The sequence below is a fragment of the Corvus kubaryi genome, unplaced genomic scaffold, assembly GCF_017639235.1.
Source record: "Corvus kubaryi isolate FWS band 111438036 unplaced genomic scaffold, C.kubaryi_AGA036_p1.0 137, whole genome shotgun sequence".
Taxonomy (NCBI): Eukaryota; Metazoa; Chordata; class Aves; order Passeriformes; family Corvidae; genus Corvus; species Corvus kubaryi.
Window position 1 is genome coordinate 10,933,387 of NW_024580671.1, and position 72,089 is coordinate 11,005,475.

The following is a 72,089-nucleotide window of genomic DNA, read 5'->3' on the forward strand; positions in this document are numbered from 1 at the left end:
CATTGGTCTGATCATACTTCTGCATTTTCTGGGTTCTCCCACTGAATTAAAGACCCATAGAGCAACTTTGGACAGCCTAGCCCTAGAAAGATAACAATACTTTCTTTATAAGGTCCTGCACTACCTGCCAACTTTCTTGATAAAAGGTTTGTGACACATTAAATCTGGGATTCTCCTTTGAAACAGGAAGTACAGGCTACTGGATTTTTTCAACTGTTATCTGCTTCAGCTTTGTTCTCCATGCTCTGTTTCCAGCATGGACTTTGGTGAATCACAGCACTGCACAGTGCTCACCCAAGCTTGCTCACCCAAGCTCCTGCAGTACTGTATTTAGGTCACACTTCTTGGTTGTCTCACTCCTGGGACCACCAGGGTGCTGCTCCCACAGCCAAGCACTAAATCTGGACAGAGCTCTGGCATCTCAGTGGGGTGATCCTATTGTACCAGATCATGTTTCTCTGTTCTAACTCAATAGACATGCCTTACCCTTCAGCTAGAGGGGGATTTTTGTGCACTGCATGCACAGCAGAGAGTCTCCAGGCTCATGCAGAGAGATGTTTGAGTAAGAGATGTGCAGTAGCAGAGCTCTGCTCTCAAAGAACCTGACATGCAGAACTGTTTAAAGGAGAGCAACACATTTTGCTAACCTCAAGTGTCATTTTAGCAGAATTTAGTAAGTTGTTTGTGGCTACGCTGAATTTGTCAAAAATACTTGCTAGCTCCAGCTAAAATGACTGGAATATTCACAGCAAAAGGTCAGATAATTAAATCAACTCTTGTGCTCGTAACTCTCAGTTGTCAGAAGATTACAGAAATGAACATCTTTGTCACAGAATAAATTATTAAAAAAATAAAATAAACCCTTAATTTTTGCTAACAATTCAGTAAGTTAATAGATTGTACTTCTGTTGTTTTGCTGGTAGGGGCATAGGGTTATTAGTCAGAAACAATAAAGCAAATGAATAGTTTTTGTGCTTCTTTCTCATGCATGGGAAAGTTAAGAAAGAACATCCTTATTTATTGTTGGAATAACTTTTTTCCAAAACATCATATTATTCATTCTCAAAATATCAGCCACATTAATTATCCGGAGACGTAGAAGGGTTTCACATTCTTTGGATTACTACCTAACATGACTTTAAAAAGAACAGTTTACTGGTGTTCTGTGGTATAAATATTTTGATTGGTAAGTCATTTGGATTTCAAAATTGAACCGGTAACAATTCTTGTTTCCCTTCTGAAAAATCCTGTCGTGCTAACTGGCTAACAGCTAGGAATTCAGTGGGACAGAGGACTTCCTGGGGTGTTGCTGGAGGGCAGTCTCAGGTGGCAGGAGTGAAACATGATGTGATTTACTCTTGAATACCAGGTTTTGGGTTTGGGTACTGCTGGGTTTACAGGCAGATTTGGGTGACCTATCACTGTGGCAGCATGAGTGACTAGGAGACCTGCAGTAAATGGGAATTGAATCAGAACTAAGATCTAACACAGATGTTACTGCTTTCAAGAACAGAGATATTGTACAAAAACTAGCAACTGTTTGCCTAAAACTATGTTCTTGGTCTGATCCAACATTTGTTCCTCGTGTGGTAAGATCTAGGATTTTACTTCAGTAAGAGTTGTCATGGTTCAGATACATGCCCTGAATGGGAACAGAGAGCATTCTGCCAGGTACTTATTATTAACTTAAATCTATTTAAGATCATTTCACTCTTTAAAAGATAAATTCTGCAAGACTTAAGCAAGGCAGAAATGAAAATCCTCAGTGATACTATTTTCTGCAGTCCACATACTACCCTTCCCATTCAGCTTAGTCAAGAGATTTTTTTTCTGTTTTGGCAAGAGTGCATTTGTGTTTACTACACATATATGTATACCAATACGCTTTTGAATAAAAACCAGCTTATCATCATCTTCTCAGTGCAGGAGTTGTAGACAGAGCCTAAAATAACCCAAAAGCCTTTTTTTTCCCCTGAAAATTGTGTGTTGCAAAAAGGTCTTCTTACTGTACTCCACAGGAAGTCAGCAAACTTCAAATCCTTATCTGGCTGCACATAACACTGATATACTCACTTGTCTTTATTTGTCAAACATATTGGCAAGAATCTCTGTGTCAATATTTATTAATAAAATCAGCTCCTGTGGAGAACAGCTGGTCCAGTTTCCCTCCTCTTTAGGCATCTGAATCATCCAAGCTGCTATTAAAGAAGACTTGAGCTACTCCTCATTGTTTGATTTCATTAAATAAATAAATGAATGTGCACATTAAAAACCTCGTAAAAGCCTCACTTTTCTCTTCTGCAGTACCAGTAATGCAAATTTATCTCTATTCTGTTCCTAAATAAAGGTGGGTCTTTGAGGTAGTTATTTTCTTCACTATTCTATTATTAACTTGAATATTACTCTACAATAGACAGGTTTTTATAAATATTTTCAACTATTTATTTCAACTGCTTTCTCTACCTTGTCAGTGCTAGTTACCAGCTCTCCCTCATCCTTATGAGCTCATCATCCTATGAGATTTTCTCTAGTCTGCGTTTTGTTTTCTCTAACCTCTTATCTGCCTTCTTTACCTTGTCATGATTTCATGGGTGATTCCATTTTCCTCATCTTCCATTATTTTCTCATGAAGTTTGGGAATGTGTATTTTGATGCTGAATTGCAAAACTGAAGGTACCTTATTTCTGTTTCATTCACCAAGATGAAAGCCTTAGTAATAACGCTTTGCATTATTGCCTTACTTTTTCTTATCTCTTGTGTCTTTACTATTTCCTCCTGGACTTTTAGATGTCTATAAATACCCTAAGTAACTGAAGAAGTTGCCATGTGTAGGTTAATTCCCAGATGAATAATGCTGGATATAGGGATGATTATTTAGACGCTCTCTTGAGTCTTTGAGGTTGCATTTGATTGATTTTCCAAGGTGCTGGAGAAGTGGGGTGTATTAATCCTGGTATGTGAGTCATCTAGGCTAGCAAACACAGTCCTTATGTTCAAAATCTGGTGGCTATTGAAGTCTGCCTTTATGCTTCATTCAAATTCTCTTCAATTTCTTTTTCCAGCGTTTGCTATGGCTGCCCAAAAACGTTAAAGGGTTTGTCCTTGTACATGGGTGCATATGGAGGTTATTGTTAATGTTCTCTTCAGGGTACTTTTGGTACAAATCATCTGCTCATCTTTTACAAGAAAGGGCAAATGACAAAGAATGAAAATTTTTCCCCTTTCTTACTGACAGGCCTCAGAATAAATGTAAGGGTTGTGCATGTGTCATCTTTGGCTGTTTTTCATCACTGGTCTAAAAATTGGTTTATTGTAATAGAATACTGCTCTATTTATCTTTGTTCTTATTTATTACTGTTTTCATTTTTAAATCCTCTTTCTCTCTGTCAGGGTCCCTTAGTCCTTTAATGTTTATAGAAATAAATGTGTGTTGACTGACTCACTGCACTGGTTTTTACTAGGTTTTCTGCTCTCTGGGTAGAATTCAACACTGTTAGTCAGCAAGGAGGGTTATATGTCGGTGAATACTGGCACATGTGAATGTGCTGGTACTTAAATTCTTAGATGAGATGGCCTTTATCCCTTCAAAAGAAAAGAGATATTCAATATACAAGGCAGTTTTTGGTCTGTTGCAAATACTGATATGGCTATTTGGTCCCCAGTTGTTGAGTGTAAAGGAATGTTTCGCTCTTCCTTACCGTGTTTCACCCTTCCTTACCGTGTTTCACCCTTCCTTACTGTTTTCCTTGCAGTGCCTGCCTGAGTTAACTTGAGGGAATCTGTCTGAATATTCATAACAGATTCACTCTTCAAAACCCTTGCTTTGAGACATAACTCAAGTCACCTGAATTATTAGCCCAGAAGCACAAGTTAAAGATAGAGCTTTCAAAAAGGACGTGCTTATATATCCTCAATTAGTATAATGGGGAAACAAAGGAATGAATTATAAGGAGCAATAAAAAATAGAAAAGTGTAACAATTTTGTTTCTATCCTGAGTTATGTGCACCTTCACCAGGTCCAGATTTTGTGTGAGGAGAGAAATGAACATCATTCTGTGCTCTTTCTTTCAGATATCTCGGTTCACACAAATCTGATTCCTTGGGGGCTGTCTTTGGAGTTTCTGAAGAGCTTGTGAAACTCAGCAAAATCCCAGACTTGACTATTATTACTAAGACAACGTAACATTGAAACTTTTCTTCTTTTCCCCCTCAGAGTCCTTTGGGACTGCAAACCTGGCTGCCAACTCTGCAGGGAATCTTGAGAGTTCCATGCTTCTAGGCTGGCTACACATGCAGCAACGTCTGTTCACCAGATCACACAGGGGACCTCCTTGGCACACGATCCATTGATCCAGATTGGGAGGGATGTCCATGCTGGTTTGGGAGCTGGTGTGGAACAGGGCATCCTCTCCCGGATCCTGCAAAAATAATTGAGATCCTGTATGTGGAGATAGATAGAATTTCAAAACAATCCAGGACTTCCTGTTTATGCTCACCCTTGGTATCCCAGACAAAGAAACAGAATTTTCCAGGATTCAGAGGCCTCTAGATCTTCACAAAATGCATAGTGGATGCTTTTTAGTTTTAGCTGTAATTAATTGCATAGTGTTTATGCACATACACATTATTTATATGCATTATTTATAGGCAATAATACGCATATTGCATGTATTTCTTTGTTTATCTAATGTATACACTGTTATGAGATACTCAAACTGTAGTTTTATGAAAAAAACAGAATAAGAATGTCTGTATCATTTTTAATTGAGTATCTGAAAGAAGAGTCTTCAGTTTCTAATTAAGAAGATGAAAACTCACTGGGGTTAATTAATGGTTCCAGCTTCACTTACCTGACATTCCTTGCCTGTGTCTCACCTTTAGCTTTATCAATGTTATTTTTATAGACTACATACAGTCTTTTTTTTCTTCCACTTCAGCCAAGGGAGAGCAAGATAAGGCTTTAACTCCCTTTTCAAGAATTAAAGAAATCACAGCTGTTTGCACTATATACCTTACTGTCAATGTAAGAGTTTTGGAGCAGCAGTAAGGGCCTTGTTACTGTATAAAAGGTGATTTTATACCATAAAGATTTCTGATTTGATTTGTGTCAAAATGTGTCTGCAGAACCAGAGAAGAGGGTGATACACAGCAAAGTCTTTACAAGCTTTTGATTGCATTGAAACCAACCTGATCACTTAATTTAAGGAAACTGTGAAAGATTAGGAACAGCTGCAGACCCTTACAGCTAGGACAGATTTAGGGTGGACATTCCAGAATTGTAAAGTAGTATGAAAGGACCTGCATATCTTCTGTGTGGGAGGTGAAGAGAGTAATATAAAAAAAAAGTTTGTGAAGGAGGGTAAATTCCCTGCCACAGACACATGCTGCAAGCTTTCAAAGCAGGGGTTCTGAATTTGATGTACAGAGCACTGGGGAGCTGGGTAAGGTCTAAAGACAAAGATGGGAGGGTGTTTGATGCTGTGTGGAAAAAAAAGGAAGAATGCTTAGCATGAACCTCTGGAAAATGTATCACTTCACAGGACCAGAATAGCTAGATAAACTAACCTTCATCCTAATCACAAGGCCTGGACTCATTTCAGAGGTGACTTTAGGGTAATATAAACAGGTTTCTGGTAGTGTACAAGCTAGCTTGGATGGTGTAGTCCGTTACTGCAAGTCACATACGTTAATATTTGAATTATTCCTTTTAACCTGACACAGGGTGCTGTGGTGAGGTGTTTTGGATTTACCTTAAAAATCCCAAGAGAACTTTTCATATTCTTACCTGTCTGTAGAGCTTATGAATGGCCATGCATTACATCTGTTTTATGTTGTAGGGTGACAAGGTATGGCCTTGGGAGTAGCTGTAGGTACTCTCTGACTTGGAACACCCCAATTTCTAAAGCAGTCTCCCTTCAGGTCTGCACGACTCCGACACCAGGGTACAAGTGCTGTGGATACTGGAGGCTGCAATTAGATGCAGTACAATTGCAGAAAGGCCTTGACCTGGCATGCCCTATATTTTCCCATTTTGAAAGCTGCTGTCTGTGTTGGGAATTGCAGCCTTGTATTTACACAGTGAAATGGCTTTTCCATAGGAGCAAAAAGCAAAGAAGGATCTCTCAGGGATAGCAGTGTACCTTCACAGCGGGGCTATGAGTAGGTGACACATGGAAAAAAGCAGTGAATGAAAATACTCTGGTGCCTAGCAGAGCCTCTCGTTGATTAAATAGTAGGGTGAGAACAAAGATGTTTGTCCAAGGACTGCTGTAGAAATGTTTTCCAGAGTTCAGAAGAGCTCTTGCTCCTCTGAAAGAGCTAATGGAAATATCTCTTGGGATTATTTAATTTGTGAAGACTTTGCCATAAGAATTTCTTGTCTTTTTCCAAACACCATCTCTCTGTCCTTCCTTTGCCTCCCTTGGCAAAGCACCAGAGACATGGGGTATGGTGACCATCACATACCAGACCAGAGGCATAGTGACCAGAGGCATTGGAGCAAGACAGAAGAGAGGAAACTTAAAAATGCAATTGCACGAGCCTGACATTTAAAAATACTCAGTGAATTTTTTGCTGTAAAATGCTGCAGAATGATGGCTCATTAATTCAGTAACTATAGTCAGAACTGACCAAATCTGCTGCCACAGCTGCAAAATAAGCAGTGCAACAGAAGTCCATCATTCTAACACATCCAGCTCAATGCACAACCCTCTATCTGAGAGATTTTCCTTGTCAGACCCTAAATCCTTCCCTCTTGGACAGGTATAATGACTTTAGTGTACAATTAGAAGTAAAAGGCTCCTGACCAGTGATGTTTCATTTATGTTGGAAGATTTCCTTGTGGAGGAGAATTGTCCTGGAGTTAGGTCTGAGAAGCCATATAAAGAGCTTCAGTTAGGAGGTAGAGAAAGCAGGAGCTTTCAGGAGAGACTTCCCATTTCAATTTTGGTGGACACAGAGAGAGAGAAAGCAAATTGGAATGTGTTTGCAGAGAAACTAACAGCTGAGATCAGCTGGGAATGCCTAGTGCTTGTGTAGAAACTGGGAGATACAGTATATAGTTTTTGCTAACCTATGACAATAGTATATATACTATATATAGTATAGTATATATATATATATATATCTGGTAAAGAACTGTCCTGCTGCTTAGAAGTTAGGATTTTTTTTTCTTTTCTTCTTTGGGGGAAGCAAAAAACTGCAAGAACAAGTACACAGGAGCAAGATCCCTGGATTCTTAAAAATGTCAGTTCATATGTTTTAGCTGCAAGCTTTTTGTTTAAATCAATTGGTAGGTTTGGGGTATGAGCAGAGATTTTCCCCAAGATTAGGTAAGTAGGTGTCATGGTATGTTTCTTTCTTATAAAACTCATACTGTAGGTGGTGGCCTGGCTTGTTTTCAAGTATCAAGTAGGAAAATTTTGCTTGTCAAAACACCCATAAATACACTTCAATATGTCAAGAACCTCTCTCTCCCTATAACCTTACTCTCCTCTCATGTGCTCCCACTTGAGATTTTGTGAAATGGTCTTGCAAGAAAAGAATATTTTATTTCAGTTTAACAGTTTCAAGACTATCTTTAATGTGGAGGAGACTGCTGTCGTCCAGGTGGTGGAATGCTTGGTACGCTCCCTCCCCCGAGGAGCAAGGCCCTGGCTGAGCTCCGAAGCTCGCCAGCTCCCTGTGCCAGTCAGACTGCATTTCACTTCATTCTGCAGAGACCTGGCTGCAGCCCTGGACTCCTTAGCAAGGTGAGTTGTCTGCTTTTAGGTGTTATTCCTTGAGGAGACATCTTCCCAAGTGGAAAGGAGTAGAGCTGGCAAATCAAGGAGACACATTGAGGTAGACTTTCCAGGGACCCATCCTGCTCTCCGAAGCAAGTTGCTGCAGTAAATGCCATTGTTTGTCTCAGAGCTGAGCAGGAGAACTACTCCTATTTGAAAATCAATTCCTGGACCTTGATGGCACCCCATTAAGCAGTATGGGAGACCAGGGAACAGAGACATCATGACTGTGTTTTGGGACCAACTAAGGAAAAATGTCACTACCATCACTGTGCTCCTGCTGTTTCCCCTAATGGCCTACTGATTTAATAATGTTAATGGTCTTCTACCTGAAATAGGATTTACTGGAATTTAAGTCAGTTTCTGCTCAGGATGTATAGGCTATCTTTTGGCCACTATACAGGCATTAATAGTGGTTGCCTTCAAATATATTCTTAAAAGGGTTGTTCCATTTTTGCTTTTACAGATGACTTGCACCCTCTCAGAATAATACAGGAAAGGGTATATCTGAAGCAACGTGTTTCAAAAGTTAATGGCTTAAAAATGGAGGATCACAATTCCTTCAAAGCATTTTATATTTTTGGCTATCATTATGAAATATCCAGGCAAGGTAAAAGAAGCAAGAGATATTCCTACGCCTTGATTGTACACCAATTTATTTCTCTACTGATTGAACTTTCTGTTTGCAACAGTTAGTCCGACAAGGTAAGGTTTCTCCATCAACTTGCAAAGGACATTAATGATGTATTTCAATCACAATATATGCATTCAAAATAGGTTTATAAATTAGCTCTGTATCGAAGTGTCAAGACTCCTGCAACTATGTACAGAAAGCTACTAAATCCAAAATCCCAGCAGCACTGGTTTTCATCTCTACAGAAATTACTTTGTTGAGGTACTCTACTGAAGCAAAGCATAAAATTTAATATGCAAAATTAAAAACAATTTTAAATTAAATTATGTGTGAACTGAAACATCATATATTAAATTACTTTACTCTTGTTTCCTCCATATGTATATTTAGTACCGTCACAATTTTCTGCTGGCTGAATTGATTTTTGGTGATGGAAAAAATTGCATTTGTTTAATTATGTTGAGAACCATCTCTGGTTTTTGGAGTAAGGCAAATGATTCAACATGACCCTTTGTGCTGTTTGCTTTCTGTTTCTCCCTAGAGAGACTGTCTTCACTTGACAGTACTGCGAACCAGATGTCTAGTAGCATTTTGGTTGTCACTGTCAGCTGGCAGACTCCTGCTCTGGTACTTTTCTGGCCTAACATTTCTCCCTGCAAAGCTGGTTGCGGACCATGAGATGTGCTGCACTTTCATTTTGCTGTACTAGGCTGGCTGTCCTGCCGGCAGAGGCACTCTGTAGGAAGCTCTAGCCAATCCCCCCAAAAAAACACCCTCTGCCAGGGTCAGGACACTCTGGTGATAGAGATCATAGGGCTAAGGGGCTGTCAGGAATGAGGTGACCAGTAGGGTGAATGTTGGCTGGTCCAAAGACTTTGTGTTGATGATAGTCACTATTATTACAGGTCCCTCCATGGGGAAGTTTTGGATATGAACAAGGGAACTAATACCACCGTATGTAGAAGAGATCATTCACAGTGAGTCCAAAACTTCTGTATGGAGAACTACAGCTTAGGATCTTTTCTGAAGCTACTGTATTAAATCAGCCCATTCCTGTCACCAAAAATATCGCCACTATTTTATAGAAACTTGAAAACTAAAGCTTCTATAACCATAGAAAGAAATTCATCTTGATCTAGAGAACACTGCAATTACTGCAATAGTAGGATAAGGACTGTCGAGAAATATTATATATTGACTCTACTAGCAATTAAATAATTGCTGTACTTCACAAACTGTAAAGCCAAGTAGCAAACCATGTAAAGATTTCTTAGTCTTACATTTATATTTCAGTTCTACTGTAATATGCTATGTAATTTTTTCAACAAAAATGGTTTGGTCAATCACTTTATTATTTATTATTGCAAAGGAATTTAAAAAACTCAGCTCTGTGGTGTATAGTCGGTCTTACTTAGCTGTGAATGGTTAAATTATACAGGCAAGACTGCTCAGTATAACCCTCACAGTCTAGAGGTCTTTTGCAGACAGCATTTCTGTGTTAAAAGTTATGACTATAGCTCCTTCAGTCGAAAATTACTGGAATTAAATTACTGGTCCAGATAATAAAAAAATTACTTAAGAAATATAGCCATTTCCCATAGGGAGAATGGATGTTTGAATGGCAAGTCTAATGTAGTGAAAAAATAAAGAAAACAATTTTTTCTAAGAGATTTTTAGATAGGATTGGTCCATAGCAGATGTTTTCAAAAAGCTCAGTCCAGAGAATTTTCATAGAGGTCCTGGAAGTCTGTTAAAGATGGCTCTCATATTTGAATTTGGTAATTTCTCAGTGGATTTATTGCTGACTCCATAAGAGTCAGCATTCTGCTCTTCCTCTCCCTGTTGTATCCTTCCCCATCCCCATACTGCCCCTTGGCAATGCTGTTCTCAGGGGATAGTGTGCCCTGGCTGCTCATCTGCCCCTTCTTTAGCTTCCCTGTCTCCATGTTTGCCTGTTTGGCTGGAAGCTGTTTTGCACTGCTCTGTCAGTGGAATACAGTTGTGCTTGCATGGGTGTCTTCTTACCTGTGTTTTGTAATTAGTTGCTTCTGAATAAGATACCTACAGTATGATACTACACCCCTTGTGTGCACTGGGCTCCTGGTGATGTCCTGCATTCACCTGCCTGATGCTCAGGATCCCATCCAAGAGATGGGATCTAAACTGTTGGATTTAGATGGGACTGTTTGATAAGCACTGTCCCAGGAAACTCAGGATCTTCTATGTTTATGAAAGAGAGAGAAAAGAAGATGAGATTCAGACAGTACAGGAATGCCTGGCCACATGTGGACTTTTATTGTGGCAATGCTGAATTTTGTAATGAGAAGGGGGACAGATGTGTGATGTGCATCCATATGTTTTGTCCATATATGTATGATATCTCAATACTGCTGCTTCTTTTCTGAGCTCTTCCCTTGGCAATTTTCTCTCTCATCACCCAAATCTCCTGGTTTTCCTTCCCAAAATCTGGAAATACTAGTGAATTTCGGTAGTGAGCATGTGCAAAAAAAAAAAAAAAAAAAAAAAAAGCAAAAAACCAAATTCAGTCCTGCCAAAACCAAATCAAAATGAGTGCTTTAAGAAAAAGATAAATCCTCAATGCACACGTTTTCATTTAGGACTCTAGGGAAAATTTCCAGTTAAGACCCTCCCAAGCACAGAAGTATGCATGAAAGGAGGATCTATAGAGCTGATTCCTAAATCTTCAATAAGATGGATCACACTACAAAAGGCTTATTTTGCTTTATCGACTAGAAAGGGATCCAAAGTCTCTCTGCAATGAGCCATGATACATAAAATTTCCTATTCTTCATTCAAAAGAGTGTGAAATGAGTGTAGATGGTCCATTGAGACTTGCCTCTCTTGTCTGAAATGCAGAAGAGTGGGTAAACTCTGGTTTAGCAAATTTAAGATCTTTCATCATGCATCTTGCCAAATGGATTACTAAAATTACACTTAATGACCAACAGTAATAAAAGCTAATAGTAATAAAAACAGATTAAATACTCCAGATTTCAGCACAACTTTTGCCTAGGAACAGAAAAAGAGTGTCTATCATTGAATATACAAAAATATTTTTACTAAGGATGGAACATTATCAGTTGGTGGCTGAAATGCATTTGAAATCCAAAACAAGTTGGATAGCAACACCAACAGGAAATTACACACTTTAACACCTTAATTGCAACACGCTGCCCACTAGTTATATATCTCAAACTAACTCGTGCTTTACAAGACTTTAGACATCAAGAAGTGTCTGGCTGAAGTGTCTGAGATTCAAAAGTTGCAAGTAATGGTATGGAAAGACGTCGTTCACTGTTAGTGCCATGGTAGATAAAAAGTCTTCCCTGTTCTTGCAATTAGGAAATGTTTTTTTATGCTGTGTGACTTTCTGTAGAATTCAGTAACTTATAAAAGTTGTTTGTTTCTGTTTCCCCACAACAGTTTATAATCAATATTGATAATTATAATGAACAGTATCAATCTTATTACTGTTGCTGTTATATTTTATTCTCTAATAATAAAGATAACAACAACGTAAATCTTCTGTAATCAGGGATGGAAAGAATTTTTGGCATGAATATTCAGGGAAAGAATGGAAGGGAATGCTCCTTTTGCTTTCTTAAATAGAGAACATGGTGGCACCCTGAAGAACATCAGTATTATGCAGAGCAGATGATGCCTGTGCATGTATTCAGAATGGAACTGTAACAATCTTATCTGCCATATGTTAGAGATTTTTTAAAACCTTTCAGGAGTCTGTAACATGCAATCCCATAGAGATGGGAGGCAGAGTATACCTGCGAAATTAAGATTTTGGCTTTTAACATGGTTTGTGGCTTATTACAGAAATCTGATTCAATATTAATATCTTCTGTGTTTCTACTAAAAAGATAGATTTGTGTCTCCATAGCCTGACATCTGACAATGTCTAGACAAATTTTTATGATCTGATTAACTTTCTTTGGCTGAAATTTGATGTTTATACTGTATTAAATTTAAGCGAATTGTAGCCTGTCATAACTCAGTTGTATTTGCTTATCTGGTATCTTCTTTATAAGATAAATATAATAATTTTTTATTGCTTCTAATAGAACCTTTAAATTCCGCTTTTTATGTTTCTAGGTGACTAGCTGTTTCTGTCTTGGCTAAGGAGAGAAAGATACTTCAGGGAATGCTGAGGAAGTCTTGGAGCCTGAATAATTCTGGAGTCCTGAAGTAGGTGAAGGGAGGCCTGGGCTGGACCAGGAGGAAAAAAGACCATGGGACCAGCTCTTCCCAAAGTATGGGTTAACAGGTTGGTAACTGGTGTGGTGCAGCTTGTAGGACTTGGGGAAAAGGATGAGGAGGACCAGGTAAATCGCCCATGTCACTTCCTTGGAGCATCCGTCAGCATTTCAGATTTCAATGTTCTGCTTGTCTCCCACGTATCAAATGTCAGTTGGGAGTTTGCTGGACAAAGAAGATGACAGAAGCAAAAATAGTTTGTTTCTTCCACTTGAACACAGCATGTGCTGCCTGAATTGTCTTTACATCATGCTATTTTCTGCTGGTTGTGGCAGCCCTGGAGGAGTGTACAGGCTGGTGCACTTCTTGCCTCCATGGCCAAAACCCAAATTCAGTGGAGGCAAGACAGTTTGTGCTAGCTCCAACAGATGAGATCATCACAGCATCTTGCAGTGGGTGACTTCTTGGTGATTCCCAGGAAACAGATGGCAGAGGGATTATCACTCCAGCCACACAAGCACAGTCCAAGTCCTGTCTTGACAAACATAATAACTAACCCATAGGACTTATCAGAGGTTTCTGAATGAGATTCATCTGCCCTAACTTTGGCAGCCAGAGATGGACCCCTTAAACTGGTCCTCTGCATTGTTATTCTGTGTCATCTGAGATCAACAGCAATTCCTTTACTTGTTCACCAGGGCCTGTCCCAGTCCCTCATCCCTGTCTTTTCTGGGCCTATAACCTCTTATACCAGCAAAGGGATATTGCACACAATTCACGAAAGTGTGGGTCAACAAAAGTTACACTTCACCCAGACCAAAGATAGTCCCTTCACATCAAAACGAGGGAGGTGATGAATTCTCAGAGAGGACAGCTAGAAGAGATATTTCTTCACTGTCTCAGACTGCAATTCAACAGTATAGCTCTTGCTGTGTAATTGAGGTTGGACACAGGAGTAGCTGAGGTGAAAGACATGGGCTCTGTCTGGATCCAGTTCACTGGAAGAAACTCTTATCAGAATATAAGATGACTGGTTCTTTGTTTGTGTCTACACTTGCCTTCTTGCAGATGCTGCTGTAAAACTGCAAATTGCAAAGTGATCCTCTTCCCTTGCATGATGGCACCCTGTTTGCTTTTGTGACCCTGGGCATCTTCTTAGGGTTTTTTTTCCCATTCAGAGAATCTGATTCTCAGGAGCACACCTCTCCTCTAGTGGACTCCATTCTCATTTTCCTTCTGTCCCTTGGTATTGTCCATGGACAGAGGCATTTCCCAGAGGCTCACAGAGTGTCTGTTGTTTGTTGCATGCCCATGTCTTGGCAGCCACAGAACACCCTACTGCTCTTGGTCATACCCTCAGGGCACTCGCCACAACCTTGCCCAGTTTGTAGACCAGACTGTAGGGAAGTCCCCAATGTCACTGAAGTAGTACAGTCAGTAGACTCTTAACCATCCAAGCAAAACTTGCATGAAAGATGCTCACCTTGGAATCTGAGTAGGCCCATTACTCCTAGAGGTAGTTGGGAATGCAGGAGGCACTATTTGAGAAGGATGACCTCTGAGAAGGTATTTGGCTGATGTTTGGTGTTCCGATGGCTGAGGTGGGTAATTGGAAAGCAAGTGAGGAGATGGTCAACTGTGGTGAGCACTAAAAGAAGGGAGTGTGTATGCAGCCTTCAAAATGAGAGCTTCTATTCTGTATTGCAATACTGAACTCAGAAATATCTTAGTAAAACTTCATGCCCCAGTTCCAATACTGGCAGCTTTATGAGAAAGCTCCCTTCTCCCTCGAATCAAGTTAATATTTCCTCGATGATTTAAGGAAGTGATCAGTGCTCCAATGGTTGTGTGAACTTCTAATATTATGAGACTTTTCTGAAATGGCATCTGCTTTTAAACTGCATTTGTCACACATTTCACAGGAAAGCAGCATTCCACCATCATCTGTCCCATTCAGACACACTTTGGTGTTGGAAGCTTTGGTAATTCCTGTTATGTAGGTGATTTAGACACAGTTTGTCAAGTTACTGGATTTGTCCAAAGGGAAAACATTTAAGAAGGCTGTTTGGAGGATGCAGTTTTACAACTGACCTAACAATCTAAGACTGCTCTTGGTACTGTAAGTGGGAGATCCTTGGCTAGAAGGGTTGGGGAAGGTGAAGCTGCCCCTTTTGATGGCAGATCAAAGACAGTTTCATAATTTCTCTAAACTTAAAAGTACAGATGAGAAGAGCAGACTTACCTTCTTTGGCCTGGTTTATCCCAGCACTCACAGTCAAAGCATGATGGGATTTCTTCAGCATTGTGCTCTATAGACATAAAAATAATGTGCACAAATACCCTTTGTTATTTTTTTCTTCTGGAACTTCAGGGAGAATTTCATTTTATTATAGACATGATACTAGTTGTAATATCTTGATAGTTTTCTGCCCTGGTCTGTGTCTCAAGGGTTGTTTTCTGATCAAAATTCTGTACAATATAAGCATTCTTTTATCTGTGTTATTTATCACACACGATGGATTTCCTGTTTAGCTAGGTGCACCAGTTATGCCACTTAATAGACTTCAACCATTTTTTTTTTTTCCTCTAAGAGCAACTTTTACTTCTATCTTGTGCATAAAAAATCCTATGGTAAGTATTATGGCTATGTGATGAGAACAGACTGTGATCGTACAGACTTTGTTATATTTTATGTGAGAAATATAGTCCTTTTTCTAAAATACATTAATATTCTACTCTTCAGAATTTGAAATTCTGATACTGTAACTAAATGGCAAAATAGCACAGCCAAAACTTCCTGCTTGCAAATGTCTATTTTTGGACTAACAGATGCAAAAATACTTAATACTTGTCTGTATTTCTTTCAGATGAAGGCTTACGTGATTGCCTTTTTTTAAACTTTCTTATAAAAGTTATTCTTGTAAATGCATTTCATATATTCGGTTTGTATACCCTTCCTTTTTCCCCAAACTGTGTTGATTTTTCACTGTTTTCCTGAAAAAAATGCCTAGAGCCACAGCTAAAGCAGAAGAGGAGAGACAAGTGATGTATTAGCCATCACAAAATACTTTATTTGAAGAGGAAAAGTGTTTCTATTTTATAAGGCATGATTAAATTTCTTGTGATTCATTTTCAGTCTGGAGCTTTTTAACCAGACTGATGAGAAGTCTGGCTGAATGTCTTCAGTCTTCTTACAGGATAAAATAGCATCTTTAACAGATGTGATAGAGGTCAGCTGGAACCATCCTACTGTGCCACTGCAGAATACCTTTTGTGTTAAACAGAGACAAGTTTCATTGCATTGTCCCAAACCCAAGATAAAGCCTTATTAAAAGAGAAAAAGCCAATTGTAAGTAAGTTCCATATTTTAATAAATTGTTAGGTTTAGGAAGAAGAATTAACTTTCTTTCTTTCTTTCTTTTTTTTTTTTTTTTTTTTTTTTTGTGGAATTTCTGCTAATCTCATTTCAAGCACATCAATAGAACAAGAATTAAGAGAAATTCTTGGCTCCAAGCTTATTACCAAGGAAGAGTATTTCAGGTATACACAAAGGGACGATAAATACTCCTAAAATTCCCCTCTAGGTGAAGACCATTTTCCTACTAATTTAGTATTTTCCTGCTAATGAAGAACTAAGGGGTTTCTGCACATCTCATTTTTCAGCCTGTAAGTCTGATTACTCACAGCAACTCCAAGAAACTAACAAACAGTGAAAACAGGGAATGACTGTGTTCTGTTTCCAGTCATGCCCTAATTTAGAGATTGCAAGGTTGTTTGTAAACCTTGTTAAGGATATTCACAGTGGTGAACACAGTTAAACAACCAAGGTTATTTCCAATGTCCCAAAGTTTTTTTTCCTCCATAGACTGTCACAGTTGTCTGGAAGCCTTAAATTCTGGGCCATAATAAACTACTTAAACTCTGGGAACCCTTGGCTGTTAGTTCTGTGTGGTGGGGACTGGAGAAATAGTTCTTATCTGCATTGCCAGTGGGTAGAAATTATTTGCAGACACTGGAGTGGACAGGGAAATCAGTATGAAAGTTATGAACCAGAAGGAATATCTTGTATATTCAGCCTGAAAGGCAGCCTAGATGTGTGCAAGTTCAGTCAGTCCCACTCTGGGTACCATTCTTAACTTCCAAAATATGGGTTTGTGCATCTTCTGATAGCCATCCTAGCTTATAAACTTTCTGTTATATGGATGGGGTTCTACGACTAAGCTGTCCAAATATACCGAGACATATGCTCCTGACACTATGCATTTTGCCTGAATTACAGAATGTTGGGATGATGAGCCATCTCTCTTTCTCAGTCCTATGCGTCTTCTTTCTCTTGCATAAAAAATACATGCACAGTGTCCATGGTATGCCTATTTGTCTAACATGCAATGTGAACATTGTTGTATTTTTCATCTTCTGTTGCTGTTCCAGTTTTGAGAGGCTCCTGCAACAGCCACAGTTAAACTTCCTCCAGAGAGCTTGGAGCATTTTCCTCTGGATCCTCCTAGTTTCCTCTCCCTGAGCACATCCTGAATTCACCCTAAACCAGTCTTGAACAGTTGCTTTCAGCAAGGTGGGAAAGGGAAAACGCCACTGTACTCACTCCACTGTTCTGTAATAGCACTGCCTTGTCCTTGTAGGACTCCTCCTCCTGGTGAAGCATCCCTCGCACTGTCCCAGCCTTCTCCTCTCTCCATGAACCAGCCAACAGATTTTCAGGAGTATCCACCTTCAGCAGTCAGACTATGTCTGCAGTCATTATCACTGTGACCTGCTCTGTCCTGGCAACATTCTTTCCCCGAAAGAAAGTAGGCAGAGAAATGCATGGACAGACAAAGAGGTTCATTGTCAGATGAGGCCAAACAACGTCTTGTACATGTCACTTGAACACCAAGGAAAATATTTGTACATTTGGGAGTTTTTTGATAACTTGACTTTTCTCTTTCAGGTTGGCTGGTTCCCTCCTGAATAGTTGCCCTTTTATCATTAATATACTTAGTCTTGGTGATCCTTTCTGATGACATATTGAAGTCTGAGAAACATAGGCTCTGGAGCAACCCACATGGACTAGGATTTATTTGGATCTCAGATCTGGAGGCAAATGACTGAGCCTGGAGTAGAACTTAAGTCAACACCACCTGGGTGAAGACACAGTGACTGAATTACCTGAGCACTGGGAGATTACTATGGATGCTTTACCTACTTTAAACTTGGTGAGGAAAAAGTACATGCTTACCCTTGAAGGAAAAGTTATTCCAGAATACAAAAGCAGGGTAATGTCAAAGCTAATGCAGGGAAATGTCAAATTTAATACAGGGAGTACTGGTGAAAGTCAAACTCCGGAAGAGGAAAAACTCAGCAGACAGACACCACAATTCCAAGAATGGCTAAGGAAAGCATCGGAAATGTTTTTAAAGATGGGCCATGGAACTGACTGGCTTTTTCTTATGCCTTATTGGGGAGTGTGGTTTGATATAAATTACTTTCTATGATAACCATCTACTGACTCTTCAGAAGCTGTGGCATTCACCAGTACATCTGTTGCAAAGTTGAACATTGTCACTGCATAAAGATAAAAAGGAAAAATAAATGGACGGGGTAGTAAGAGCTTTGGGGCATCAGGCATCATTAAAAGTGAAAGGTGCTTGTTGATTTTTGCTTAACACTCATGCATGTACTGTGCTTGTCGTCTTGCCACAGAGGCCTCAGGGATATCTGATGTGGTTCTGCCTTGTTTCAAGGAAGAGATACAGCTCTCCGAAAACTGACTTGTGCATGAGGTACCAAATGTGCTGGGAAGGGGATGTGTTTACTCTACTGGGGTCAGCTTTCTGTTCACACTAATGCAGGGGAAGCTCAAAGCTCCATCCTTGACAGAGCTGTGCCATGCTATATCCCTGACCAGAACATGTGGACAAGAATTCATGTGATACACCATGGCTCAAGAATTCGCTTTAAAATTCCCTTCTTGTGCTGGACCTTGGTTTAAATTTATATCAGAACAGGGGAATCCATGATTATAGGGGCAGGTGTGAGGGTCTGAAATGGTTAATGGCTTAAACATTGTTAAAATCATCGAAGGACTTTTGCCCACTGTAGCAAACTGCAAAGAAACAGGGGTTCATCTTTGACCACTGAAGCCCACCCCTCAGCAAATATGCCTACTAACTGGAATTTGGACTGTGATGGGAACTTAAGAAGAAGGGCTACTACTGTCCAGTCATCCGTGTTCCAGGGAGGAGCATGCCCTGCCTCTCAAGCAAGGTTTTAGTCTTACAAGTGTTTCTAGAAAACTACTAGGTTAACAGTCAGGAGCAGTGAAAAACCCACTTGTATATTAGAGGGGATTAGAAAGGAACATAGCAAAGCAGTTACGCCACTGTGTAAATTGATGGTTTGCTCTTATCTGAAATGCCATGTCTCCTTTCTTCCATTTCAGAATGGGTGGTACCCATGGAAAAGTTTAAAGGTAGACCACAAGGGTGATCAAAGTATGGAATATATTCTGTGCAAGGAATGCCCAGATTGACTGGAAAAGAACTATCTTGAGGGATGAGATACTACAAAAGTCTCTGAAATCATGACTAGCATTGAAGAAATAGTCCTTCAGTGTCTGTTTAGTACAAAAATGAAAGACACTGAGAGAAACTAGTTGGTGTATGCTCAATATAAAAGAGAGTCCTTGTTCTGATTCTTCCCACATACACAGGTGGCAGACACGTGGCCACCTTGGAACTTCAAGGAGTTCAAATGGCAACTGAACAAAACTCCCAGAAGAACCCATGACAGTCTTTAAACACATTAATCCTCTCTGGGTCACTAAAATCCTTATTCTTCAAACTGCTGGAGGGAAAATATTTGTAATGTACAGTGATACATGTTTTTCTCTTTGGGTGTTGGCAACTAGCAACTGTGATAGGGTACAGATTCAGAGAGCCCCTCTTTCTGACCAATAGAGCCATCCTGACACAAGCTTTTTACAAATATGGGCTTGTGAAAAGAGAACAGAGAGGACCTTGCAGTACAAGTCACCAAAATGGAAACTGTCCTCCTGGCTTGGAGAAATGGCCTCTTTGAGGAATCACCCAAAGCCCTTTGGACATCCAGTGTAGGAAAGATTAATTGGGAATGAAAATGGCAAGACAGATTCCATTTTTCCATACAATAATGACACATTAAAAATAAAAGTAAAATAAAGCAAGCTGCCACAAAATATCCCCTTTAACTAGACTCTTCATTCTCTTTATGAGAGTATACAAAAGATACAAAAAGGATTCCTGTCAGGGTAGCACAATAGAAGTGTCCACTTCATAAGTGCTTGTACAAAGAGCAAAGTGTTTTGTGAATATTAGCCCATTTTTTTTACAAGTGATGTGAAAAGGGCCCAGAGCATACGTAAGAAAGCTCCCTCCTATCCTGCACACATTCCCCAGATAAGCTACTTGCAGTAAGGAAACAACAATATTGTGTTGTCTTTAATAATTGGGATTTTTGCAGTCAATGAAAGCAATTGGGGCAAAAATTACTAAGACAAATGGGCAGACCAAGGCAGAAGAACAAATTATTTTAATCTATTTCCATAACATACCTTATAATCTGTTTAGGTGGTTACCAGGGCCTCACAAACTGTTGATCTGCATGAACTCCTGTTGTGCTTTCACACAGGAGAGTGGAAGTGGTATGTGTGTAACATGACATGTGAGCCTACTACTTCTAAATGAACTGCATGTGTTAGTACTTACACAAATTAATCAGAAGTCCTTAGGCGGAAAGAGAGAGCTGGAGATATGTGATCCAACTCACCTGGTCAGGCAGGGTCACCTAGAGCATGTTGCCAGAAACTGTGTCCAGTCACAATTTAAACCTCTTCAAGGATGACAACTCCACAACCTCTTTGGGTAACCTGTTTGATCATGCTCACAGCAAAAAGTGGGGTTTTTTGTTCAGAACGTGCACAGATTGCAGATCCTGGTGTCATGTGATGGGTTTCTCTGTGTTTTGTGTGTGTTTTGCTGCAGTGCATTTGTTTTGTATCCATTTGTACAGATGTTTCAAATATAAACACTTATGACTGAGCTATATTTAGCTTTTGCATGTGTCCTCCTGTTGTAAGTCATCAGGTAACTGTTCTGCTAGCAGACAGGACAGGAAACAGATAGTAGGAGAAAAGGTTGTGAGTTTTTGTGTGCAGTAGGTAACTTACCATCTAATTTCCAAATTTCTATCACTAATTTGCCTGGAGATTGATAATATATATATATGATCTTCTCAGTTCTAAGTTTCTTTTCCCCCTTTAAAGTTTCAAGTTAGTAAATCATGCTTAGTTTTAGTTTCACTCCCTTTTGAAAATAATGTATAGAGAAGCGATGGCCGTTTCAGAATTGAGTAGTGATAAAAATGCTTATCCTTCTTACTTGGTCTTCTATGTTGGCTTGAGAAATTCAGCTGTGGTGTGCTGGTTCTGTTTCTGACACCACCTGCTCAGTGCAGGCAGGTAGCCAGGGAGCGCCATTTCTGTGAAAAGCCAGGTCAAATTCAAGCAGGCAAGTCTCTCAGAAGTAAAGTAATAATTATTTCTTCCAATGACTGGGTCCCATAATTCTCTCAGCCACCTTTCTGAACTCCCACATCAGCACCATCGGTCTTGGAACAACGTGCTTTTTTCTTGAATCATTCTGTACTGGCAAAATTTAGAGCATTTAGCTATATTTTATTTTAGACACAAAAATGGTCCTTCATGCCAGAAGTGTGGTATCAAATTTACCATCTGTGATGAGAGTATTGAGAATATGGATTGACCTTCAGTTTGAAGGTCATGTGGAAGCACAGTGGGTTTAGTGCCTCACATATTTCTCAAAAGGTGCAAGAATGTTCTCAAATATTCTTATGCAAATAGGAAATTGAATTGCAATCTACTGCAGGGTTTGAAAGGGTGGTGCAGGTTTACTGAAAGGTACAAGAGCTCTTTGCTTGCTTGTGGTGTCACCAAATAGAAAGGGTGCATCAAATTTAAATAGGTTTCCTACATAAATGAAAGACAACTAGATATACTGCAAGGCAGCAGTATAGTACAAGTGCCCAGGGTGTTCTACCTTTTGCTTTTGATATCTGGATAAGCAAGCAGAACCTTCAGGTCTGACAGGCACCAATGCTGAACACTGTGTAAACTGAATATTTTAACACAGTCATGGACAAATGAGGATAGGAATGGTCCAGCATTTCTAAAGTTTCTTTTAAAGCTTGTAGAATTTAATTCTGTCATCTCTGATCACAAACTTTAGTGCAGGATCCCCCCAAAGCAGATGAAGAGGTGTGCAAGGGGGAAGGGGAGAACACAGTCCTGTTCACTGGACTAGGTTGATTCTGGAGGTACAGGTGATACACTCTGCATGTGAAGCCTTAGTTTCACCAAAGGAAGTAAGCATGAGAGGCATCAGGAAGAGCCAAACCCACAGCTCCAACCAAATCAGCTGAAAAGATCTCTTGCACGCCAGTCCTGATGGCAAATGGGTAACATTTGCTGCATCCTTGGCTGGACACAGGCAGAACCCCAGGTGACATAAAGAAGTGTCACTGCAGCCAGGTCCCAAGTGCTTCTGCAAGACTTCAGGAACATTTGAAAGAACATGTGGGTTTATTGCTCTTTTTACGATTCTCCTTCCACCTCATGAGCAGTTTCTCTGATAGGTCTCCTGGTGCTGTATGCTGTCTGGGGAGAAGGATCACCCAGCTCCTCCCCCTCAACACAATGCAGAGTCTTTCTGCCTTCGGATGGACTTTTGGGTGAAAGTTTCCATCTCCAGGTGCATAGGAGCCCTGATGTTTTGCGAAATGCTCTTTACTGAGATCGCCAGTAAATTCTCTGTATTTTGTGATTTAAACATGTTCCATGCCTAAGATCTGAAGGTGGGAAATTTCGTCTTCTGACAATGGTGCTAGTCACAACTTAAGCCCCATTTTTCTTTGGGACAAGTATGCAGGCCATATCTTGTGTATTCTATCTCCAAATATGCTAGTGATAGATTTAAGCTTCTGTTGATCATTTGTTTCTTGGATCCCAGCAAAGAGTGCAGGGAAATTGTTTATACTGCCTGAGGGCAGAAGAGGGAAATGGGTGATTTAGCCAGGAGCTACAGGCCAAGGAATGATAAGGAGGGAGACATTCATGTTTCCCGTATCTACTATATAGCATAAAACTGAACGTTACATCATTTCTCGTGGTAGTGGAGAAGTGAAGACTAGTGGAAGAAAATGTAAGAATTTTTGTGTGAAACTGTCTACATTTGTGTGAAATTATCTTCAGTAACAAACCATTTTGTGTTTTGTATTATTAATATGAAATTTTAATTAAAATCTTCCAAGTCATAAGTGTTAATAGTCTAGAATAGTGTTGAAACTGCAGGTGCATTTCCAGCTCCAGGAACCTGGGTTGAAGGTGCTCATGCAGAACTGGAAGATGGCCAGGAATACAGGTAGGAGAATTAAAATATCAGTTAGTGCTTTTCTGCAAAGTCATTTGGATAATGGATGGTTCTGCCTCCCACTACTGTGGCAGTTATCAACCCTTATAACAAAGCCTTTGGGTGTCAGTGAATCTGTTGAAATTGATGGAAAGCAGAAACCTGTGTAAGAATTTAGGACATGGCAGGCATTGGCTTTGCTATATTTATTGATGCAGAAAGAGGTTTCTACACACAAAGAACATATTTCATCTTAGCTCTTTTCTACCTAGAGTACTGGTAAATACTTGCTTATTCCACAGCACAGGAGGATAAAATTAACTTTAATTTAAATAGCACTGCCTTGAAGCATTTCAGTTTATTTTAATGCTGAGAGGCTATCATAATCCTACATAAAAAGCAAGGGAAGGACATGAAACGTTGTCTTCTTGGAATAAGTATTTTCCCTCTGGTCTGGCAGACTTTCTCCCTGTGAGTGGAGTCCTGCACACATTCCCACAATCAATGTGTCAAACAGAACAGAAGAGAGAGTAAGTGTGGGTGTGTGTTGTAGGCATGTGCACCTGACCTTCACCTGCCATTCACAAAGTGTTCTTTCTTTCCCTTCTTGCTTGTGTTTTCATAGGGTCTGAAGGGATGTTCTCAAGTAAGGCAATGCTTTCCACTGCCATTGCTGCTGTAGTGCCCCACCGTATGTACACACATTGCTGTCACTTTCTCTCCAGGCTCTACCAGTAACATCAATGAGTTACAGAGCAGAGCTTACAGTCACTAAGCTGTTTTAACCCCTTTGCAACTTCTAAAGGGACAAAGGTGATGAGAAATTCAAGGTAACGCTTTTTCATAGGTGATGACAGAAGTCATCATTCATTCAGCAGAATGAATGTGGAGGCCCATATACAGGTGATCAATGCAGGGAACTGCAGAGAGGAGATCAAACCAGCCAGGTGGTGGAGTAGAGGTTGATTCTTTCCCAGATAAACTCAGTTGTCTGCAAGAAGACCATGTCTATAACCAGATTAGTAACCAGAGGGAGCCTGACAATGATTTCTGACCATATGGCCAAAAGGCAAGCTTTGTCTGTATACTGAAAATTGCTGCCTCCAAATTGAGGTAGCTGCATCCAAACTACGTGTCTACTTGACAGTGACCCTGGCAAGAGTCCTAAACACTTCTGAACCCAGGCCACTCACACATTGAAATTGATCCTGCATCCTTCATGATCTCAGTGGAACAGAGCTTTGGGCAGCTGGACATAGACCCTGGGATACAGACATGTTGTGGTCTCTGCTAATGCCCTAACAATCTGTGGAAGCACCTCATAGCAGAAGCATCACTAATGTCTTCCAGGCCCTGTGCACCTACTCTGACCTCACTTTCCCCCCTCATCTCAGCAACAGACACCATCTAGAAGTACATGAAGCCATCTGTTGCCATCACAGCCCTAGAAAACACTGCAACAGAAGCCATGATATCATCATGCCTTACCCTAAGAAGAGTCAGGAAATAGATCTGTTTTCTCTCCCGTCCATGTTCCTGACATGCACAATCTTAACCTCTCCTTACCTTGCTGTGTCTTACTTCTGCTGTAGTTTTGACAAGCATTTTCTTGCTGCCCACCTCCATCCCTGCTTTTCCATTAGACTCTTCTCTTTTCATTCCCCACCTGCTTCCAGAAATTCCTGCCTGCTACTATTTGCTCTCTTCACACTTTCTGCAATGCCGGTCTGAACTACATAATAAAAGCAAATTCAAAAAATATTTCCTGTCCCCTCTGTGTAAGACAAGATTTGCATGGGCTATTGTTAGCTTTTTGAGTTACTTTGTGCCCAGATGGACTCCAGGATCCTTTGAATTCTGCACCTCTGACATTGCTTCATTGTGCTCTCTGATTACTATTGCAGCCTCCTCTGCAGCTTTTCCTGCCTCAAAGGCTCTGTCACAGCAACCAACAATTTTGTGTGGCCTCTGCATAAAAGTTTCAGCTGAGTAGTTCAGGGAAACCCACTTCTGAGTCTTGTCTTCCCTAGACTATGAACCTGTCACATCATCCCGAGGGTACCACATCTTGCTTCTGGATGATGAATGGCAGGTAGACATTCCCTCTCTGGTATGCCAGGGCTTCAGAACTTCCACAAAGTCCAGATAAAGCTGGCTCTGACCCTCAGTATCTTTGGAGGATGGCTGGGGCTTAGAATATCACCTGCCTTGACTGGAGAAGAGATGCTAAGTAACTTCCTGCCTTTGGGGTAACCCTGAGCAAAGTAGGGGTGCCTGATGCATTCAGTCTTGTTTGGGGGATCAAAGCATCCATCTGAGTTTGTTCCCTGTGCTCAGTGGGGACAGCACCTTGGAGGCATATCTGGTCATTCTTTGAAATACTCTTCAGCAGGTGTTACTTCGTCTGTTGTACTTACTGTAGGAGACTTTGTAAAGCTGCAGGGCAGCTCCCACCAGTGGGATCCCTATCACAGGACTCAGGGTACATTTAGTGTGATTCCCCTTACTCCATAACTTCTTCTCTTCTGAGGTAGTGGCAGGAAATCGTTACAAATTAGTTCAGCAGTTAGGTAATAAGAAGAGAAGTTGTTGTGAGCCAGGGCAGTTCTTTAGGGTAGAAAATAATTCCATTTATTCAGTGAAGTTAGAAGCTCATATTTTAATCTTTTTGCTTGAAAAATATGGTCATGTTCAATGTAGTATTATATGTACTAAAATCACTCAGCAAAAAAACCGTTAATTATCAGTGATGTTTTCTCCTGCAAGCAGTGTTAGGTTTTTCACAGAAAAATGAAAAGTTTGAGGGGTTTAGATTAAAGGATTTTCCATGAAATCCTGAAAAATTAGGAGTGAACATTTCTTTAATGTACTTCCAACAAACGAAAGCAAATAAGCAAAAACCCAAGACAACCAAACTTTCTGACAGAAAACTTTGGTGGTTGTCAGTACCAGAGGCCACATTAGAAGGCAAAGGTAATAAAATTCATTAAAGCAACTGATACAAATCATTAGTAGTGATATCACCTACAAATCTTACCTCTCCTCTATCCTTTGATGATTACAGCCAAAACACCAGATATTTCATCATTATGGGCAATATTGTCTTAATGGAGTTTGATCTTTCCTCATTTCTTCTGTTCCCTCTTTCCTGTTTCTTGTTTCTCCTCCTGTCACCCCTGCATTTCCTCTGCTGCAGCACAGTTTATTCCCTCCTGAAAATGGATTTCAACAGAAACAGCTTGTTATCCCTTAGTAAAAGAGTTATATGCGAGTATATTGCCCCTTGAAGTCATAAATGTGTTCCAGATTTGGAGTCTTTAAAGAGAAACTCTTTTCTCTCAGATCCACTGTTGCACTGTTGTATCTCCAGATTTAGTTAATAATGCAGATCCCATGCCTGAATAGGGTATGTTCTCATACCTACAAAATCTATGTGGTTTTTATTTTTAAAACAAAACTTGAATTCTGCAAAATGCACAGTACAAGCAGGACAGACTTCACTTACTTATTAACTCAAACGTCACTTATATGAATTAGACACAAGAAAATAATTGGGACGCTATACTTCTAAATTTGTCTCAGTCCCCAAAATGTTAGGCATGTGTCATTCTGGCAAACAGTTCACATCTCTAAACGATTTCATCTCTAAAAAACTGTTTTATCTCTACAGTGCTTCTTAGCTACTGTATGGTGTTGCTTTAAAAAAAATAAACAGCATTTATGTGGGGCCTGGGTACCAGAGCTCCTAATGTGGGAAAGCATCTCTGTTCTACAGGAGCATTTAGACACCTGCCCCACTGCTGTCTTGATTCAGTGCACAGATGATAAGTAAGAGATAGCAATTCAAAACTCTTGGTCTATTCTACATATTCTTCTGCAAAGTGCAGGAGGCCTCTCCTGTGGCATCTTCAAGGCACATACAAGTTGCTCCAAGTCCTTGTATAGTGTTTTTTTGGGGTTTGTTTTTTGTTAAAAACCCAGAAAGATAAGAAATCTATGAAAAATAAGCAAAGAGAAAATGCTGCATGCATTTCTTTTAATGGTTGTAAACACTTATTAATTTTGAGGAAATTAATTTCCTCGAGTTCTCATAAAAAACCTTTGGATATGATCACAGTGTCATAAGGAAATCTGCAATGTTCCTTAGCAGATGTTAGACAGCACATACATGGGGCGGCTCAGTCTGCCTAGCTTTGTATCCTGTGCAATCGCCTGTTACGCCAAGGTTCTTTCTGTATCCATACATCCCAATGCATTTGGGGAAAAATTTGATTCACTTCTTGGAAGTGAAACAAAGCCACTAAGACTTTAGCTTGTATTAAATCCCATTCAGTTTCTTCCTATTGCCCTGTGTACCTGCTTGTTTCACAGTACTGTGCATTATGCGCAACAGCTCCTTGGCGAATGTCTTATCATTTGGTTCCAGAAAGCTTAAAGAGATCTGTATAGTCCAACATAATTTTATCTGTTTCCTCCTACTATGGAAAAAATATCTCATTCTGCAGATTAACTAAATCCTTTCAGAAAAAAGCTTTTGCTGCTAAGTAAACCTGGTAATGGGAGAGAGAATTTTCCTCTTCATGCAGAGCAATAAGGCAACATTTTTGCATCATGCACTTTAAAATCAAAGTTCTTGCATAGAGATGAACTAAAAGATGTGAACATAAAAGCACATAATGAAGCTGTGGAAGCCTGTATTGCTTAATTAATCTACAAGTCAATACTATTTTGGCTGTCTACAGTACATCTACAGTCCCTTGTTCAAAACAGGGACAAGCATTTCCTAGAACTCCCTTGAGATAATAAGATAATTAAGACCCATACTGTTGAAGGTGAAAGAATTTAGAGAAAATCACGATTCTTACAAGTAGAGGCATAGGTGTTACAAATGTATTATAAGATTTTGTTGCTACATTGTAGACAGGGGACGGGAAGGACTGAAATACAGCAACAGCAGCCAATTTAAACACAAAGTCCATAATGTTGAAGAACTTACTTTCATACAGCATACCAAATTTATTCAAGCTCTAAACTACGTAAGAATTTAAGCACAAATGTGGCTTTGGATCACGTGTTGTACTGCTGTTCCTGTGTTTGCAATATTATTAAGTTAACTAGTGCAATGCTTGAAGGCTTGTTCTGGACGTTGTTGTTGTATTTGAATGTGTACTACATCCTTCCTTACACATGCTCTCCTGGTAATTCCCATGGCTTCCCTAGATGAAATATGTAACACAGTGTTTTCCATACCAGTTAGAAAAGATTTAAAGAAAATCACAACCAGTATGAAATGGTGCCATTTACTTTTCAGTAAATGATACAGGCATTCAGGAAAGACCACTGGAAGCAAACGCTAATGGAAGCCTTCCATAACAATCAGTTCTATGATTATTTCATTTTTAGTTCTGGAGAAATATAAAGAAAAGCTTCTTCTTCTTTCCTTTTGAAAAGGTTTATATATAAACACCCTTAGGAGTCTAAGAAAGTTTCAGAAAAACTCCATGTGTTGGATTCCAGCTGTAGAATTCCCTTCCAAATTTTCTTTACTCCTTTGTTGTGAGTGTGATCTCGATCTAGCTACCCTACTGCAAACATCTCTGTTCTTCCCTGTATAGCTGACAGAAAATTAAAATATAAAACCTATTTTCTCTAGTCCAAAAAAGCCATTTCACACGGTTTACTAATCCTGCTATTGGCAAGTCAAGCATAAGCAATGTAATGGCAAAACTTACCCAGAAACCATTAAAAATGTTTATTCATTAGACATAAAATTATATACTTTGGCTTATACCTTGGCTATATCTCATGGAAATGCTTTTCCTCTCATGTCATGCTAGCCAGTTTGTTAGTACCTCCTATCCCCTAAAATTTATTGCTTTATTATCCTTCTTTATCTTAGAAGCATACAAATTTTCCTTTGGTCATAAAAGGAACAAGTGAAATGTTATATGATATAAAGCTGCTAAATACGATGATAAGGGAAGTGCAAAGAGAGTCTGCTTAAAACTGCCAGGTAGAGAACTTGTTTGGAGTAAAAATTATAAACCAAATTAGATTAATGTATAAAGCAAGAATACCTCAAGGGGCCCTGAAGCTGCAGTAATTAATATCACTAAGTTCTCCCTAAGTACTTGCCACGATACAATTTATGCAACAGCAACTTGGATACCTACACAAAAGTCAGGCCATATTTGATCTAGGACTGCTAACTATCAATCTGTACCCACATGTGTTTAAAAAACCAAACAAACCCACAATGAAATCAGCAGCCAAGATACTCAGTGCACCATCTAAATACCATTGATCATTCACTCTTTTTCCCTTTATTCTATTGGTCTTCTTCAACTCCCTAAATCTACCTCATCAGTGTGTGAAACTAAGGTTGGGGCACCAGAGCATCTCTCAGCCATGCCTCAGACACAGACTTGCTTCTCCTCACACTGCCTGGATTCTCCTTTCACATGCTCACACATTACCCTGCAGACAGCTCCAAAATCAGCCTACCTTCCTAACCTGTGTTTCAGCTTTCTTTTTTCTGACTGTCCATGTCTGATTCTTCTCAGCCTTCCTCAATATCACTCTTTATTTTGCTTTCTCTCTGGAGAGGCCTAAACAGAAAAGAGCCTCTTCTATCAGCATTTCCAGCTTGTTGCTGGCTCAGATAGGGACAGGAGACATGGTAAGAGAAGACACACTGGAAATAGGTGGGGAATATGCTCTTTATTTCTTCTTCATGTTGAACATGTTGCAGGCCGCAGCTCAGGTAAAAGAGAGCAATACACCTGCAGCCTTCAATATTCTTAAATTGGCATTCTAATGAAGAAGCATTTTGGTTAAAATATTTTTAGCCAGTTTTCTTCCAATTAGGATTGGGTTTTATATGGAGAACAGTCTCACAAAGGATAGTCCTGTAGAAACTGGAGAAATGAATGTGTATAAGCATCCATAAGAGTTGCTGGCACTTGCACCTTCTCCAGCCTGATAAAAACTGGATCCTGATTCTCAGGAATGCTGTGGGAAAATAACTGTGATGATAGCACCCTGAACTACCAAGGTAGTGAGAATTCAGCTGCCACAATATTTTCAGTACAAATCATCTGAGAGGTGTTTTCTTTACATAATGGTTGCATCAGTATTTTGCATCAACCACCAATATTGCATATCTGCAGGCTCTTCAAAATGAGAAAAATGACATGCATACAGTTTCAAACCTAATTAATTTTAAACTGCTTTAGAACATATTTCCTAATGATAGCTACTAAGATAAATTTTGTCATAAACAGAAGCATTATTACTTTTGTTCCATAAATGTTAAGTGGCTTTGTCTTTCAATTAGAATTATGAAGCTGTGTATTCTCGAACACAATACGCTTTTGGTTCTTGACATAGTTCTGGGATAAATAAAGCAATTTTTTACAATGATGAGCTTTTACACAAATTCACCATTTTCTAGAATCAGTTGATAGTGCCACTGTCAGTTGCAGCTAAATCCCTCAGAAAAATCATTATGCATAAATTTTCTGTATACCTTCCTACTAATTTAAATGCCTGAACACAACCTTTATTAGTACTATAATTTTTTTAAGAGAGTTGCATCTCACTATGTCAAGTACTTTCTGAGAAGGTATCACAGAAATAATCCTTAAACTTTGTTTCAGTTTGTTTATACTGATTACTTTTGCCACCAAATTTTATGAAGTATTTTCCTTTGGCTTGGCATAGTGTATGTTAACTAGGAGAGAATGCAAGAGTCATTATTAAATTGCCCTTAGATAGACCAAAACTTGTAAAAGGCATAAGGAAGATAGGTGTTAACACAGTGATAGAAACAGCAGGTGTATTGGGTTTGTGCGACAAAGTTTTGGTAAGGGGGGATGGGAAGTACAGCCTCTGTGAGAAGCTCCCAGAAGCTTCCCTGTGTCCCACAGAGCCGGTGCCAGGTGGTTCCAAAACAGACCTGCTGCTGGCCAAGGCCAAGCCAATCAGCAACTGTTGGTAGTGCCTCTGGGATAATGTGTTAAAAAGTGGGGAAAAGCCCCACTGGAACAGCAGCTAGAGATGGGAATAAGAATATGTGACGAACAAATCTGCAGACACCAAGGTCAGTGGAGAAGGAGGTGCTCCAGGTGCTGGAGCTGAAATTTCCCTGCAGCCTGTGGTGAAGGCTATGGTGAGACAGGCTGTCCCACTGCTGCCCATGGAGGTCCATGATGGAGCAGAGATCCACCTGCAGCCTGTGGAAGACCCCACTCCAGAGCAGTGAATGGCTGGTGAACCCACAGGAAGCCCATGCTGAAGCAGGTTTGCTGGCAGGACTTGTGACCCCAAGGAGGACCCATCCTGGAGCACTCTGTTCCTGAAGAACTGCATACTGTGTAAAGGGACCTACACTGGAGTAATTCCTGAACTGCAGCCCCTGAGAAGGACTCACATTGGAGGAGCTTATGGAGAACTGTCTCCCATGGGAGTGATCCCACACTGGAGCAGGGGAAGAGTGTGAGGAGTCCTGCTCCCAAGGAGGAAGGAGCAGCAGAGGTGTGCGATGGACTGCAGCCCCCTTCCCCCATCCCCCTGTGCCTCTGGTGGGGAGGAGGTAGAGAATTCTATAGTGAAGTTAAACCTGAGAAGAAGGGTGGGGGGGAAGGTGTTTTTAAGATTTGGTTTTGTTTCTCATTATCCTACTGTGATCTGATTGGTAATAAATTAAACTAAATTTCCTCTAGTTGAGTCTGTGTTGCCTGTGATGGTAACAGGTGAGTGATCTCTCCCTGTCCTTATCCTGCCCCACCACTTTTCCTTATATTTTTCTGTCTGTTGTCTGGCTGAGGATGGGAGTGATAGAATGGCTTTGGTGGACACCTGACATCCAGCCAGCATCAGCCCACCACAGCAGGTTGCAGATGGAATGAAATTCTAGATAGGAGTAATTTAGAAACTGGTTCAAGGAAAAAAGAACATTTTACATCTCTGAAATAAGAGAGCTGAGAGGTAAAACTACTGATTATATGCTTAAAGCAAAAATGCTGAAGCAATATTTGTAGAACTGCAAAATGGATATTAAGTCTTTTTCAGGTCTGGAAAGTCTGAGATTATTACAATTTCACACTACAATTTCACCAGGTAGGTATAATGTGAGGAAACTCAGTTCTAAGTTTTTCTTATTCTGCTAATGACAACATTGAATGATTCTATGGATTTATGTTCTAATGGCTTTAACCCTTCAGATTTAGTGAGAGATCTGCTGGCTGAGGCTCTAGTTAAACTGTTTCACACAGATTTTTATTGTGCCTTGGATGTGTTGAAAGTCTGATCAACGTGATTCAATGGGGAAAGGTAGGAGCTTTCACCATGTTGTTTTGTTATGTTCCTTCCACAAGGCTATAAACACACAAAGGCCAATCAAGCCTTCAAATGCCCATTTCCTTCACTGCCTTGAAATCCAGACAAGCTGCTGTGTTAACATTTCTTCAGGGGAACGGTTGAACTCCTCGTCCTGAAGGCCCTCACTGCTGTCAACCAGATCAACAAAGGATGCAAGGAAAGGAAAAGGTCAGCATTCTTCTTCTTCTGGTGACATTTAACTGCACAGGTTCCTCTCCAGTACTACCCGAATACCCCAGTCAACCCCCATGTGTTGATTCTGGCTGCAATAGTTAATTTTCTCCACAGTAGCTTGTATGTGGCTATGTTTTGGATTTATGCTGGAAACATTGTTGATAACAGGGATGCTTTTATTACTGCTGAGCAGTGCTTACACAGAGTTGAGGTCTTTTCTGCTTCTCAGGACACCCCACCAGTGAGCAGACTGGGGGTGCATAAGGAGTTGAGTGGGGATACAGGCGGGACAGGTGGCCCCAGCTGACCCCAGGGATAGCCCACCCATGTGATTTCATGCTCAGCATATAAGGCTGGGGAAAGAGGGAGGAAGGGCAGGATGTTCAGAGTGATGGCATTTGTCTTCCCATGTCACTGCTATGCATGATGGAGCCCTGCTTTCCTGGAGATGGCTGAACACATGCCTGCCTGTGGGAGGTGGTGACTGAATTTCTTCTTTTGCTTTGCTTGTGTATAAAGCTTTTGCTTTACCTATAAAAATGTCTTTATTGCAACCCACGTGCTTTCTCACTTTTACCCTTCTGATTCTCTCCCCCATCCCACTGGGGAGGACTGAGCAAGCAGCTGTTGGTGCTCAGTTGCTGACTGTGTTTAAACCACGACACGCCATCACGAAAAGAAATGCAGCATGACAGGGATGGCCAGACATGACTTCCTGTGTATACAAATACCAGAATCTAATTATGCTTTCAGTTAACAAGCAAAGGAAAACTTGGGGCATAACCTTAAAGCTCTTTGTTTCTTAGCCACTTACAGACATTTCCAGACACTGAACTGGGCTTTTGCAAACTGAATATTGAGGGCTAACATTGAATTTCTGTCTCTTATGGATGCTTTCCTAATTTTGTGTTTTCCGGAGTAGGAGCTTGCCCTTAGGATCGCTTATCTCTTGGTCTTGTACTACAGCCTTTTCAGAATCCTAAATTCAGACTTGTAATCTATTTTGAAGGCAGTCTGGGGCAATTCTTCACTTGGTTTTGCTCTGGTAGCCCAAAAGCTAGAGCAATAGAGGGCCAACAAGGCATTTTTTCAGGAGTCTGCTTCGTGGGTTTGTGTGCTCCCATCTGCCTCCCGGTGACATTTCCTTCACAGGGATGGTAAATGAGTGATGTGTCTGTTTTCCTCCCTGGTGACCCCAGCTTTTAGTAGTCCCTCACTCAACACATGGGCTTTTTCCTATGCTTGAATTCCAATAGCTTCCCATAGCTGTGAATTTAAAGGTTGGGATCTGCAGCATCTAAGTCTTGTGGCTCTCTGGGAAGGCCTATGAAACTCATCGTTATTTACTAAATAGTGTCAGTCAACTGGAGCATTGCAGATACTTTGAACTTGGAGACAGATTGCAGGAGACAGCTGTTCATATCTATGTAGATGTTTTATGTGCTTTTTAACAAGGCAGCTGAATTCTCTACAAACAAACAGACTTCTTTTTTTAGCAGTGCTTTAACCCTTATCCTGCATGAGGAATTTATTTTAAAAGCTTGATTTTTTTTGCTAACATTGATTTTTGCAACTCTAATGGCTAGAGCAACTCTTCACAAAACCTGGCAGAAAACCACAGTTTGACCATGAGTAGCTACAATTCCAAACCATCAGTTTTCCTGAAGAAGATTATGCTGAAAGACCCCCTGGTTTTGTTTGAGACTTTGACTTACTCAGAGCATTTCTTTTGCCATGGAGAAAGAGACTAAGTCTGCAGGTAAAGTCACCACCATGACAGCAAGGAATGAACGGAAAACAGCTGCATTTGGCAACACGCTGGATCATGTTCCAGTTGGGTTTTTGAGTACCTTACAGAAGCCATTCTGTCTTCAATGAATTCAACATTCAGAAAAACATTGGTCAACCTTCAAGCACTTTTACAGAAACCTGTATGGCAGCAGAGAACATGCTAGAAACCCCTTGTCATTCTTAGTTTTCTAGAAAGCTGTGGGCCTAGTGAGAACAAATAAAGCTTTATTGTAACAGCGATCTCAATTTTCTTTACTGAGAGTTCAGCTCCAAGCTGAACTCCAGGTGAATCACAGGGCAAAAATGTTAGTTTACTCTATCAGCCTTCTCAGTGGCAATTTTTCTCCTTGGAAGGATATTTTACAAGTATTGATTAATTTGAAGAACACCAATACTGTTAGAATTAAGAAAACAAGATCAGACTAGATACTGATTAAACTTGTATAGAAACCTTAGAGTCCTGAATTTGTCTGGAGGGTATTTTTTAACTACTAGATATAAATAAAACTCTCTACTACTTAGCTAGGTTTGTTGAAACAAAGGAATTTGCAACAGCCTTGTTAGGTATGTTTTCTATAAAAACATCGATATTGACTAAATTGGGGAGTGAAACAAAAAAATACATCAAGACTAGCCCTAGATTGCTTCTGTCTGATGGAGTAAAACACAGTAAAAATGACTGTCAGTATCATGCTTAACATTGCATGTAATCACTAGGTACAGCCTTGTGCAATGACATTCAGGCAAATCTCCAGCACAGTGCTCTGGAAATATTCTTATAAATGCCATTCAGAGGAATGAAATACGGGTTGGAAAAGGAGTATTTCTGAGTTGATGTGGGCTTGACAAATTCTCAGTACCCTGAACTAATACAACCACGTTTATCTTATTGTCTGGCTGCTAAAACTGTGTCTCTGTCAAACCTAAATATCATCTCTTCTGTTAATGGATGACATACCCGGCAGTGAATAGAGCTTTATGATCCTCTCATAGTTTGCACAGCAGAAAATCTGTTAGCAGAGTTTCCTGAGTAACAGTGTCCATTTATGTAATGTTCAACTCCTGTAAAGCATGTCAGAGAGACAGGCAAAGAATGTGAAAGAAGCCTTGGTAGTGGTGTTGTGATATCTGTGATATGCAGCTTTAATTTCCCCTCTCTATTTGACCTGAAACATGTAGTCACACTCACCAGTTTCCCAGGTCTAATACAATAAATAGGCACTAAGCTGTGAACAGTGCACTGGACTGTTCATAAAAATCAGGTTTTGAACCAAAGGCATATTTAAAGAAATAAGTTTTCTAGGAACTTAGGATAGCCACATTTATTGTCTGTATATCCAGGTTTTGGGAGGGTTTGGAGCTTTTAGATGGAAAGCTCATGACAACTATTTCCACTGTAAGATCAAGTGTCCTCCTAAACTCCTGCCACCGATCCCCAGTCAAAGGAAGGGTAGTGACAGACTGGGGTGGGTGCACATACCCTCTCAGAGACTAACAAGCCCAGAAACTGGCAAAAAGCCTGGGATAAAGCCTTGCACAATGCTAACATGTTCAGAAGCCTATCATCTTGTATTTTAAACTTTAAAACTCTTCTGGAGCCAAAATTTTTGGAAATATCTTTTTAATCAAATAAGTTTAATCTTTCATTCTTCCCAATTTTTTCTTCTCCCTGTAAAACCATGTATTTTTGTAACTGAATTTAACTGTAATCACCCATGAGGAGACCTAGGGAGTTTTATTAAAAACAAAGTAAGGCTGGTATCTAACACAGTATTTCTTTGTTGTGATCTTATGCACTTTTTTGTGGCTGAAGGAAGGAGTTTCTAAATGAAGAGTGAAATTCAGGTTCCAGTGAAATCAGGATATAATCCACACTCATGGCAATGGGATCAAAAATCTTACCACGTCCATTCACTCTACCAAGAGCAGGAAAGCTCTTCAGCTAAACTATGTTTAAAACCAGAATTTTAATGACCCACTGCCAGAAACTCCAGTAAATGTGGAGATTTTGCTTGTACTTGCAGAAACGTGTCGTTTAGACCTTTGCTAAGGCCTGGATGACATTTATTGTCCGAGATGAAGTCCTGGAACCTTCAGAAACATTATGTTGTTTTCAAACTCTGCACTACTTTTTCTAATAATTTACTTTGCCGGGGCTGATCCCAGGACGACAGTGAAATGCCAAATGCCCAGACGGGATCTCTCAGGACCAAACCGGCACCTCTTACCGACGAGTCACTTTGCCTTGGCTAGAAGCCAGATCGGGGTTTGCAGGCTGATGCTGACAGACCTGCATTTGCTCTGCGTGATTACGGCAATTTTATTCTCAGTTATAAGCGCTGCTTTACCTGACCGTGAGGGAGCTCTCCGGGAGCACCGTTCCGCCCCGAGCAGCGCTTCCCGCCGCCCCACCCCGCGGGACTCCGCGGGGCCGGGAGGGGTGTCGGTCCCCGCTCCCCCCGGCGCAGCGCTGTCTGGGCGGAGCGGCCCCGGTCCCGTAGCGGGGCGAGCGGGCGGCGGCGGCTGCCGGGGGAAGGAGGGGGCTGGCGTCAGGCGCTGGGCAGCCACTGGCGCGGGAGCTCCCCCTCGCCTCGCCTCGCCTCCCGAGGCCGGGGGATAAAGGCACCTGGCCCGGCGTTCCGGGCCACCGGAGCGGGAAGGCGGCGGGCGAGCGGACGTGCCAGGGTCGGGCCGGGCCCCACCGCGCAGCCCCCTCCATGCGCCTCGCCGGCGGCGCCGGCTCCCCCCGGGCTTTGCCCTCGCCCGGGAACGGCAGCCGGTGGCGGGCGGCGGAGCCCGGCGGCGGCAGCAGCCCCAGTCCCGAGGCGTGGTCGGGGTCGCCGAACGGCAGCCTGGGAGGCTGGGACCCTTTCGGGCGGGACGAGGAGCTGGCGAAGCTGGAGATCGCGGTGCTGGCCGTCACCTTCGCGGTGGCGGTGGTGGGGAACGGCAGCGTGCTGCTGGCCCTGCGGCGCACGCCGCGCAAGGCGTCCCGTATGCACCTCTTCATCCGCCACCTCAGCCTGGCCGACCTGGTGGTGGCCTTCTTCCAGGTGCTGCCCCAGCTCTGCTGGGAGGTGACACACCGCTTCCACGGCCCCGACGGGCTCTGCCGCGTCGTCAAGCACCTGCAGGTCTTCGGCATGTTCGCCTCGGCGTACATGCTGGTGGCCATGACCGCTGACCGCTACATCGCCGTCTGCCATCCGCTAAAGACGCTGCAGCAGCCCACCAAGCGCTCGTACGGGATGATCGCGGCGGCCTGGGCGCTCAGCCTGCTGCTCAGCACCCCGCAGTACTTCATCTTCTCCCTCAGCGAAGTGGAGCGCGGCTCGCAGGTCTACGACTGCTGGGCGCATTTCATCATGCCCTGGGGGCCCCGCGCCTACATCACTTGGATCACCGGCGGCATCTTCATCGCGCCTGTCCTCATCCTCATCATCTGCTACGGCTTCATCTGCTACCACATCTGGCGCAACGCCCGGGGCAAGACGCGCCCGGGGGAGGCGGCAGCAGCGGGTGGCGGGCGGCGGGCAGGTGGCGGTGGTAGCCCGCGACGGGGGCTGCTGCTCGCCCCCTGTGTCAGCAACGTCAAAACCATCTCCCGCGCCAAGATCCGCACCGTCAAGATGACCTTCGTCATCGTCTCGGTGTACGTCGTTTGCTGGGCGCCCTTCTTCACCATCCAGATGTGGTCCGTCTGGGACCAGCGCTTCCCCTGGGTCGGTAGGTGACGCCGCCGCTTGTCCCCAGCGGCCGCCCCGCACGCGTCGGGGGCGCAGCCGGCTGTCCCGGGGCGCTGCCCAGCCCTGAGCTGACCGTGGGGGAGACGGGGCGCGGAAGCGGAGAAGGGACCGAGGCGCGCCCTCCCGGCCCCGGACGGGTCCCTCTCCCGCCGGGTAATAGCGGTGAGCGGCCTTGCACGGGGAGGAGAGACAGCCCTGGGCCGCCGCCGCCCTCGGGGCCGCCCCGCCGGCGCCGCTCGCGGTCCCGGACCTGGTGGCCCCGGGAGCGGCGGCGGCCGCGGCGCTCGGCTCGGCCTGTCCCGGGAGCCGCCCGAGCGGCTGCTGGGGGCAGCTGCGCCTCCGGAGAGAAGCAGCAGCCGCAGCCTTCTCATCCCGAGCAAAACGAGTAGATGGAAACCGGAATTTTTGCTGCCGTAATTTGAACCAGCAACATTTTCGTCCGTTTGAAGCTGCCGATAAGAAAACTTTCAGAAATGTTTAGTATTGTTGTGAAGCATACACACGTACATGTCGGAGCAGTTACATGAGCAGAGAACTTATTACTTCTTCGTTCCTGTATCTGTTGTCTAATGATAGGGTTGAGCACGCCCTGAACCCTTCCTCTCAGCAAGGCAGCCACCTCTGAGTAGCTCCTTTAGTCAAGTCACCGGTTTTCATGAATCAGTGGCAATTTAGATTTTGGAGATATCTGTCCTGCTGTCAGATATGGCTGAAAAAAATTGGTGAGTTTAATCACATAGATAAAAACAGGCAGCATAGTAACATATATTCTGTTTCCTCATAATGAGAGAGCAGCAAATCAAGATGTTGGAATCCAAAATTTCTTGATTTTTTAAAAATCTCCAAATTATCACTTACTGTAGTGAGAGTGCTGATTGCCTCTAATATGGGACTAAAGTCAAGCCTATAATGCAGGTCTCTAGAAAGAAATAAAGACTTGCAGTAAACAAATAGATTTTTTTTTTTACTTCAAAGGAAATTAAATCTAAGTGAACAGATGGGTATTTGATAGGTTTGTTTGAAGAGATTCTTTAAATCTGTGGAAATGCATAACACTAATTATACTTCTTTGAAGAATCAATATTTACAAAGAAAAATCACTAATAATTGATTAGACTAAATACATATTTAGAGTATTTGATCTATTAACTAGTTATTGAAGGTAGAACAACATAGTGTTTTCATGCCATAGTGTTAATTCCCGTTTTTCCCTTAAGTAAAATTTGTTCAACCTCCGAAACTCAGACTTGATGGACCATCCAGTAGTTAATTGAGCATTCAATACTTTTCAGCTTGTAGATATATACAGCAAAATTCAGTGTTATTGAAAGCAGTGGGAATTTTGCCATTGTCTCCCAGGGTCTGGATAAAAACTTTTCAGTATTTAAAGCAGGAGCTTATCAACACATGGATACACATCAGTGGAAATGTGACTAAATCATTATTTTGGATGGATTACCCCATAACTTAATCTGTCACAGCTTTTTGAAGTCTGTTCAGAGAAAGTCCCATTGACTTCAATGGCAGCCTTACATAAATAAGACCTTTACTGATTATGTTCTCATTATTCATTTCAAATGCTGCAGCTCAACTTTTAGAACTAGAATATTCAGGAAAATAAATCCAATGGTTAATGAAGCAATTGACTGAATGGTGCAAATGTTCTTTTGATGATTAAACAGCTTTCTCTCCCACTCCCCAGATTCTGAAAACACTGCGACTACTGTTACGGCTCTGCTGGCCAGCCTGAACAGTTGCTGTAACCCGTGGATCTACATGTTCTTCAGTGGGCACCTCCTCCAAGACTGCATACAGAGCTTCCCTTGCTGCCAACAAATAAAGCAAACGCTGAGTAAAGAAGATTCAAACAGCAATAGCAGGCGACAGACTTCTTTCACCAACAACAGAAGCCCAACCCACAGCTTAAACACCTGGAGAGAGATGTCCCACTCCAAAGCAACCAGCTTCATCCCCATTCCGACATGAGATAGGGCAGGCAGGGCTTGCAGTCCCATCACAGTGTTTGGGAAGGTTATAGTATGGTATTTTATGCCAGTCCAAGGTATCATGGTACCAAGGAATGACTAAGATGGTCATGAGACAAAAGTGCCACCTTGCTAGATAAGTTATGCTGCAGCATGTAAATTATTTTCTGAAAGTTATTTAGGACTTGGGCAACTGATCAGGATAGTGTGGCAACAATAAAGCAATTATTTTTTTAAATAGAATATATTTTAATTTTTTGTCTGTTTCTAAAATACTAAGTGCATTGTTTGCTTGCTGTTTAAAACTGTAAAAATAATGGAGTTGTCATGTGTTGGGGTAACTCCACTCTCTAGTGTTAATGCCTAAAACTTCTCGTGATTGTCTGATGAAGTCATGGGGAAAGAAGACAATGTGAGTAAGACTACAGTTTAGTCTTAAACATAAAAAGAAAGGAGTAGGGAAAAATCTTGCCTCTCCAGATAAGGAATGTGGTTATATAGGCTCTGAGTTGTTGGAATTCAGTTGTTCGTGCTACTCCATCTTGTAAAGGTCTAGTAGTTCTCAGACACTGAAATTTAACAGCCCCTGTGAAGGCAAATCTTTTAGTGACATCAATGTCTATATGTGTATTGTGGGGTTTCATTTTTAGGGTGACATTTCCTCTTCCCTTCATTCCCTTCAAGTTGATGGAAGTTATACAGCATATTTGTGTGTGTGTGTGTTGCTTCACCTACCTTCATTTTTTAAACTAATTTTAAAAATATATTGATAAGTATGATATACTGTGACTAGCTGAGCACCAAGAAAACTCACAATGAATACCAGAACCACTTGTTTTATGGGCAGGAATTCCATGTTTTCTTTTTTGATTTACTAAGACGTCTAGGATCAAGCCACATTGCTTGGTTGTCAAGCAAATAGCCTCATGAGTTCAGGAGAGTGTAGTCATTTGGTAAGAGCTGTAGAACCAGTATATTTCAAGACACAGATCTGAGAATCAAACTTACAAGTCTTCTGGGAACATATAAAAACTATTGTTGGTGCGTCTTTTTTTTATTATTAGTTTTATTGCCAGCTCACGCCAATATAGTCCTAAAAATTGTCAGTAAACTGCAATAAAAATTCATCACAACATATTTGCTAGTTACAAAGCATTCAAGGTGTGTTTGTTTTCAATACAATGCATGCTGAGTTGACTGTAGTTTGTTTATATGGTAAATAATCCTATCACATCTTTCCTTGCTGCCCATCTCTTATTTTGAGGTTGGGTTTTAAAGCTCCTTGAGTAAGTTTTGCTGAGTTTTTAAGTCTTGAGAATCTCTTTGAGAAGTACAGCTCCCTGTCTACTCTGTTATCCTGAGCTTGCCAGATCCTGAAATACAGGTGTTCCCCTGGCCCCCTGCAGGAGTGCTGACACAGCCCCAACTGTCTGCTGGAGCAGTGGGACACGAGCATGGCTGCATAACGTGCCTGCAAGGAGGAAGCTCACAAGCAGGTTTCTTTGTTTCCCACCAAAACCTAACAAACAAGATTGCTTTTCTAATTGCTTGAGGAGATTGCATGAGGCTTTCACTGAGTATGGTGCCCATGCCTGCCCCAATAATGGTAGCAGAAATTAATAGAATTAGATGGAGAATAAGATCATATTAAACCACTCCAGAAGCTCCCCATTGACTATTTTGGGCAAAGAATATGGAATATTATACTTAAAATAATTTTTTTTTAATTGGGGGGTTTTTGTCACTAAAAAAAATCTTTGCTCTTCTCTCATCTTTCCTCATGTTTGCTGTTGCTCAAAGCACTAGAACCCAGAGGATAGCATGGTGGAATGGCTTATATTTAACAGACTATCTTTTTGATAACCTTTAATATAAAAGTATGGCTACAGCTCTCACCAGCTCTTGGACGAAGGTTTGCGAACCTGAAGTTATATTTTAGTCCAAAAAATGCATGCAGTGGTGTGTGTGTGTTTGTGCACATTATATGTACTGTGTATATTTTGCAAGTAGATAATTCACAGTTACTGAAATTGCAAGTGTTTCAAATTAAGTACACTATACTTTGCCAAGTTTTCTGTTTGTGCTACAACTTTCTTTGTACATGAAATCTGTATTGAAAAGCAATTAGCTGTACTAACAGAATTTTCATGTTTGCATAATTGAATTATTTTTCTATTACACTTTACATTCAAACAGAAAAGATAATGAAAAAACGTGTAGAATAATGTTGAGAATAAAAATGAGCTGGGAAATGACCAATATATGTATTAAAGTGAGCAGACCCAAAGTATAAATTCAAGAGGTTTTTTCAAATATGTTACAAAATCTAGCCTTACACTTGGGACTTACCAGCATGAATTTGCCCTGAGAGGGTTCTATAGTTTCTATAATTAAACTGACAACACAATTTATCAATATTTGGTTTCCAGACATATTTTGTACAATTTTTCACATAATTGTAATGTTGGAAGGTACAGCCAGTATTTTTAATTGTTCATCTGTGGAGATTTTTTTTTTAAAGCTGCTTTGGATTATCATGAGGGTGCTCTAATGGAAACAGAAGGAAACAAAAAAATTATGAAACCACTGCGAGTTTTAAACATGGAAACATGCTCTAATAAACATTTGTTTGATCAGAAGCATTTTGAGTTTTTTGCTTATCTAGATTTTAGAGGGCCAGAAATGTATTTGGTAATACTAAATATATTTTACAAAATTCAAAATGTCTTCATTAATTTTAATAAGTTGTTTCCATGAAAAGCTTTAGGGAGTGAACAAAACTAGAATGTTTTTCTATTATATGTAGTGCATGAAGGGCAAAAGCAAAGAAGGAACATGCAGTCAGCTTTCCACTATATGCTGCTAGCATTGTTAAAACATGTAACTTAGCAATTATTTGTGTTCTAGAGGAGTTATTTTGATATTTTTGTTTTAAATATTTATCTTCTAATGTAAAACATGATTGAATGGATGAGTCTGTAGTCTGTTGTTTGTACCGATGTTACTAGAATGCAAGCATTTTAAATTCAATTCCATGGCAAAAGTGGAGATGGTACAGAAGATGGAAAGGATTTCGTTCATTTGCAAAAGAACCGTAAGTTGCCAAAAAGCTTATTTTCATTAATTTCTTCTTAAATTTGTAGGCAAACATATTGTTGGCTCAGGGAAAAAAACAGAAAAAAAAGGTTGGGGTTTTTTTTTCCCCTATATCACCACATCAAGACCAAAATCTACAAGAAGACACAAATTCTTCAAAGACAAAGGTTTTGTCTGCAGAAAATCCTATAGCCCGTTCCAAATTGTCCCGATTGAAGGACCTTGCTAAAGTGCATGACTTTTCCATGACTCTTTTCCAAGTCATGTGTATGGAAACCTGGGCAGAAGAAGGAAAGACTCAGCAGAGCTGGATGTTGTCTTAGGGCAGATACTGATGACCCAGCTTTGGGAAGTGAACACAGATCTTACAGTAGAGGTACTGCTGAAATACAGTTACTTGTTGCATAAAAAACTTACAGGGTTCTCCCAGACTGAGCTCCCCACCTACAAAAAGGACTAATTAAATACAGTGTTCTCTTCTAAAAAAGGGTCTACACAAGTTGCAGTTGTACAGTCCCTTCTGTGCATGAAAGACTGGGGAGGCAGAGAGGAATTTTTATGCTAAACATTAGTTGGAGCTGTAGTTACTCCTACAAGCTAATTTTCTATATTTTTCTTTAGGAATGGGCTTGACTGGAAAATGTATCACTTGCTACTTGGGTAAAGGAATTACAGGATAAATAAATGGACAAGTTTCAAGGTCCAGGACTCGATCACAGCTGCTCCACAGCGAGCGGTCCTGACTGGTTGAGGTAACAGTCCCTCTCACAAGAGTAGGTCCAGCTAATCTTTAAAAAGGCAGGGGACTGCCACAAGTAAGTCATGCAGAATGGTTTGTGCAGCTATGCAAAAAGCAAGCAAACAACAATCACAACTAGTCCCTGCTGAGCTTCGTTAGAGCCAGCCAGCACAGGTCTGCCTGTCCCAGGACTGTCCTGCAGAAAGCCCTGGATCCAGTTCGGTGTTAAGTGACACTGTATCACTGTTTTAGTACAACTGCCCAGTAATTTGCCATGCCTTAGTATAAACTTGCTTAGAGTAACAGTTTACATGCATATTAGCCTTGGTTCTCCATAAGGACACTTTCAGCTGAATTCTTGATACAGTCCATTGGGTTCCTTAATTTCTGAACAGCAAGGCTGTGAGGCATCATCAGGACTGCAAAGCTCTCTCTTCAGCTCTATGGTGAGAAGTCTGGCAAGTCTCTCTAGTTCTAGGTGGACCAAGATGTTGGATGTGGGTGAACTTTCTTCCAATAAGGGAAGAATCTTTCACACAATCCCAATATTCTTCCCATTTCCAACATTCATTTTTCCAGGGGGGTGGATGGAAGAGGAGGCACAAAATGCATTGGCTCTCCAGGGCATAAAGCCCATTCTGAGAGATGTGGAAGAGATAACCAGAGACTGGCAGTGACTGCCCCAGCCTCTTCCACTGTTACTGCTGTGATTGCCCCTGCCATAGTCTCTCCTGACCCTGGTAATGATGGCAGCAAGAATGGGGACAGGCACCACAGGGGCAGCAGCAGCAGACAGGGTTGTCATTAAAGCACATTAATTTAAAATTCCTTTTGAAGGGAGGAATGTGGATCTTATCAAATAAAAAAACCCACAGTGAATATTGGGAGAGAGATGAACTGGTGACTCAGAGAGCAAATAAAACATCTGATCTCAAAAGTTTTTTGAAAGTGTCAAAATACTTTCCATTTTGCAATTTTCAGATGTGTTTTATGTATTTAGAAAAGGAGCCCCTTGTCTCCTGGAACTGTAACCACATGGAGCTCCTTACAAATCTACTAACTATCTCTGCTGAGATGACTACAAGGCTATGTCTAAAAAAAGAACAAAGGTCTCTCCAAGTTAAGAATTCAACATGTGACTTGTAGGGCCTTGGCCACCCCAAAACAAATGTGTCCTGTGGGAAATATGAACAGACACAGAGTTTTCAGGGAGGAGAAACGAAGGAGTGTAAATATCATTCCCCTTCTTGGAAAGATGTGATAGTCAGGATAAATATCATAATAGTTGACTAAATCTTCAAGCTAAAAGGCAACAACCTTCCTAGTATTTTAGAAAGCTCTTGGTTGAAGATTATGTGGAAGTGAGAAGCAGTAGATGAAGAACCCAGAGGATTAGGAGGCGTGTAAGTTTGTAGCATTATTATCAAAAGGAGAAACTTGCTTAGGTGCTGCTCAAATGTTTTTCTAAATAAGAGTAATAACTGTACAAAATAGTGTAGCAAACCCAAAAAATAGGATAGCAAATGCTCTGTCCTGGCTCACTGTAAAGCAGGCAGAGCTTTGCAGAGTAAGAAATCTGCAAACTGGGGTAGGCACAGACAAATGCACCCTCTGGAATACTGCAGGTGTCAGTCACCTCAGAGGAAACCACAGATAACAACTCTCTTTATTTAATCCGGAAAAAAAAGGAAATCAAATCATTGGACTAATTTGCTACACAATTAAACTGAATAATCCTCTTCCAGAGAAGAAGCAAACATTATTAAATAGCCACCATAATATTTTCTAAATGTGAGACATTTCAGGGTTTCCATTGGAGCAAAGGAGCGGCCTCCAAGTGTTACACGTAGGGCCATAGAGTTGACGATTGAGTTCAGTAAGACACTTTGGCATTCATGTGGGTTTCATTCATTATGTGGTCCCATCATCTCCAATAATTCAAACACTGTGAGGGCAGTCAGGGCAACAAGGAATTATATGCAGTAAATAATAAACAAAAGCAAAAGATACATTTGTGTGACTGTATATAATCTCATTTCTCAAACCAGATTGCACTTGTCTTTTTCAACAGGAAAGAGCAGGGTTTTAGTTACATACCTCTGATAACCTAGTACACCATGAAGCAGATGATCAATAATCCTAAACTATGATATACAAATGTTCATTATTAAAGAGAGAGGTTTGGAGCTTATCTGTCAGTAACATGTTATTAAATTGAATTGAATATGGAAAATGAGGAGAGTGTTCTGGTTTTGTGTTGTTTCATTGTTTGGGGGTTGGTTATGTTTCTTTATTATGACAATTCCCTTGAAAAGCTATCATTTAAATAAGCTGTACTGAGATGAGATGATCCAAAGCACCATGAATAATCCCATCTTGACTCTCTCTTTCAACTTAAGATATATCATTAGCACTTGCTCTTCTGTCTCACAAATTTATGACCCAAATTTATGACCCAAGTGCCTCAATAATTGCATTTTAAGCTGGAGGACACAGAGGTGGAATTCATCTGCATGGATGTACCTACAGTGCATGTGTGTCCATCTGAGCAAGAGCGATTATTTTTGTGGCCAATACAAAACTAGTTTCTGGAGACCAGGGAGTCATCATATAGAGGATACCAAGAACACTGCCCTTATCTCCATTGATATATATATACCAGAAAACAATTTATTAATTGTTTTTAATGGCAGGTAGTCAGCTAGCTCAAATTGCTGCACATGTGCTGCAGATAGCAGTCTGCAAGTACTATAGGTTTTACTGAAAGATCTCAGTAGACACCTCCACATTACTAGTTCAGGATTTTACTTTCTTTAAGGGCAACTACAAAATATCACCATTTAATAGCATCATATTGATTTGGATGGAGTTGATGATGCTGTTGCGAACCAAGGGGGCTCATATTGCTGAGATTCTGCCAGCTGGGTGTCTTTGTTAGTCATGTCACAAGAAAGGCCAAAACCAAAATGAGCCTAGAGATCAATTTACTTCCTCACACCTGGATGATACTTCTGACCTTACAAAGAGGGAAAAATCTCTGCATCTAATCTCTCTGTGTGTCCCATCTGTGCATGCTGAACCTTTCCATCTCCTTTGTCCTTAAAGGTAGATTTGTGAGAAAATCCCTAATTAGGCAGAACTCTCAAGATACTCAGATAATACAATCCTAAGGTCAATGAACGACATAGAAAGATATATCGTATTACGCAAAGAGTTAGGATGAGGGAGGAAAAAAGTCAGGATAATACGTAAAATTCTTGGTAATACTGTGTGGAGTAAAAAGGAATAATAAGGAAAAGGAGAGTGGCATGTCAGATATGTCTGCCACATACTGCAAGTCCTGTTTTCCCTGAGAAACTACTCAATTACAAAAACTTTGAAAATATAATCAGTGTAAAATTATTTGCACTGGATGTCATCAATGACTGTTTTCAGCATGATCACAAAAAATGACACAGTGATGCTGGTCATATTTCCTTAAATGGAAAGTTAAAACAATGTAATGGCTTAGTGGAAAAACCCCAGATTTGACCTCTTTGATGAAAAAGGTCCTTTTCCCACCAGAGATGTCAGGTTCATGCAATAAAAAGGAAACTAATTCTAAGGCCTCAAAGTCCTGTACCTTTTGGCCTGGTTTGGCCAGGTTTTCCTTGAGTGTAGGGAACACAGAGAGCATGAACCAGACACCCCAGAAACCACCTCAGCTCCCACTGGGTTTGGCCAGAGTAACTCTGCATGTACCAACATGACTGAGTTCCTGTGTGTATCTTTCCATTAGAGTTTTTAAATCCTGCTGAAGGCAAGGACACAAGGGAGTGAAGAAACTCAATGGACACTTGCACCTGTGTCCTTCTTCATGAACCCAGGAGGAGGGTACAGGCAGGGTTACCTGCACTGCTGCTGGGCTGGCAGCAGGGCAGAGAACTCACACTCCTGGAACTCCTGCCTCAGGTTAGCAAGCTCTGATGAACCAGCCAGGCTCAGGAACTGGGAAACAACTTACTCCCACCCTGGGAGTACGTTGGAGTACCCTCAATGAGGTCTTCCAGACCAGCAATGTGGGTACTCACTTGCCCTTGCCTCTATGGGAGGCTGGAGATAAACAGGGTCTCTTTTAGGAGACAAGTGGTTAAAATCCTTTTCCACATGCTGCTAGCTGGGATGGGAACATCTCCAAAAATAGGGGCTGAACCTCTTCAACAATGAAAAGCCAGATCATGGAGAGATAGGTCTATAAAAATGTCTTGTAGATGAGATGAGAACTAAATAGGAGTTTTTTCTGGGTTTTTTTCTGTTTTGTTTGGTTTTTTTGTTTGTTTGAGGAGTGAGGAGCACATGTAGTAGCTGAGATTCTTCTCTGTGAGCTTGTTAGCAGGAGTTGGGAAATAAAGATCCAAATCCTCAAGCTTTCATTTCAGTGAAAAAGCCAGAGCAAGCCAACATATTACTAATTAGCAGAAACACTCACAACACATGCCAGACATTTGCATTAATCAGTTATTAAAGCATAAATATTTTAAAATGCACTTTCGTGAGACTCTGTGATTTATAGGTATTACATGACAGAAAGAGGGTACTCAGTTTTCAAAATTTAATTAATTTGAAATGAAGAGCATTTGAAACTGTTCTTTCTTAGTCTTTTTATTAATCTTCTTAACTTGAAGTTCTTTTCTGTCTTGCAATCATGTACAAAGCAAAACAGAATACTTCCATACTACAGAAATATTTTCCAAGCATATGATTATTATGCTTATCTGGCCCATAAATTACAGAATAATATGCAGATTGGAGATATTGACTTCAAGAATTAAGCCATGCAAACACACCTTCAGTTAATTTACCTTTGATCTTTTGTGTAACTATGTTTGCCGTCAGAAAGGACTCATTTCTTAATTTCAGCACTTTTCAGTGAAAGCATTTGTACAAAGAAGGACGCTTGCTCACAAGACAGGCAGCCCTGTTATGTATAATGAGGCCACAGCAGCAATGGGATAAGAAATCACACTCTGTCACAAAAGGAAATGGCTGCAATTCTGTCACTTTAATAGTGGCAGAAGGAATGCGTGAAGAAAGTGGGAGAAGAAATGTGTTATTTCTATAACACTAGCTGTGACACTTCTGTATGACCCCAAGGACTAGAGAAGGCCAGCACACAATTTCTGCCCACAGCAGGCTGTATCTGCAGAGGCAGCTCTAGCTCTCTATGTTCAAAATGTTTTTCCCCATAGGTTGGTAAGTTTATTTTTTATAAAATGCTGGCACTTCAAGGACAAAATTATCTTTCCTTTGTGGTGTGCACTCTCAAGCAAAAGTAAAACTCCAGTTTTGACAACCTGACAAAGAATTATAGGGATGTGATATGTGTAATTTTCAGTTGTTCTTGGAGCTGGGCTTGAATGAGTGTCATCTGAAGCGATGCAGTAGGTAAATATATAACCAGTAGGCCAGTCTCTTGTGTAGCTACAGGGATGACAGCAGGAAAATTGATTCTTACGCACTGAACCCTGACACTCATGATAAAACTGTGTCATTGGTACAAAGAGCAGTCTTCCCTTTAGGGACTTGTCCATTTCCAATTTGACTGCCTCAGGGCAATCTTTTAAAGTTGCTTTAAAGAATCTTTTAAAGAATGCTATTTGCTATGTTACTTTTTGTTGTATTTATTCTTTTAGCCATGCCTGGCCTAAGAGCTGAATGAGTTCATGTGTTTGTCCAAATGCAGCATTTCACTTACTGGCTTCAACCTGACTCATTTTTATGAGTCTTTGCTCAGCTGCAGCTGGGAATTAATCACTGAATTCAGTGCTTTTCTCATTCATCTGAATCCAGGTGGGATCTTATAAGACATTTTGTTTACCTTATGTTTAGTGGGGGGTTCAATCCCCTAACTAAACCAATCTCACACAATCTTCTGTATTAAATCAATTGGGGATTAAAGAAAAGAGATTACAGGAGACATTCAAGGACCATGGAAATTCTCCTTGCTTCCTACTGATGACTGTCTGGAAGTTTGCTGAGGATGTCGCTTTTGGAGTGAAATTTATGGCCATGCAGAGCTGTATTGCATAGTCCCTCTACCAGCCAGGATCTACCAGGTCACATTGGCATGAGGTGATGAGGTGACACACTGCAACTGGCAGCTCACCACAGTCCCAGACAGGACATGGCAGCATTAGTGCAATTTGTAGAGATTTGTAACAGAAATATGAAGATTTATATATGAGTTAATTATGATTGAAATATTTGTGTGAAAGTTGAGAATGAAACAGCAGAACAAAGTTTAGAAGGACAGGTCAGATTAATACTCTATGTGTGTGACTTCACTCAAAGCAAGAGGAGGAACAGACTGACCTAAAGATAAGGTGACAAGAAGATGAAGAACAGGACTGGAGCCATAAAATAACCAGATGAGTAAAGCAAGAATTATGATGGCTCAGTTGACATACTAATGTGAAAGATCTCAAACAACACCCACTTCCGAAGGACATGAAGGCAAACCGGCATCAAATCTTCACAGCAAGCCCTGACATACATCTTAGTGCTGCTGAGCATACGTGTGAAAACATGTGAATGAGTAAAAATCAGTGTAGAGATTTTGCAAATTGAAATCACCTTTCCCTTCCACAAGACCTCACAGTCAATTAGCATCATAGTAATTTACTACAGATTGGCCTTGTGGAGATGCAGGAGAAAAAAGCAGAACAGAGCACTCAGTGATGAAGCAATTCTGCTTTCAGGAGGATCTCTCTCTGGGCATAGGTCACATGTGAAGGTGTAGCAAGTTGACAGGTGTCACTTCAAGGGGCTGGACACCATATCCCACTGAGTTTGCTACCTGAAATCTGAAATATTTGAAATAAAGTGTAGGAGACTTTTGAACAGTATCCGAGTTTTGTGCTGGCCTACTGAATATTAAAGGTAATGAAAGCATAACTAATGTCAAAACAGCAACAGATGCACCATACCCAATCTTATGTAAAAATAGGATTAAAACCATTTAAGACTTCAGAAATAACAAAGACACATTGTCATCAGCCTTTCCAGTAACCTGCAGCTGTTCTGTGTCAAATTTAGTTCAAGCCAGCTGAGACACAAGCCAAATTTTGATTTTGGCTATATATGTTCTAATTTTGCTGAAAGCTGGAACCATTTTGGTCCCATAACTCCAAATTTTAGTCTTCCTTTGTTGTATAATCAAACTGGAAATGTTAGCAAGCAGTCTTTTAAATTACATCAACTTCAGAATTAAAATTACTGAAAAGGGAAGAATCTGGAGATGAAGAAGAGATGGGGCAGGAAAATTTTGGGCCATGTGACTGACCAATAAATCCCTACAAGGGAAGAAGCCTCAGAGGAAATGGTCAAGGGTGATGTAATCTTGAAGCTCACGGAATAATGTAGGATGTGACTGACCACAGCTGTTGCAAAGAAAACTTTTGCAACAGGAGTCCTTGGCAAAGGAAGGTGACCTTTGTTTTACATAAACAGCTAAAAGCAGTTGAGTGGCTCAACTGGTAGTGTAAATGTTTCTCACTGAATTCATTAAAAGAGTGTAAATGTCTCCCTGAGTTAGCCAGAAGAGCATGGGGGAGTGATTATGTCGTTCAGCCTGACACGGAGTATAAAAATTAGACAACTAGCAAAAGTGTTGTGAAGAGAACAGGCTTGAGCTGCCTTCAGGCCGTAAGTTCCTTTCCAAAAACTGGGGATGCACAGCATCATGACAATGAGTATATTAAAGAGATGGATAATGGGAGCCACACAATTAAACTGTTTACTGCAATTGCTATGTATATTTTGCTAAGTCTAACTTACAGCAGTGTTGTGAATTCACCATATTTTTATTACTCTGCTAAATCAGAAATCCCTCATAACATCAATTATCTTTAAATAAGTACATTTGACATTAAAAATTTCACCTTCCATGTGTGGAATATCTAAAAGAAGCCAGTCAGGGAGTATTGGACTCTGACAGGCTATTCCTGTCTTCTTTCAGTATTGGGCTGCCCTGAGGATGCTGCTGATCTCTGAGAAAGTGAGAAGTATTATCTTGCCAAAGCTGCAGTAACTCTTCTGTGAATGCAGTCCTGCATCCTCCTTTTTCTCAATAACCTCTGTGCATGGGCCAAGTCTGAGAAATCATCAAGTGCTTGCTAATGCATATGGTATGACTTTTGAATTGATATTTTTGCCATTGTAATATTTCTTTGCAGTATAGCACCAACAACAATTATAATAGTTGTTATTAGTTGTAGTATTAGTATTTCTATTATTATACTGCAGTAAAATATTTAGAGCGTTTCTTTTCAAATTAATGACATTTAATGTTTGGGCTCCTGGGAAAACCTGGTACTGTGTATTTGGAGATTCCTCCTTCCTAAATTTTCCTGGTTGCTGTGAAAATTCCCTCTCATGAGAACACTAAAGGCAATACTTCTGTCAAAAATCTGCTGGATTACAGTCAAACCCTTATTTTCAGGTATTTCTTTTAAATTGACAAAAGAGATGGAGTGCTGCATAACTTTGATAGCAGCCTTAGCACAGCTCATTGCATGTAGTTCACTGCAGTATACCTTAGGTGAAGAGACCGAGCTTTGAAAGCCTGATCCTACACATTTCAAAACAAGAGAGATTCAAATAACATGTTTTCCTCTTCAAGGACTATAAAAGAGGCTTATGTCCCTTTCAGGCTATGTAGTATGTAATTTTTCATTCTTACCAAACAATGCAATAAACATCATGCCCCAAAGTGCTAGGAGTTTTTCAGTTCCTGTGTGTTCTCCTAATCTCAGAGAGTATTATAAAGATCTGCCAGTGCAAGGCATAGGGGCTGTTACCTTCCAGATGGGGCTCCTTTACAACCTTTTCAGTGTGGACCAACTAGAGAGAAAAGAGTATTTTAATATAGTTTTCCTAAAACTTCTCAGTCCTTCTGCCTCTAGGCCAAATTATGACTCCCATTTATACTATATCTTTGCAATATCATTAAAGTCAGCGGTCTCTTCACTTTCATTTTTCTCTTTAGTTTAAGATGTAAAACTTGGGGTAGAAATTGCTGAATTTAATCAGTTTTTATATGTATAAATCTAAGGGTATATTTACTTACCTTACATTTTTCAAAATGAGTTTCCTTTAGAAATAGCAATCTGGTAGTCCTAGTTGAACCAGCACTGTTTGACAAATTACAAATGCCTTGAAAGCAAGTCATAAGACACTACAGAACTCTCCTCTACTCTCTGCTGTAAGGATATTTATAGCTAGAAATAAAAAATGCATGCACAAAAAGAAGATATAAATGGCGAATGATAAACAAGTGCTCAAGAGTTGAAAGTCAGTAGAAATTTTTAGATGACCCCAAATGATTTCCCATTCTTTAAAAGAACACTCTGTCTACTTTATGACTTGACCAAGGTAAGACAAAATAAAGAATGAGGCAAGCACTTTTATTGCATGTGTCAAAAACTGGGAAGGAATGTGTGTGAACTTTTAGGGAGTTTTTCTATTAAGAATTAATATCTCTTAGTTAAAATATGTCAGTCATGGGGTACGGTAGAAATTTACAGCCTACAGATATCTGCCTGGGAGGGATGTAAGTGGGAAACTTCACTGCTGGTACAAAAACACTAAAACCTTGAATTTGGAGGCCTCTATGCTCTCGTGCTGCTTTTGTTAACAGGAATAAATAGATACTCCCTATGTTGTTTGCAGTGTAGAGTGGCAATATGAACCAGGGATCCATTGGTCTTGCAGCATCTGACAACTCTCAGACCCTGGGAAGGCTCAGAGATAGACATTTGTGTACATGGGAAAACTACAATACCTAGTGCACGTATAAGCTTGAGACTTACAAAGATTTAAATATTTAATAGCTAAGTGCTTGATTCAGAGATCCTTTCCCTTCTGTAAGAAAGGTAGCGCAGCAGGAAAGAAAAGCTCAATGCCAGGTTGTCTCCTGTCTTCTGCAATTAGTGACATGGAAATGGAAAGCAGAAGGAAGGGAAGGAGGGACTCTTGTTGCCACAGCAGTACAGGCAAAGGGAAGAGAAGCAGTAGAAGGATGCAGCCTTGAAAGGGCACTGACTTCCCCTGTGTCAAGTGTGCCAAATGTTGGGGTGAAGTGGATATGAATAGTCTGTTATGTGTGTTTTAAGGTCCTGTTACCTTAAATCAGTGCAATTTCCTGGTACTGTATAGCACTGACCTGAGGAGACCCTGGTGGGCAGTGCTGTGCCCAGCTGAATTGGTAGGGGCTGACCTGCTGCCTCTGGAGGATCTCACAGTCCGGGGAGTCCTAGTTCCAGTCTGAGACCATCTTCTGCCTTCTACTACCCAGCTGAAGCTGGGTCCTGGTGCAGTACCAAAACATTTGAGGCAGGGGCTAGTGGGAGCAAGATGGTTATGTCCTTCTTGGGTTTTCCTCAGTAAAACTGGGTCTTTTGTGCAAAACTGGGTCTTTTGGGCACTCACCAGCAAATTACTCAGGATAGAGGTATCATGAAGCAAGTCACTGGGAAGCAAGTGAAGACCTAAGAATTACCTGCTCTGTTGACTATTGGCACACCAACTGTGAGTGAATCAAGTGGTTAAGAGCTGGAGATCTGCACAGGTGTGGAAGAGGGGAAAAAATCCCACATGCCAATGCTTTGCAACAGCAGGTTGTGTGGCTGGTGGCTCACTGCAGAGGTAAGTGAAGCTTACATGGCCCCTGGTTAACAGAAGCAGCCTTCGGGCTATGAGATGATATTCTTCTCAGGGTCCTCACTTGAGTGAAGAGCCTTGAGGGAAACCATCCAAATCAGTATGAGACTTCAAGAGGAATTAATCTGCTTTTGAAGCTGAAGATCTAAGCAAACCTAAAAGCCCTGCTCTTTTTAGCTCACTACTGTGTTTATTGGTTTTGGTTGGGGTTTTTTTAGCTGAATTTGTTCTTTTATGATAAATATTAGATTAACTGACTCTCCCTGATTTCTTGGGTCATGACTGGTAATAGGAAGAAGACTGCAGCACAAACATGAACTTTGCAAACTCTTACCATTAGTTTTCCCTCTACTCTTCACCCTAGGGACAGTTCATCTCTGACCTATAAGCATGGTTCTCAGCAGACAGCTAATCTGTTCTATAAACAAACTGATTTCTATTCCCTTGGGAAAAAAAACCAAATAAATTTACAGTCTATTAAATCAGTGTTCCAATCCTAAGCAGAAGCAAACAGACAACATTTGGCATATGGGTTGCTTTTCTTTTATGATCTCATGAGGACACCTCTGCAAATCATCAGCTGTTTCAAGGAAAGGCCATGCACCTTTCCTCTTTCCCATGAAGGAGAATGAAAGAGTTAAATTTGCTGTTTGAGACTCCAGGAGAGTTACAGCTTAGGACTGCATTTATATCTATTCTAGTCAGTGGGAATGTTAGAAAGGAGCAAGAAAAAGGTGCATGAGTAGTACTTTTCTCATAAATAAAATCTATGATTTACTCCCACTGAATGACTGGCAGTAGAATAATTATTTTATCATTTACTACAGTAACCAATCTCCTGCTCTGAAGTCCTCACTAGCTACAAGGACTTGTAAATTCTATTTTGATCTGGAGCCTGGAATTCATCCTCACATTCTGCCACCTACCCAAGTACTACAAAATGAGGCAGTGGAGTCCCTTGTAGGTGAAGCATGTCAGATAATCCCCTTCAAGTCATTCTTGGCACTCCACCAGCTATTTGGCTTTCAAGGCTGTAGGCACCCCACAGTTTCTAGGAAGGTTCAGAGGTACTAGATGTATGGTGCACATTCTGTGAACTGTTTCCACCCCCCTCACCAACTACAGTGGTTTCCATGACCATATATATTCCCCTGAATACAATATGATCAGACTGTTACATTATTGATGTAATATTTGATATAAGATTGAGTCTGCTGAACTAGATGAGCTGATTTTCTCATACAGAGAACTTTTCTGATTTTATGTTTTAGGCCTATTGCTACGCTGTACTATTGACAGACAACCATACTACTAAATGAGTTCAATTCATAGAAAAGTCTGTGTAAAAAAAAAAAAGAAAGGTCATATTTTTCTAATGCTATTTTGGCAAATATTCGCTAAATGTAGAAAAAATACTCCATGGAAGATGGTGAATCACCACATACTTATTATTATCTGTATTGTAACCTAAGAGGTTTAACCTAGTACCTAGCAACTACTGTAGTGGACCCCACACCCAGCACTGTGTTTCTCACCCATGAGGAGCGTTAGACACAGATTCAGACCTCCCAGTACAGAAGAGTGATTGCAGAACTCTAGATCTTCCCAGGAAGTGATGGGGTGGGACCTTTAGTTTGATTGCGAACAGACTTTGCCCAGAAAATGGCTTAATGATGGCTCAGGTTTCAGCACTACTCTGAAAAGTGCCAAGCCCGTGTTGTACGTTTCTGGGAAGTGGGCAACATGAACAGGGGGGAACAGATTTCTGCACTATACTGCCAAGATCCTGGATGCTTGATTCACTTTCTAGGATACGTTGCAAACAAATGTACTTCTTTAGGGAAATGTTGTGGAAGACAGCTTTTGCCCAGCCACTGGAGATGACAGAAGTAAATCATAGACAACCATAGATATGAACCAGTCTGCAGATTCAGATGATCAACTTAAAGAGGTGGGTCTGAGCACCGAGACAGAGCAGAGTAGATGAGGTGATTCTGAGCATCTAGAGACGTGCTAAAAGTTTTGAGCCATGAGTTATGAGCTGTACAGCCAGCTGCCGATCAAATATTCCTTGCATGGAGAAAACTTTTGGCCTGTAGTATGGAACATGCATTGAAAGGAGCTAGTGACAGGCCAGTCAAATCCCAGTTTAAACCAGTGTCCCTGAAGCTGTAGACTTTGTAGTTCTCTAAACCCAAATCATTATCTTAACCCTAATGGCTGCGAGGAGGTGAGGCAGAGGTCACCAACACAATAGGTGACCCAGATTAGAAGGGTGGCTGCAGGGCCATGCGCACATTGGCATGACTTTTGCAAGCCAGAGTCCCTGGAGCTGTCAGCTTTGTGGTTCTCTGGACACTAACCCTAACCACAACAGCAAGGGTTGAGGATGTGGTCCACAGGATCCTGAATGGCCCAGGTTTAAAATATGTGAAAGGAGTGATGTTGGTACTTGCTTTCCTCAGCACGACTTTTCCAACCTTAGTGTCCCTGGAGCTGTAGGCTTTGTGGTCCAAGGAACCCTAAGCATAAAATGAACCAACCCTAGGATCTGAGGCTGATGTCCCCAGCACAATGGGTGGCCCAGATTAGAAAGGTGTGGAAGGGGTAATGTATGTGCAGCGCTGTGATCTCCCTGACATGTCTTTCCCAGATCTTTTGTCCTTGGAAATTGAGTCTTGAAAGAGTTGCTATATGTTCCTCTCCATTCTCATATTAATAAAGCTTGTACTTTATTCTAAGTTACCTCTCAAAGAATGGGAAAATATCTTAGCAATTCAACACTTTGTGAATTTACCCTGCTCTCACAGCCATGGAAATGCACTTTCTTCCTGGCAGAAGGTCCTATATTTTCCTTTTTCTTTGGGAAATATGTATCTTCAAGCTGCATCCAGCTGGTAGAGATGCAAAATATTGTTTTCTGAAAAGTGTATTTTTACGTTTTCTATTATAAATGCCATTGGTTGTAGATTTTAAACAATCTACAGCCATAAGCTGTGCTGATCCAAATTCCTGGACTGCTTTTCTGTGATTGTATAGTTACACATCTTCTTCTGTCCTGTTTTCACCACACTGTGGTGAAGTGAAAAAATAGGTTTCCATTCAAAGTGCCAATTACATGGGAAGAAAAGGGCCCCATCAGAAGCATGGCTTTGCTCAGAACTCCAAAGTTAACTGGGAGGGACACAGATTTCTTGGTCTAATACTGTATTTCTTGGTTTTGTTTACAAAATATATGATTGTGTAATGTTGCAGTAACAAGTTTCTTCACCAGGTTTCAGTTTTTAATACAAGGCAGATTGGCACTATTCAAAGAAGCGCTTCAAAGATGAAAAGAAATCATCACTTTTATCCTTTTTTATCTTCTTAACAAATACTGAATTCTTCTTTTTCATCAAAAGGCAGTCAACTCCAAACAGCCAATAGTATCTAAAATTGTACACTGTGGCAATCACAGAATCACAGAGAATCATGGGAATTATATGCCAGAACTCTGTTCCTATATGTCTTAACAAAACTGAACAGATACTCTCTCCCCTGAAATTACCAGGATTTTTTCTTGTTATTATTTTGTTGTGTTTTAGCCTCATGGCAAAACAAATAAATAAGATGGTCATGTTGTTCTTATTGCTTCACATAATGGCAAATATTGTAACTCAGTGCTTTAGGATCTTTAATTTGGAACATAAAATAAGAGTGGTGGTACAGCAAGAAAAGCTTAACACTATTTTAGCAGTTTCTTTCATGTTTTGTATTTTTGACCATGCAAGAGTTTTTTAACTCAAGTTCATCAGTTGTCTGAGCTGCACTTACATATCTGTGGATCAACAATATAGTCTATGAGTAGGACCTTCCTGCAGCTGTTCAAGTTAGTCCATCTGGCATGCAAACAGAACTAGGACTTGAATTTGTAAACAGATTACTTCTCTATCATGTCTGAATAAATGCAAAGTTCTCTCTCCAAGGAACATTTTTTTTTGATACAGAGCTACATAATGCTGTTCACTGTGCAGAGTATTAAAAAAGTTTGGGATATATGATGTTTTCAGATCTATCTGTAAATACTGGTACAACAAATCCAGAGCATCTTCTCTTGGTCTGATCATCCCAATTTCTTATGCAACCAGATTTTCTTCTTCAGCAGTTTCTAAAAGAAATGTGAGGGAGTGAGAAAGGGTGATGTTCATTTCCCCAGGGAGCCATTGGGACACAGCCAGGTTGAGTACCCACATGTGGGAGCTGAGTGATACTCTCACATCACATAGTAGAGCCATTGCCACCAATAGCCTATTCTGTACTTTTGTCTTTTTAACCTACAAATCATTTGCTTTTCAAGACTCTCAGTCAACAGCTTTTACTTGGAGTTCTCAGAAAACTTCTCATTTTCTTTGCAAAAATTGTTCTCTCTCAAACCCTGAATTATTTGCATATCCCACCTGTCAAGCAAGCAAGTCTACTTCAGAGTTTTTTCCCTGCTGGAGAAGAAAAACATTTTCCATTTTCATGTGCATTTCTTTTGGCCAGTGTAAAAAAGTGTCTTGTGGGGTGCAGAAGTGGTGACGCATTTAGGACAGCATTTGGCAACTCTGGATGACAGTTTTCATGTTTTGCAAAAGTAAAAGCAAGGCATATCTGCACCTTCTAGCATGCAGCACATAATGTCCTTTCCTTCAGCTTATGAGCCTCTGAAATCAGGCTGTGGATGCTCTCTTAGCTGACTGCTGTCTTCCTGATCCCTTTGCCTGTTGGTGTGACTGTGGACTGGAGTGTCTCTGAATGCTTACAGCAGAACTTCCAGATATTGTTCAGCAGCAGAATTAAAAGATGTAGCAGTGGTTTTTATTCTCTGGCATGTTCTTGGGCACGCGTGTGTGTGTGGTGTGAGTGCAGGATGTAGGTGTGTATACAGAGACATGTGAAGCTTATCAGTATAGTAAAGCTCAATGGACTCCAGTGTTGCCAGAACTGCAGCGATTATCACACTTCACAGAAGTGGCCCACAAATAACAAAACATATTAAATAGAATATTACAAACCTTCCCACTGTAAAGAAAATGTTCTCAACTCTTTGTATTATTCATCACCCAGTCTTCAACAAAAATGGGAATGTAAAACCTTTGAACAAAATGTTCTATCAGTTAATAAACTGATTAAATATTACCCGTATCAGTTCAATTTATTGTAATTTTTCAGGTAGCTTGAAGATGCATGAAAATGCTTGATAGTTTAAAACATAATAGCAAAATGGTGTTTCCTGTGAAGTCTATTATGGAGAAATTTATCTGTCCTGCATGATTTACAAAAGATCACTGGCTTTCACCATTATGCAGACAATTCTATACACAAGACACAAACCCCAGCTATTAGAAGGCATATTTACAGGTACACAATAATCTGTATTTACCTCATGTTTGTAATTGCCACCCAGTCCAAGAAGCCAAGGACTTTTTAGATTAAAAAAAAAAAGTTTAATTAGGATATTTTTATGTTTTTATTTCATTGAAATGAAATTAAACCTTAACTTTATAGATCACATTATCCTTTCCACCAAATGCAACTTGAAAAAGAACCATTTTGCAATGTAATGAACCTATGATAATGTAATGAACCTTCCTCCAAAAACACTCTTACACTAGCAGTCAACTGAATTTTTTTCCTTTTTCTTTCAAACCTTATGTTTCCATTTCTACACTTTCTAACAGAAAACATGAAAACACAGTTTTTGGAAATGAGCCTCACGTTCTATTCAGCTGTATGAACTATTCAGTTGTGAGACAGGATTTTCACTGTCATCGTAAGAGCTTGAATCTTTATTTAAGGAAGGAAAATTGAGGTGCTTGGAATCACAGGTGTCCTGAACATCTGGCAAAGAAAATCAGCAATTGATGGCAACAACACACTCTATGTTAAAAACGTAGTTAAGTGGTGCAGCTGGCAGTACTGCAGCTGTTTCCTAATCACCCCTGCTAGTTACCTGGGGGGATTGCTGTGTGCTTTGGAACCACACCACAAAGCTCACATGAGCATCCTAACATGCAGTGGCTCTTAGAACTGTCTTTACATTTCCAATAAGCAGAAGACAAACTAAAAAATACCCCTGCTTGGTTTCCGTAACAGTACAAGACACTTTCCCATTAGCCCTGAATGCGGATTCAAAGCATTTTCAGATGAATTTAAAATGACAATTTAGATTGGCTATTTGTAGTGGTTTGGTCCAAGATACTTACTACTGTTTACCTTCTGTGAGATAAGAAATAGGAGAAACGCAAAGCAGGCACCAAACTAGAAAGAATATAAAGAAGTTTATTAACAGACCTAAAAGGAGGGGAAAAAAAATTATACCACCCCTTCAGAACTCTCCTCCTCCCCCCACCTTCCTCCCTTCTCCCACTGACAATGTTCAAAGACAACCCTTAAGATGTTCAGTCTGTTTACCACTTCCATAATAACCTTGTTCAGTCCATTTAGAAAGAGAAGTCTCTCTGCTCATGCCATGAAAACATTATCACAATGAGACAGCCGCCCACTTCCAAATATTGTTCAGTCCATTTAGGAAGAGGAGTCTCTCTGCTCTCATGTGAGTCCCTTCCCCCGACTTGCAGCTTTTTCCACAACTGCTTTCGAGGGTCCACTCTTGAAGTTTTTTGGGGTACAATGTTAAGGTTGAGCCATTCAGAAACAAAAGTTCCCTTCACCCATCTCTGGGAGCATTTCATCTCTAAGAACAGAGGCCCTCCTCCTTCCCTGGGAGCAAAGGGTCTTCCTCATCTTCATCTTTAGGACTATCTCTGGGAGCTTCTCTAGGAACTGAGGTTTTCTCCTTTACCATTTGGAGCAAAAGTCCTCATCGCTTCCATCTCTCCCTGTTCAAACTTCTCATGAAATTACAGCTGCGTCAGCATCTGCCTATCTCAGCGCAGGTGCTTTTGCTAACAAGTTGAACACTCCACCCCCCATATCTTCATGAAATTACAACGGGATGCTCTGATATATCATAGCTTCACAACAGAATTTCAGCTTTAAGCATCTCCTCTTTCTCTTCCCTCAGGTTTTCAGCTCTTCATAACAATAAAAGGGTTAATCACACCTCGGCCTTGCAGCTGGAATGTCGCTTATTGAAGTGGAGCATGGGGAGAGCCGAGCTGCTCCGGCTGCCCACAGCAAGGCAGTTGGGGGGGGGGGCGGGGGGGTGGAACAGGGCCCATCGGCTCCAGGATAGCCGTGGCCTGCTGGCCCCCACATGGGCCCCACAGCCACCTGTCCAGCGCTGGAAACGAGAGAGAGAGAGCTGTGAGGGTTTGTCTATTCTTAAGTGTGTGTCACAGAGGCGGTCACAACTTTAAGTGGCTTAAAGAATTGTCCATATTCAAACTGGCCAGCTGATAGGTTCTATCAGGTCCCAGAGGAAGCTGTAAGCACCCCTTACCAAGGACATCCCTTCCAGGACTATGCTTGCTAACCTATGACACTATTGATGAGATCTCTTTAAATTGTCACAAGCATTAATTTGAGTCCCCTGTTTCTCATATGCTTACAGTTTTCAGCTTTTATTTCCAAACAGAATTTTAATTTTTATCAGAGTTCTCCTACAAACATTTCAGTTCTTACTTCTGAAAAGTCCTTTCTGCACTGAAATTCCTTCATGTTATGCACACCTCTTCATTGGTAAGTTACTCCTTTTCAACATCCATCCACACATTTTATTAAGGCTGCATGCACAGTTTTGTGTTTGCTATGTGCTTTAAGAACTTATACAATGTTGCAATATTCTACCTATATTCTTCACATACATAAGGGCCTTGATTTAAAATATATTATCAGAGTTGAGTTGATACAAATTATATAGAATAATTTCTGTCAGACTTTAAATTCTCAGACATTTATTAAACCTACAGAAAACCTTCATGCAGCTACCCCAGTAACAAAAATATAAATAGCCATACAGTAGATGTTTCCAAGTGATGATGTATTACTGTGGACATTCTTTATTATGTTACATGAATTCCTCACTACCTGCCAATTTTTAATTTTTATAAACAGCTCTTTGATTTAGAAATGTGCTTCCATCTATGTCACAAAGCATTCATTCTTCGCACTGTACTGAGGGGTTATCAGCCTTCTGGGTTACATACATTAAAAACCATGAGAATTTTATAGACTCTTACACTATATTTGATAGAGAAATGCCATACACTAGACATTTTGGGGCCAAGCAGACAGGGTGTAGTGCAACTGACAACTGCAGTAATAACAAATGGGCTGTTCAAGTAGGCATTTTTGTGTGAGGTGGAGACCATTATGGTTCGTACTGGTGCTGACTCAAAGATACGTAACCCTTGGGTAGGAACACCCCCGCTACAACTGTTACAGTCTCTCTTGCAATGATTAACACTGAATGTCTGGGAGACAGAAGTGTAAGTCAGCCTTTGCTGGTTACAAAGGCAATAAGCTCCTAAAGACAAATAACATTTATTATCATTAAGATACTGCCTACAGAGCGTTATATTAGCTCTGGAAAAACAAGCTGGCACTCTGTCCTCTATGTCTATTAAACTCACTGTCAAGGGTTTATGTTGCTGTTGTACCAGGGACAGCGAGAAAAGCGGCATAGACTCCAGTCGAGAGGAAGGGGCTTTTTTTATTAATTTCCAAACTCATTTATATAACCTGGTTCACTTGAATGGCATAAGGGTATTTGACCTTTGACCATCCACCTCTTAGAATGATTGGTTAAACCCTAAAACACCCATTTCAAAATATTTCTCCAGTCAGTGACATAACAAACTGCATAACAAACTGCAGCTGCAAGATGAAAGTATTGGTTTACTGTTCCCAGCCAGCGTGCATGTGAAAGCAAGACTTTCACATGGATGCTGGCAGAAAGCTGGAAAATTTCTCTGCGATCAAGCTTTCAGCATCCACAGGTTTAACTCTCTTTGTCTGTGTAATTCACTGCCAAGGAGCCTCCAAAAACACTCATTCAAATTTGAAGACGTATTGAACTAGAAATATCAGTAATTACTTTATTTGTAGTTTGTTCTAGTCCTCAACACAGCTGCCTGTTTCTTGCAGAATACTTCAGCTGGCTGTGTCAGTCCATCCAGAATCCATTGTCATGATTTTGGTTCCGCAGACAGTTTTCTGTACCAGTAGGGACCGTTTTCCTCAGCAAAAAATTAAGAGGTTCTGGGGCTCACAGGCACCTTGGCACCTGCTTTCCCCTTTAGATCTGAGGCTGAAGCATCCTTAGGTAACACATAGGATGTTCCTCAAGCATGAGTTTAGGAATCGAGCTGAGTTTTATCTGAGTTTAGTTTACCTGCCTGTCTACCCCATGGGGTCCATATAAATGAAAACATACAGACTTTGTTTCCGGACAAAATTGTGGTTTTACACAGAAAGATGAATCTTGGGGTGAAGATAATTAAAACCCCATTTTGCCACCAGGAAGAGTCTGAAAACTCACACCCATTCTCTCTGGGTCTCCCACAGTCACTGGTAGGAGCAGGAGTTCTGAGAAGTGGTGATGGTGCTGGGGAAGGCCCATGTATCCATCATCATGCATGTTTCTTGGACTCAGTCTTTGCACTGATTATGACCCTGTTGAGGGTTGGTTTGCTACCCAGTTGAGGTGGTTGGTTTGGGGCCAAATAACGCTGGAAGAACAAAGACAAGAAGACTGGAAGAACAAAGTGGCCCTGAAGGAACACCTTGATCTGTGTCAGTATTTGGACACTATGAAGAAGACTTGTGTTTGTCTCAGTGCTCAAAAGGAAAAAAACAAAACAAAAACCCCACAAAAAATTCACCAAACCAAATCAAACCAAACAAATCACAGAATAAAGCAAGAGATACTGTGTTTTCTCAGAAACTGCCTCCCTTGCCTCCAGAAGGCCCAGCTCGTCATTACACTGGCACCACACTTGTGGACACGTGCTACTACTGCAAAGCTCTTGTGCTTCTGAAATATATTTTATCCTTTGGAGTAAAATCATTTTTAAAAACATATTTATCCTATGGGATAAAATAATCCAGGGTTTTGGAAATGCCAGTTGCCACCTGACTTGCCTGTGACAGGCAGCGGGTTGGTAGCTTTTCAGGCATGGATCTTGTGAGGGGTAGGAGGCAGGTGACACCTGCCATCGACGGCCCTCCACACAGCTGACCGAGGAGGCAAGGGATGCTGAGGGGGGAGAAAGCTCCAAAGAAAATTAAGCAGCTCCTTCTCTCCCCAGTCACGGAGCTTGGGCCAGCAATCTCCCAGGAGCGAGGCCTCACACTATGACGGGCCTCAGCAGCAGCAGTGGCAGCCACCCCACACTGGAGCAAAAACCAGAGCCATTGGTTTCCAGGGGTGTTATTCAAAAACACTGTGGGGGGCTGGCTTTCCAAACAAAGATCTTCCTAATAAACTAAGAAAGCTACTCTTCATCCGTAGCATTTTCCAGGCACAGCTGAAATCACAATGATCCCTAATGTTTATGTCACATGGCACATGCTCACTCTACCATATTCAGATGTGCATGGAACCATGATTTTGGATATCCGTACAGTAACTGTCCACTCCCTGTAGTCTTTATGTATCTCACAAACAGCACATGTAAATAACATATTGATCTCATCCTGCCCACTACCACCCAACAAGAAATCTATCCAGCATGAGCCATTTATGAATTACCTTTCTATCTAAGGCTTGTCTTCCTTAGATTTCTATTATTGGCACTATCTTTACAAGAGAGAATTATAGGCTACCTAATGTCAAAGCCTGATCCTTTAAGATCAAAGTATTTTCTTATTTCACTAAAATTTATCAAAATTAGTTACTGATCACTGAAAGCTCTTGAAAGTTTAAGAATTATCAATCTATTGCAATTAAACTCCAGCTGGCTGCTTAGAATTTAGAAAAATGGTACCTGTTTCAGAATATATATTGTAACTAACTGATTCACAGGGGCTTTTTCACACCGTTTCAAGTGGCTGGTCTTGCCAAATGCTGCACCAGCCTTTCTGTGGAACTGCAGGTATGTCAAATACCGCTTTCTGGTGGAATAGATGTTTTATTGATTGATATATGTTCTATACGTCTGAGATCTTATTTCCCGTAGTTCCCATTTACTCTTGATATTATCCAAATATTGATTTAAATTATGCACTGCAATAAGTACAACAATAGACCCGAGGCTGGGAACATCTGATTCACCAATCAATTAGATATCTCTGCATTTTACAGCTGGGGAGAGAGACATGCAACTAACACAAAAGGACATCTCAGTGTATGCTGATAAATGTGTGAGCATTGCCAAATAACTAATTATTTTATCAATTTATGAAGCATAAACTGAGGAATGAATTCTTGATATTTGAGCAATTACTGATCAAGTTCAAAGAGAACATGCAGAAATTTCCTAGGGTGCTGCTTTTCCTTTCTTGATTCCTTATGTTAAGAGGCTGTCTTTGCAGATGTGGGTGAGTCAGAGAGATTTTTTCAACAGCTAAAGATTTTTTTTTTACATGGACACTGAACGTGTCTGGGCTGCTTTAAAACCAAAAGCTAATGATGTTGAAATCAGTAGGTTTAGAAAGTGGGTTAAACCACACCACTCGCTGCCCCCTTGAGCACTCCCTTGCTCAGCCATGTCATAGGAGCAGAACATTAGACAGATACAGGTTCCAGCTACTTCAGCATCCTGTTCTGGTCAGTAGCAAAGGCAGGTGACTAAGATAAGCAGAAGAGCAGGCAAACATGTATTGATCTCTTCCCAATGTGATCCCACATTGCTTCCACTGATCTGTAGCTCACAGGCCTCTTCACTTGGTCTCATTACAATGATTTAACCTCTTGTCTACACCTTTTGTTTCCTGCTAACGTGGTCATGTTCATCAACGCACCTGGCTCATTTCAGCTTGCTACCCCTGCCAGGTGACACTCACACAGCCTAATAAGCAAACAGTAGCAGGAAGAGGACAAGGAGGAAGGGGAAGGAGGAAAAGGCCGCGTAACATAATGAGGAAAAGTTCTCAACTCATAATTGTTCATTCAGAGGCCCTGAAACAGGATTTAAATATTAAAGCTCATTACAATGATACTGGTAGAAAGCTGTTCCACCAAAATCCTGCTCCCAAAGGAGTCTTGTGATGAATTACAGGGAAAAGTGCACTGATTCATCTTCATGTTCTTGTTCCACTTCCAAATCATCAAAATAATTATTACTGAAGCAAAATGCTAAAAAAAATTTGGAGGGGGCTATAGAGAAGAATTATGTGCAAACTATGATGAACAGAAAGAAATAGTGGTATTTAGTTAAAGGGTTATAGTTTGCCTGTCTCTAGACTACTTACTGACATGCTTCTTTTCAACTAAAAACATACTTTCTTTCATATGGATTAGTAATAATCTTTTATTTCTGTCTGCTTATAAAATAATTATATAAACACAAGCAAAAGGAATGATGTTTTAAGTGATATTTCTTTGTTAATTTATAGACTGCTTTATTTGTCCATGATGCACACTGAGATAAGGCTCACAGTTGATTTGGAGATGCTATACCTAAATCCAAGAGTGGTCTCAACAAGAAACTGAAATAGCAGATCTTTTCTGCTTACATGTATTCCTTTTCACTGAGTTTTTTAAAGATCATGAAACAGCTATTGCCGATTACAGTAACTATTGCTCTTACATTGTAATTTTGGCAAGACATGGTAGGGAGCCCATGGCTAAATAGTGGAAGGCACATATCTGACTTGACACAAAGAAAAAAAAGACTTTCCCTACCATTTCTTAATAACTATGTGACCCCAATTTAGCAATATTTGGAATAAAATTATTTGGTGTTTTTGTTTGTAAATTCTCCCCTCTTCTTTACACAAACAATCCTCAGGCCAAAAATGTTTTGCTGCTTAAAGAAGAGCAAACAGAATCTAAGACTGTGGCCTGGAATAATTGCGTCAGTCAGCAGGGAATAGACTCCTTCCACTCTTCCCTCTTGAGATTGCCCTTAAAAGCTGCTTATAGTCCTAACCACTTAAGTAGAAGAAAGATGTAAGTACCCAGAAAGTAATGGAAAGAGCAACAGGGATTAAGGGGCTGCAGAGATTAATTTACAAAGGACTATTTTTAAAGCATTGCACTTCATAGACATGGTTTCATCCTCTGTGGAAGTTCTCTACATCACCACCCTGTAGTCACCTAGGGAAAGCCACTTCTCTTGCCATAATCTGTAACCTGTATGTGATCCTCCCATCAGTTTTGGTGGGGTTTTTTGGGTTTTTTTTGTTTGTTTTGTGGGGTTCTTCTTGGTTTTGTTTTTAGTTGGGTTTTTTTTGGTTTAGTATGGGTTGGGTTTTTTGTTTGTTTGGGTGTTTTGGGGGTTTGTTTTTGTTTGGGTTTTGTTTGATTGTTGTTTTGCTGTTGGGTTTTTTTGTTGTTTTTTTTTTTGCTTTGCTGCATCTCTGAAGTGTATAGTATTTGTAGGTCCTGAACTTCAAGGTGAGTGACAAACAGCTGGAGCCACAGGGCAAAGTTCACATATGAAAATATGAAAATGTGCCTGACTACCTCAGAAACTCCTGGCACAGAGATACATTTGACTGTGATGCAGCCTCCCAAAGGAAGCAGTGCAAATTTTGTAATTCAAAGTATTTTAAATAAGACCAGACAATGCTTGAAGGGAGGTACTCCAGCTATTTATATTGTGAAATATCCTTCACAGCCTGGTCTCAGAGTGCTGAACCAATAACTACAAAATAAAATTATCAGTGCTTATTCTTTAGGGAATCAGTATTTCTTTACTCTTCTCTTAAGTGCCAAGATACAGACTGAGGAGTGAATTTCGTATCTTAATTCACAGCACAGGGTTGCCATATGCCCCTGTCTCCAACTGACCTGAGTTAATAACTGAGGCAAAGCAAACACAGCACCCTGCCGCTTCAGACCTTAATGCACTGCCCTCAGGAACATAACCGAAGAGCAGGTTAGTGGAGACTGCAGACATGGCTCAGGATGTTAAATGTGAATGAAGCGAACTGTGAAATCAGTATGTAATCTGATGGCAAACCAGTGAAAAAACAGCAGGACTAATGGTACAAATCTGGTAAAAGAGGAACTGTTGTATTTTGACTGAAGATGCATCTAAGATACACTGCAAAGCAGAAATATTATAAATAAGCATTACCTGTACCACAAACCCTGAAGGAGTTCTTTATAGGGTTATTGCTCTTTTTTGGGAAATTACCTCAGCACTGTGTGGTTTTGTAGGCAGTAAAAGAAGGCACTTTTTAGAAATGGACCTATGCATCAAAAATCTGAAAATCATAAGCCAAACAACCCAAACATTTTGTTCTTCGTGATATAGGCAGTAACACATGATTGAACTATGGGACAAGAGACCACCTGGCCTGACTTTTTTGTTTATTTGACTGGCATAATGAATCTACTCTTTGATTTTAACCAGTACCACTTCAGGTACATGTTTTTTTGAAAGGAAGGATCACAAAGTGAATTCTCATTGGAACACAAGGTGAATTCTTCAGACTCGGCTTTTAAATCAGTTACTATCAGTGGATAGTCTGCAATAGGCAGTGTCCAACATGCAGAGGCTTAGTGAAGACACCATGATTACAAGTAACCAGAGTTGGTCACTCTTTAGAAGTATTAAAACTATACAAAGAGCTATACAAAAACATTGTTTCTGTACTTCGGTACTGGTGCTGTTCTTCAGGTTCTGATTTTCTTTTGCTTTTCCTCGTGAAGAAGACTGAGACCAAACTGAGGAGAAAAGAGCAGAGTGAGGAAGTGCAGTAGGTTTTGCTGTTCTTGCAAACTCATGCTGCTGCACATTTTATGATCATCTTATAATTTTGCTCCATCCAGGACTGCATTCCCAGAATGGTAACTAAAAGAAGAGAGAAACAGAGCATAGGTGGCAGCCGATGCCTCCATAAGCTTTACTTCTGTGACTCTGGTCATTGACAATATTTACAATAACATATAACAAAAATTGTTGATACTAAAAGCATGAAAGACTGAAATGGGCAACCCCAGGAGAAGCTCTTTCTGTTCAGCTTTTCAAAGAGCACTTTAAAAAATCACAGACGAACTTCTACCCTGCTGATGACAAGCAAGAAAAGTCAAGAAAATCAGCTACTGTCTTGCCAGACAAGGAAATCTCTCTCACCTCAGTCTTCAGACCTTGACTGTTGGCTGAGCTGATTCCACTCCCTGTGGTAGCACGGTTTTGCACCAAGCTCTGCTTTAGCACCAAGCTCTGCTTTAGCACCAAGCTCTGCTTTAGCACAGTTTAAACAGGCAGTGACCCATCTGGATCTTGAGAATTCATTGCAACTATTGTCATGCTTTAACTCTGGCTGACAACCAGGTACCGACAGCTTCTCACTCACCACCGCCCCCTTCTCCCCACCCCGGGAATGGGGGAATGGGGAGAGAACCAGAAGAGTAAAAGTAAGAAAACTCTTGGAATGAGATAGAGACAGTTTAACAGGTAAAGCAAATGCCACACATGCAAGCAAAGCAAAACAAGGAATTAGTTCATCACTTCCCATGGATAGGCAGGTGTTCAGCCATCTCCAGGAAGGCAGGGCTCCATCTTATTTGACAGCTGCTTGGGAAAATAAACACCATCACTCCAAACATGCCCCCTTTCCTTCCCCTTCCCCCAGGTTTTATTGCTATGCATAACACCATATGGCATGGATTATCCTTTGGTCAGTTGGGGTAAGCTGGCCAGCTGTATCCCTTCTCAAATTCCTGTGCCCCCTCAGTGTCCTCACTAGTGAGGTGGTGTGAGAAACATAAAAGGCCTTGATGCTGTGCAAGCACTGCTCAGCAGTAACAAAAACATTTCCATATTATCAACCTGGTTTTCAGCACAAATCCAAAATGTAGTCCTATACTAGCTATTGTAAATAAAGTTAACCCCACCCCAGCCATCCCAAATACCAAAATGACATTCAGTTTTTCCCCACATGGCACGTGGGCATGGAGACAGGCCTTTCACTGTTGCCAATATCACACACCATTGTGGATGTAGCAAAAGTTCAGAGCTCACAGCATGCATAGCTGGTCCCTCACTCCCTCCAAATTTTGGAGATTAAAAGTAGACATTTACAAAGCAGAACTGCCCTTCTCAGAGGAGGAGCTCACATAGACTGTGCATCCAAAATCAGATATCTCAAACAAGTGAGAAACCTGCATCCTAAAAACACCTTTTGTTGACTACAAAAAAATCCTAAGGAAATGCTTAGTTGCAGGAGTCCGTGCCATAGATTTCTACAACTTCTGTAAGACCGTCACCATATGTCCACAAGGAAATTATAGTTCAATGAGCAGCCTTGAGAGCCCTTGCTAATGAACAAGTAATAGTTTACCTGCGGGATCTGATGTGAGTAAACAGAGCTGTGTGAAATCACTCTTCTGTGAAAATCTGATGCTCAGACATGGGCAAAATTCAAAATCTGTGATGTTTCACTCCCCCCTTTCTGTGAGGTTACAGAAGATCTCCAGAACTACAAGGTTAACAACATACTGCTGGTTCTAGAGAGCAGTTGTAAATAAAATAACTTATAACTTCAAAGTACAATAAATGATAGCTTGAAAAAAGCAGGGATTTTAATACATATATGATAACAGTTTTTGCCACTCTATCTCTAACCCATCCCACCAGAGAGGAGTCTGGGGTTGCGCAAGGAGCTGGAAGTGGACACTGACCAAAGGGATATTCCATACCATATGGCATCATGCTCAGTATATCACATAGACAGAATGCACCCATATATTACATAGAAAACATGGAAAAAGAGAACGTTGTTAATACTTTGAAGGACTTTGTCATAAAAGCAGTAGAAGCATATTGATAGTTGAGGATAACCTGTGATTGATCGGCTCATTCTGACTATGCAGTTAACCTTTCAAGAGGAAACACAACACTTTTCTTGGAAAATTATGGTGCACATCAGGCAGCATCCAGCTATGGTGCATAGTTTGTTATGCCACTTTCAATAATATTTGTCCATCTATTTTGTTATCTTTTCTGCCTGCTTCCTTGGCAACACGATAATATCTTATGAGCCAAGACTATAAACAGAAATTATAACTTCTGATTCTTTGGGCTAAGGGGCATTAGACAGCAGACGAATGGTGGTCCTATCAGGCTGGTTTTTAGCAGAGGGCGGAAGCTGTATACAAGAGCAGAACTGCCCTTTGCTTGTCCTTGATGGGAAAAAGGCGCCTTGCATTCAAAAACTCACAGCTAGCTAGATACTATCATGATATTGACTTATTTTTAATCTTTTTAAATCCAAGCAGGTTAAAATGCCTCCAGTCTTCCTCTAGCCTCCTCCTCTGTCTGCAGCCAGGGAT

The 72,089-nt window shown here is 40.7% G+C and overlaps 1 protein-coding gene across 7 annotated transcripts; it reads left to right on the forward strand.

Annotated features, from left to right (window-relative positions):
- Positions 1 to 7,605: 7,605 nt before the first annotated feature.
- Positions 7,606 to 42,821, forward strand: AVPR1A (arginine vasopressin receptor 1A). Of its 7 annotated transcripts, none has more exons than XR_006014385.1 (5): positions 7,627 to 7,751; positions 8,251 to 8,489; positions 9,324 to 9,395; positions 12,544 to 12,715; positions 39,900 to 39,981. XR_006014385.1 is itself a non-coding variant. In XM_042017875.1 (2 exons), the coding sequence occupies exons 1-2, from the start codon at positions 37,169 to 37,171 to the stop codon at positions 40,181 to 40,183; spliced, it is 1,293 nt and encodes a 430-aa protein (XP_041873809.1). In that variant the 5' UTR covers positions 37,003 to 37,168; the 3' UTR covers positions 40,184 to 42,821. The 7 variants fall into 7 exon arrangements, 1 of the variants encoding a protein (XP_041873809.1); XR_006014387.1 differs by lacking the exon at positions 39,900 to 39,981 and adding an exon at positions 17,594 to 29,172 and having other exon boundaries at positions 12,544 to 12,636; XR_006014384.1 differs by lacking the exon at positions 39,900 to 39,981 and adding an exon at positions 17,594 to 29,172 and having other exon boundaries at positions 7,629 to 7,751.
- The last annotated feature ends 29,268 nt before the right edge of the window (positions 42,822 to 72,089 follow it).

Coding starts and splice junctions, on each gene's coding strand:
- AVPR1A (XM_042017875.1), top strand. CDS start 37,169: ATGCGCCTCGCCGGCGGCGCCGGCTCCCCCCGGGCTTTGCCCTCGCCC. Junction 38,178..39,899: donor CCAGCGCTTCCCCTGGGTCG/GTAGGTGACGCC, acceptor CCCACTCCCCAG/ATTCTGAAAACACTGCGACT.